General features: G+C 57.1%; 2 protein-coding genes across 13 annotated transcripts; one reads left to right on the forward strand and one right to left on the reverse strand.

The window, feature by feature from the left end:
- Positions 1-21,850: 21,850 nt before the first annotated feature.
- LOC309812425 (uncharacterized protein) lies at positions 21,851-23,983 on the reverse strand (the record flags this gene model as incomplete). Its single annotated transcript, XM_082636184.1, has 2 exons — positions 21,851-22,486; positions 23,339-23,983. The coding sequence occupies 2 exons, from the start codon at positions 23,981-23,983 to the stop codon at positions 22,304-22,306; spliced, it is 828 nt and encodes a 275-aa protein (XP_082492310.1). The 3' UTR covers positions 21,851-22,303.
- A 23-nt stretch (positions 23,984-24,006) lies between these two features.
- On the forward strand, positions 24,007-59,336 carry LOC309812422 (uncharacterized protein). Of its 12 annotated transcripts, XM_082636177.1 has the most exons (8): positions 32,043-32,391; positions 44,903-46,021; positions 47,258-47,531; positions 48,789-48,940; positions 49,517-49,644; positions 51,756-51,828; positions 55,603-55,665; positions 56,376-59,334. In XM_082636177.1, exons 4-8 carry the CDS (start codon positions 48,898-48,900, stop codon positions 56,660-56,662), a joined length of 594 nt encoding a protein of 197 aa, XP_082492303.1. In that variant the 5' UTR covers positions 32,043-32,391; positions 44,903-46,021; positions 47,258-47,531; positions 48,789-48,897; the 3' UTR covers positions 56,663-59,334. The 12 variants fall into 12 exon arrangements, 10 of the variants coding, with proteins under 10 accessions (XP_082492299.1, XP_082492300.1, XP_082492301.1 ...); XM_082636173.1 differs by lacking the exons at positions 47,258-47,531; positions 48,789-48,940 and adding an exon at positions 24,007-24,607 and having other exon boundaries at positions 24,693-32,391; XM_082636174.1 differs by lacking the exons at positions 47,258-47,531; positions 48,789-48,940 and adding an exon at positions 24,007-24,607 and having other exon boundaries at positions 26,682-32,391.
- Positions 59,337-66,379: the final 7,043 nt, after the last annotated feature.

The raw sequence follows: 66,379 nt of genomic DNA on the forward strand, positions 1-66,379 counted from the left end.
CCGCCTGTGAGTGGCCTGATCCCTGGGGGGCGCCTACAGGGTGGACGGTAGCAGGGCCTCTGCGGCCCCCTTGAGTTTGACTGCCCCCCTACCCCGTCCCAGCCCCGGTTCCCCAACCACAGCAGGGAATGCCTGGCTGGGCCTGCTCTCAGTCACGGGCAGGTGCCCAGTCTTCCAGAGGCCGTTGCTAACCTCACCTCCATCCCCAGGGCACCTGGACCCCAAAGTCCCCCTCAGTGAAAGGCTACAGGGGGGCCATGGATGGAAAAGGCCTAGGCCAGCCGGGGGCTGAACAGGTCACTGCCCTCTGTACCCTGGATGCTCCAGCAGGGGCCTTGAACAGACAGCCTACAGGGATCAGGTGGGGTGCAAGGGAGAGTTTTGGGGACTGGGGGAACAGAGAGCCCAGGCCTGCCCTAAGGGGAGGGAGGCCTCATGCCGGCTCTTTCCAGTTGCTGCCAAGAGGGGAAAGACCTAGGGTTCCAGAGCTTCTGGCTCTTCAGGAGAAGGAAATCCAGATTTGTGCATAGAATGCCCAGAATTTGAAAACGCCGAATGCAGGAGAGAGGAAACACATCCTTGGGTGAACCCAGACTGTTGCCCCCCGGGTTGCAACCCCTGGGTCCGTGTGAGCCGTTTTTTACTTTTTAAAATTTTTTTTAAATTTTGCCTGGCATGCAGGATCTTGGTTCCCCGACCAGGGATCAAACCTGCACCCCTGCAGTGAAAGCACAGAGTCTTAACCATTGGACCACCAGGGAAGTCCAACATGAGCTGTTTAATGTTAAAAGAGAGGCAGGTTTCCTAGTGACCCCCCGCCCCAGCCCAAGCTCTGACAAGGAAGCCCTGTACATCTGGGGCGCAGAAGGGGAGGGGAGTTGGCACCTCGTTTACCCCTCATCATGACGGAATCACGGGGAGGTGTTGGCCTCCACATGCTGAGTCCTTCAGGCAGCTGAAGCTGGCTTGCCTCTCTAAGCCCTGATCTGCTTAACCAAGCTGATTTGAAGTTAAAATCTCCCTAAAACAAGGTACGCGACTTACTCTGGCCCCAGATCCTCTGGGGAACCTCTCCGTCCACTCAGGCTGTGCCTGAGGGGCTCTGTGAGTAACGAAGGAGGAGCAGGATGCAGAAAGCGAACTTGAACTTTCTTCACATCCCAGGCAGTAGAGCCGCCACTAGTTTGGAAAGCTTGGGCTTATTGTTGCACTGAAGGGTTGGCTCTTGTGTGAGCCAGGTCTGCACTCAAAACCCTTGCCTTGTGCTAGCTGGGTAACCTCAACTCTCTGAGCCTCAACTTCCTCACTCATAAAACGAGCTTAATAAGAGTTCTGATTCAGTGAAGTCTTGGGGGAGATTTGTGATACCCGTGTGGACGCTCAGCGTGGCATTCGCATGCAGAGGCACTCAGGAAATCTAGCCGTTGCTATTTGACTGTAGTCGAGGGGGACCGTGGCTTCTCTAACACAGCACCTGCTTCTGGGGCAGCTCTTGAGTTTCTCAAATCTCATGTTAACTCTCAACTGCTTGCTTCTCCCCACTTTTTGTGTTTCTTTTCTTATCCCAAAAGAAACCATCACTGAGGCCCTCCCCTGCATTTACAGGCCTATGCTGAGCACAGGGGGTCAAGACGTGAGTCTGACATTGGCCCTGCCTTGAGAAGCTGCCGGATGCCCTGTGCAATTATAACACCAGGGTGAGGCTCTCTGAGCTAACTTTCCATCCAGAGAAGGTGTTTCCTGCAGTGCTCCTGCTGCCGGCCGTGTGGTCTCTGTTGAATGCCCCCAGGGACGAGCAGCTTACCACGTCTCTAGTGGTGTTTCTGCAGAAGCTGTAGGAGGAAGCCTCCTAGGTATCCCTGAGCCTTCACTGGTAGGACCAGATGTGGGACGGGACTGCAACAGTGGTTCTGGGTCTGAGGCATCTGGTTTTCCCCGGGGAAAATACACAGCTGGTAAGAAGGTCCTAAAAACTCGGTGAGGTGCTGATTTCAGTCTCCAGGGAAAGTACTGCAAGTGATGGATGCATGTGTTTACAAAACAGAGCCCCGTTTCCCATTTCTGCCGACAGTCGGTGTAGTAAGGAGAAGCAGGAGAGAAGGGGTCACGGAGTGGGAAATAAGACAAACTGACTGCACAAAGCTGGCTGCTGCACTCAGGAAACTGGAAAGTAAGGTCCAGGATCCAGAGGCCCAGGGCTCCTTGCTGGGAATGGCTACATCAGTGCAGAGCCCAGTGCAAAATTAAAATGGGGGGCGGGGGCTTCTTCCAAAAGTATTAAGAGTTTCAGGATGGTGACAGCAGAGCATTAAAGCAAGTGTGAATGCAGGGCTTGAATGCAGGACTTTGCTGAGTGTGGAGCCCTGTGTGGCGGAGAGGCCACAGACCGCCCCCCACCCCAGCCCCGCCCCAGCTGGCCCGGCTCGCTGCACGTGTTCCTGCCGCATGCCGAGGGCTGGGGAGGACCCGCGGGCAGCTCCGTGGAAGGAGCATGACTCTTCTCCTGCATTGATTTTTTTTTTTCCATCACTGATGTTACATGCTAATTTTAGAACATTTTGAATCCTCATAAGAAAGAAAGTTTTCAATCACCTGTGAAACCACCCTCAGAAATAACTAGTGGGAACACTTTACCTAGCTTCTATAAAAACATAATTTTAAGCAAAATTAGCATCTTAGCATCTGATTATATGTATCATTTTGTCTTCTTCTTGTTTCGCTAAATATTTTATCACAACTCGTTCCCTAAGTCAGAAGATACTATTCTGCAAGTTGTTTTTTAATGACTGTTTAATATTCCATTGACGAAGCTCCTTAACTAACCCCTTATTATTGGACTCTTAGGTTATTCCCAATTATTTCCGGTTTTCCCTGTTGTGAACAACATTTTGGGGAATGTCTGTGTGCACATTTCTGCTTATTTCCTAAGGGATTGAAGGCTGTTAGGAGAGACCTTTAGGTTCCAGAAGCCTTTGGAAGTTGTCTGAAATTCCACCTCGGCCAGGGGCTGCGCCTCTGGCCCCCTGCACAGTGATGGTACTGAGGCGATAGCCTGCCTGGCATCTTTTGACTTTTAGAGAAAAACCCAACCCTCCCCAGAGCTGACTTGACTGGGCAGTTTTGAGCACACACAGCACCGGCTGCCACGTCCACAGCCACCCTGTGAGGGGCTGTAATCAGCCCCCTTTACAGATGAGGACCCTGGGCCCAAAGAGCAGAGGCAGTGGCCCAAGGACCTTCCGCCTGTCCTACTGTGAGAAGGACACACTAATGATTACGAAACAGGAAGTGGGCCCTCGTCCTGCTAAACTGCTGATGGGATCTAGGGGTCCAGGCTGCCTCGACCACTGAGCCTGTCAGGCTGGGGGTGGAATGAGAAAAGGTTTATCATTATGCCTACTTATGGGCGATGCTCTGTTAAGTGGTGGCCAGGGGGAGGGGGAGGGGGAGGAGGAGGACGGGGGTGGGGTGGGGGTGGGTCAAGGGGTGAGGTTAGAGCCCCTTGGGCGAGGAGGGCTCTGTAGGGCATCTGGCTGCCTGACCAAAGGCTCCTGAGGACAGGGATGAGGTCTGCTGACCCCAGCCCAGCACTGACCACCACAGAGGAGCACCAGGTGTGGAGTGAATATGTCGGTGGCAGGCCGCATTCCCAGGGTCTCCTGCAGAGGCATCTGGGCGAGCTGGAGGTGGGGTGGGGTGGGTTGTCAGTTTCCTATTGCTGCCGTAACAAAGTTCACTGATCTAATGGCTCAAACAATCAAGGTGATGGAGGTTGGAAATCTGATATGTCTCACAGGGCTAAAATCTAGGTGTTGGCAGGGCTGGTTTCTTCTGGAGGCTCCTGGGGAGAATCCGTTCCTGGTCTTTTCCAGCTTCTAGAGGTGCCCACATTCCTTGGCTCATGGCCCCTTCCTTCATCTTCAGAGAGAGTGGCGTGTCTCTTTCTCTGATCATAGCTGGGAAGGAGTCATGTGACTAGATTGGCTCCACCTGGATAATCCAGCTGCTTTCCCAGCTCCAAGACCTAAATGTCATCCGCTTGCACAGTGGATTCAAACTGTTGTGGATTTGTTCCTGGGCTGAGGAACTTCCTGCCAGAGGCCCCACTGGCTCCAGCCTTTGCCCACCTCAAGGGCAGAGGTTCTGGAAACTCAGGCACGTTCTATGCTCAACCGGGAGCTGCTCTTCCTCCCCTCAACTCTGTGGGGCAGGTGCAGTGGGCACTGCTATCATCCCCATTTTACAGGTGGGCAGACTGAGGCCCAGAGACGCCAGATAACTCTCCCAGGGCCATACAGCTGGCAAGGGGCAGGGCTGAACCTTGGTGATGGCTGGACCCTAAATCCAGGGCTCCGTGGGGCTCACCACCTGCTTCCAGGAATGTGGTCTTTCCCAGCTCTCACTTAGCCACAGCTCTTGATTCTTTCCAGAAGGGTGGCAAGCCTTCCCGCCCCGTTCCCAGAACAGGCCGCTGCTCTAGGGGACGGAAGGGCCATGGCGCAGCCCTTGGCAGGGGGCTTGTGTGAGTGCGGAGGGATCTGGGAGCCTCGCCCGGGGCAGGGCCTCAGTGCAGCTTGCACGTCGTGGGGTAAAGGTGTCAATGGCCAAGGACTAGTCATCCCAGCCAGAATGGCAGCAGCTCTTCCCGGGCCAGCACCCTACCAGGGGCTTTGGGGTGTCCTTCCCCAGCATCGGCACAAAGCCCAGCCACTCTGAATGAGGAAGTGAGGTAGAGGACGTTCCTGGGGCAGCCTTTGAAGCTGGGGTGGCACTCGAGGCACGAAGGGGCCGAGGGTGTGCCCCCCAGGGCCGGGGACTCTACAGAGGGCGCAGGCCTCGTCCCCTCCCAGCCGCCCCTGCTCCCGGGCCTGGGCCTGGCAGGGCAGGAGTTAAGCCGCTGCGGGCACCCTGGCACCTTGCGCTGCCCAGAACGTCCGGCTCCCCACCCCCACCATTTTTCTTCCTTTTTTGCCTTTTTCCTTCTTAATTAATCATAGGCTGCTGCCCAATTTAAATATGGAAATGCCCAGGCCAGGCAATGCAATTATTCCTGAGGCCCGGCGGGCCGTGCGGGCCCTCGGCTTCGGGGAGCACGGTGGCATCGCCCCCTTTCTGGTGTGTGTGAAATTATGTGCACAAAAGGCGTCTCCGTATCCGAGTGTGTGAACTAAATAAATAAATAAGGGCTTTTGTTTGTTTGCCGGCTCCTGCACATGACTGTTTTGACTAAACCGCCCGTGTTGTCTGTGCCTTTATGGGACTCAGGAGACAGGAGGCGGGGGAGGCCCCGCAGGCCGGCCGGGGGCTGGGGGGCGGCCGCCGGGCATCTGGGCCTAACCCTCCCCTGGCATCACCGCACCCCGCACCCCTCCCCACACACACCCTCGCAGGAAAGTTCCCCAGCCCGGGCCGGGCTCCCAGGCAGCTTGGCACCGTGCCAGGCTCGCCGCGGAGCGCGGGCAGCCGGGTGGGGCGAGCGGCGGCGGCGCCGAGGACGTGGCCGGGCACCCCGGGCGCCAGCAGGACCCGAGGCCCGGAGGCCGGGGCCCAGAAGGTGAGGGTACCCCGGGTGGGGCGCAGGGTGGCCGATCGGCGGGCAGCGGGCAGTGCGGCCTGCCCGGAGCAGGCCTGGGGCGGGCGGAAGGGCGGCGGGCGGAGGACGCGGCCACAAAGCAGCGTAGTGCCAGGCATCGCTGCCGCCTGCCCGGCCGGCCTCCCTCCCGCCCTCCCGGCCCAGCTCCGCGGGGAGGCCGCGCGTGCACGGGGCCGGCCGGTTGCTGCAGACCGAGCTGTGGCCGCTCTGGCCGGAGGAAGGCCCAGCGAGGCGGGGCCCAGGGCTGTCAAGGAGAAAAACATCCCAAGGCCTGCAAATTGCTGCTCTCAGCTTTTTTTTTTTTTTTTTTCCTCCTCCTGCTTGAGAGAAAAAAAAAAAAAAAAAGCAGCGCTTCCTCTGGAGGCGGATGCAAAAAGGATGCAGAATTTTAACCATCTCCTGCACCGTCCTTCCCCAGCAGGGTGGCCCAGGCCCTGCACGGTGGCACCACGGGAGGGGGAATGGCGAGAGCTTCAGATGCCTCTTTCTGGGAGATGCTGGAAATCCAGCCAGGCCTCCTCGCCCCCGGTCCAGAAGCTGGGCCCGACACAGGGGTGTGAGGACTGGAGGGCATGGGTGCCCAGGGCCAGCACAGAGCTGGCACGTGGTGGGCGCTGGGCACCCTAACAGTTTCCTCTTGTGTCACCATCAGACATGCTTGGTGGGCTCATCTCTTGGTGGTGAACATGGCAGCTGGGGCACCCGGTTGGGGATCCCAGCACTGAGCTAGGTGGGAGGTGGGGGGCGGGAATGGTTCTCACAGACTTGGGGCCTTCCGTCATGCTGGGATCCTGGGCCTTTCTCATGATCAATTTTTTAAAAAAACAATAATGTGGAAAGTTTTCTGGTGTCTGGTGGGGACTTCACAAGCCATTCATCCAGGGCAGGACTTCAGGAATGAATTCTAGAGTGAGGAGGGTGATCTGGTCACTGGAGGAACGGCAGGCAAGTCCCAGATGCAGAAGGGGAGGCCCGTGCACCTGTCTGGGTGAGGATGCTATTCAGGGAGTGGTCGTGGGAGCTCGGAGGGATGGTCCAGGGAAGTACAGTGCCTAGGGCCCAGGAATATGTTTTAATCTTAACGTCTTTTAAAATCAGAAGAAAAAAACATGGCTATAATAATAATGAATGTATAATGAAGAATTCAGCATGGACTGTATTCATCTTTATACCAATGCAGTCATAAAATATGATTTTTAATATTTGTGGAGGAAGGAGCCATGACTACAAAAGTGCATGGGTCCAGGAAAGTCACAATGGGGCCCTGGGCGGGTCCGGTCTGTCCCAGGGCAAAGGGTCAAATGTCAGGCTCCAGGGGGGCCTTTGGGGGCCCTCTGGGCGCCCTGTGAATCTGGCTTCTCCGAACGCCAGCCAGGACGGGTTGACATGGCTTGCAGTGAAGAGTCAGGGCCCTGGAGCACGCGTGTGCATGTTCCTGTGCACACTTAACGTGTTTTACAAACGATTCCCAGACACCTGAGTGTGCAAGACCCAGTCCTCGAGGCAAATGAACACAGGGCTGGTCAGGCATGGCAGTGAGGGCCTGGTATTCCTGGCCGTTGGGTGAGGGGTTGTCACCGGGTGGGGAGATACGGTGGCATCTTCCATTGTCTTCCTGGGAGAAAGCAGGCTGCGTGCAAGGCCTGTTCCCAGGCCCCGGTACCCACAGCCTAGCACAGCTGTGTCCGGTAGAAACATCGCGTCAGCCGCAAACGCGGCCACATCTGTAATTTAACATGTTCCAGCAGCCACATTTTTAAAAAAATAAAAATAGGTGAAATTCACTTTAATAATACAATGTCTTTTATCTTTTTCTTTCTTTTATACATCCAAAACAGTATATGTCAATGTGTCATTAATATGAAATTATTGAGATATTTTACCTTTTTTTTTTCCTTTTGTACTAAGTCTTTGAAATCCAGAGTGTATTTTACACATACATCTCAGTTCGGAGGAACTCTCTGAATTTCAGAGGCTCAGTGGCTGCATGTAGGGAAGGACCACTGCATTGGGCAGGGCAGGTTTAGTGGTCCCTAGGGCTCCCCTCCCCCAGAGTTAGGGAGCCTGGTTTTTCTGCTTCTTTTTTGCTGATGGCCCTTCTTGGCCAGGGGAAAGGATGCTTCCACTGGCTAGTCAAGCCCCCAGCAGCCCTGAGTGGTGAAAGAATGGGTGTTGAGACTGCAAGTTTCCAGGACGAGGAGGGTTCCTCGGCCACGCTCCCAGACGCCAGGGGACGGTACAAAGGGCTGGCTTCAGGGTACAATAGTGGGGCGGTTAGTCACAGTGCCGGGCAGCGGGCAGGCAGACAGAGCTCCCTGTGTCTGCGCCTGTTCGGGCTGGGCCCTGCAGCCCCATTTCCCCTGCCCCTGGCCTTTTGTTTGCACCCCTCCCCACTCCCTGCTTAACCCCCTGCTGCCCGCTGCCTACCTGGCCACCTGGCTGGGGCATCCTTACCAGGCTCTGGTTTCCATCAGCCACCTGGCCAGAGGCAAGCTTCCTTTAGAAGCCGGGCTCAGGCCTGCCTGATTTCACTGGCATCTCTGGGGACAGGGACGTCGGAACAGCTCCGACGCCGTCACCGTGGCCAGGCAGCATTTGTGCAGCTCCAGGACTAGTTCCGTGTGGCTTAAAGACCCCATCAGCGTTTGAGAGTATTCGCCATTCAAGGGCTATGCATTTCTGGAAACAATGAAAAGCCAAAACTGTGAAAAATTAAGGAGTGGCCCTGAAGCTGGTGCCGGCTCTGCATGTTTTAAAGTGAACAGACTGATATAAATATTTTAATCCTGTGCATAGATAGATGGATAAGATAAAATAAATTAGTCATGTCCCAGCCCTGTCTGGGGATTGAAAGCAGACTTCTGTCAGCATTTGCTATTTAGCAGTTACAATTAAAATCTCCCCTTGTAGGTTGCAATCCTAGCATCTCAGAGATGGAAATAGCTGTTTGTTGTGATTTGACAGTTAAATTATTAACACGTGGAGAAGGTAACTGCCCCCCAAAAGGTATAAAGCACAGTGAACAGTCTCCCCCGCTCTCTTTAATTTAAAAATTATCTGTGCAGAGATTTTGCATTTTGGCTTTTCTTTGCTAAATTAAAGTGGCATGTGTTTTTATTTTAGAAGGCAGAGATGGTTTGCTGTGCCCTGGGTGAGGAGGGGAAGTAAAATAAAGGGTCTTGTGAAAATCTGTCCATCTACTTACAGTTTAAAAAGCCAAGAGCCAGACATTTTTTTCTTGGAGGAAATAAATGTCTCTAATTTGTTCACCTTACCTGTTGATTACATTTTGTAATTATTTATTTGATAATTTAATCCTTATCTAAAATTGCGGATGTCTTTGGAATATAAAAAGCCTGGGTCTGTTTGGTCCCTGAGATGTTCGTGCCTCTCTGTTAAAAATCACTGAACGCTGCACCTGGGCCCAGTCGGCGCTTGGGACGGAGCACGGTCTGTGTGCATCCCGCTTCTGCCTTCAGAAAATAAGTGATGAAAGACTTATGGTCAGCTCATATCATTTCGTTCTGATTTATTTTAAACCAGTTAAGATGATTTGAGCACAAAGAGTAGTGTATCTTACTTACATTCTGAGAGCCACTGGGTTTTCAAGCTGGAGTACAATTTTTTTTTTTTTTTCAAAATCCAAATTTAGAAATTGCCTTTTAGAGTAGAAAACAGCATGCTAGTTCGCCTTTTAACTCACTTTAAAAGAAAGACACTGAAGATCAAATGTATTTGATTCGTAGATTTGTTCCCATCCGTTGTTATCCAGGGGCTGGAAATGGCTCACTTTTACAAAGTAAGGTAGGAAAAGGCGTGTTCGTTCCCAAACAAGCATAAAGAGTCCTTCTGAGTTAGACTCTAGCCCCAGAGGGGCCACAGACATGTTTTTCCTTCCCAGGAGGAGGGTGGCATTCAGCTGTAGTGTCATCGTGTGAAAAAAAGGCAGCCCCTGCCTGTCTGAGGCACCGTCACGCCTCAGCCAGGCCACTTTGCTGTAGCGCACCTCTCAACAGATAAACAGATCCTGTGCAAATACCACTGTTCTCAAGCAAACCCAGCACCATCTTCACTAATTGCAATTCCACCCTGGCCATCGGCACTACCTCCAGTAATGGGGAAAAAAATTGGAAAAACGGGAAACACACTAGATCCCTGGGGAAAATGTCTCCCCTGCAGAAAGGTTCTGGGACGGACAGAGGTCTGGAAACTGCCACAGGGACAGGGCAGACTCAAAGCCTCCGTTCAGATCTTGTGACTCTTAACGTGGCTCCTCCACTCCTGAGTTTCCCAGATTTAAGAGGAGGAAAAAAGTGTCCTTCCCAGCTCACTGTCAAGGGTTATTGCAGGAATATCACCACAGTCGCCAATATTTGCATAGCAAAGCTGCCCGGTTTCATTTTCTATTTGAAAGTGTTTCTCCAAAGGGTAAAGTGCTAGAGACACGTGAACTACTGAACTTTCCTGGCCATAATATATGGTTATTATTGTTTAGGTTTAACTCATAAGTAGTAATAATCATTTATCTTATTCTTAAAATGAATTCTCTTTGACTTATAATAAATATGGTTGTATCATGAATATGATCCATTTCTGATTATGAAAGTAATATATGCTCATTGTAGAAAATTTGGACGATGCAGAAAAATGCATATAAGGGAAAAATTGTTCGGCCTCATTCCCACTCAAGGGAATGTTTGCCGGTCACACGTCCACAAATTTCCTTCGAGGCTTTCTTCTCTGCCTCGGAGCATCTACTTTCGGGTGACTCCGTGGCACTTTTTGGCACTTTTTTGCTGGGGCCACCTGTCCGCTTTGTGCTTCTTTTCTGCAGTGGCAGCGCCTCCCCTCTGGCCCCCAGGCTGCCTCCTTCGAGCAGGCCCAGCACAGGCCCTGGCGTTTGGGGAGAACGTCTCGGGCTCCATGGTCCCTGGCCTCATTCCCCTGCCCTTGTGGGAGCCATGTCAGGGGAAGGCCAGACAAACCGCCAGCGCAGCCGCAGGGCAGAGCCCGGGCTGACTCAGGGCATCTGGGACGAGGGACAAGTGGCAGAAAACACAGCCTCTCACGGTGCCCAAGCCATGGAGATGGCAAAGAGCACGGCTAGGTCTTCTCCGTGCAGGACGGGGTTGCGAGGTGGGAGGACAGCAGGGACCCTGCGGCAGGAGAGAGGTGGTGAAAAGCAGGCCTAAGGTTTGAATTCTCGGCACAGAAAGCCCCTTGGGCCAAAGCACTCCTTAGACGAGCAAAGTTTCGTCAGACCTGTCGAGATGTTTCCAAGGTGTTCAGCTCTCTGGTCCTGACTTAAACCCACCAAGCCGTTGAGGGTTAGTGCCAAGTGACTTGGTAGGCAGAAAGAGGCCAGCACTTTCGTGCAAGGGCACAATTCCCAAATGCTGTGTGTTGCAATCAGGCATGTGCCTCGGCTGGTCCCACAAATCCATCAGGCAAAAATTCCACATTTACCAGGCCTCTGGAGGGGGAAGCAAACCGATTTCCATATTAGTTTCTGGAGTAACTGTGATCTGAAGTGAATTCTAGACTTTCTAAGTTCGTTTCTGCCACCATAAATGGAGTCTACAGGCTCTGCCTTAACCCCCTTAGATAACGCAGTGGCTTCAACACCAGATTAACGATTGATCATTAGAGATTTATTAACAACCCACATTGCAGACAGACTTCACAGGCAAGGTCATTGGTCGTAGTGTTAGTTACAGTACAGAAATATTAGCAAGACCTGAAATTTGTAGTAATAACAGGGAATGCTGGGGTGAATTATCACGCGACAATATAATGGAATATTATGTCACTGTTAAAATGCTGTTGACAGAGTTTGTAACAGCATGGGGACGTAAGGGCTACAATATTTCACAAACAGTAAATATGTATGTAAATTACATAATTGTATGCATATGTTCACTGTTGGGAAGGAAATGCAATCGAATATTTTTTTCTGGGTAATGGCATATAGGTGAATTTTCCTTTTTCTGTGTATTTTAGACTTGAATTATTTATACTTTATACTTACTACTTAAATTATCTCACTGTTAAATATCTATCTTCATATTTTACTTTTAAATTACTTATGCTTTAGATTATGGTGTGCTTCTCTAAACATATGGTATTTTATAAGCAAGAAAAAATCATTTTTAAAGTCTTGTGAGTAGAAATATAGACAAATGGCATATTTCCCTTTAATAGTTGTGGATAGATGGCATGTAGCAGAAATATTCGTTAGGCCAACAAATATGTATAGTCAGTAAATACTATTCATTCTCTTATAAAAGATTTGTACATTGATAGCTTATTAATCAAACACTACATGGGTTCCCTAGCCAGACATATATACTTGCACAACTAGGGTATAAAAATGTCAGCTAGGATTTTGTTTGAACAAAAGCAGGAGAAGTATTTTTGTTCCCTAAACAATAGCATCAAGAAGGGGAGAAACAGGCATTCTTGTTCTTCTTGGATATTTGGTCCAGTGACCCCCCACAATGCCCCCCACCATGGTTAGACTCTGCTTGTGTTTGAGTTTGTGCTTTCTGCTTCTACTGCTTGGTTTTTAAGGGCAATTTAAAAGATCCTGCAAGTTCGTATCTGGAGAACATAGATTTTGCATTCAGCCTGCTAGATGATACACTGTGGTCTTTGGGTGGAAATCTTAGTGGCTTATTTATACTCTCATGTGCCTTCTTTTAAAAGAAAGAAAGAAAACATATTTTTTTTTCCAGCTTGTACTTCCCAGGATTTCTATATCTCAAAGTATTATTTTAGAAATATATATTATTCTGCAGTCTTAAGTCACCTGCTGATACACAGCCGGGAGGTGCATCTCTTGGGACAAGACAAGAGGCGGGAATTTTCTTTTTTAACCGTAATGCTACAGGATTTTGTGGCCTGGAAAATCCTGTCCATGTTTCCATCTCAAATATCAGCCTTCAAGCAAGTGCCATTTGCGTTCCTGTAAAATGAATCCCCAGGACCAGCAGTGCTGGAAAGGGTAGAATCTTTAAAATGCGGGGATTGGGGAAATAACTCACTCTCCGGGGTTGGTTTAAAAGGCCCCGTGGGGGGTCTCCCAGAGTGACCCCCTGCTCGGGACGCCACGTGGCGCAGGTGAGCCGGGACGCGGGGACCCCCTCCGCCCGCCGCCCGCGCGCGCGGCTGACCCGCAGCCTCAGTTTCCCCCGCTGGCTCCGCGGGCGGGGGCGGCCGGGCCGGCGGAGACCCGGGGGAAGGGTCCGCACGCGGCAGGCCGGGCCGGCGGGGAGGCGCCCGGCTGGGAGGTCCGGCGGCCTCCGGGGCGCGACCCTCTAATCCGCTTTAGTCACTATATTGTGCGCTTTGCTTGGGCAGAGTAAACAGGGCGGGCCCACCAAGCGGCGGCCGCCGGCCCGCGACTCCCTGACCCCGGGGTCGCGCCCTTTGTTCGCCCTCAATGGGGCCGCCCCGCCGCCCGCCCGCGGCTAATTGGGGCGCGTGCCGCCGCCGCCGCGGACCCCGGCCCCGCCTCGGACCCGGAGTCTGACAGGGACTCCCACCGCGGACCCTACGACCCCAGCGCGGATCCGGACCCCGGCTCGGACTCGGACCCCGGACCGGGACCCCTGCTTGGACCCCGATCCTTGCCTGGCTGCAGACCCGACCCCGGCCCCCAAATCAGGCTCAGGCTTCAGGACCCCCGGCCACGTGGACCCAGCCACCGGCTCCGCTCCCCACCCGATGCGGACCGCAGGCTCCAGACCTGATGCCACCCGGCCCGGCCCTGGCCCTGCCTCGGCCTCGCCCCCGCTGGGAGCCGGGGGTGCTGCCTGGAGGAGGCGCGCGAGGCCACCCGGCCTCCAGAGCCGGTGCGGACCCAGTCGAGTCCCCTGCCCCACCCGGACCCGCCTGGACCAGACTAGCCTCGGCCTCGCCGCCCGGCCCGGTCGCGGATGCGCTGGTCCGAGGACGGACCCCAGGCGGCCACCGCGGCTGCGTGGGCGCCTGTCACCCGGGGGAAGGGGGGCCGCGACGACACTGCTGCCCGCGTCCCAGGCCGGGAGCCCGGCTGGAGGCGCCTCTCTGCAGGGCCCTTAGGGACCGCGAGCCGCCGGCGGAGGTGCAGAGGAGAGGTCCGCTGTGCCTTGATTTCCTTTCTCTGCTTCTCGTTTCTGTGGGAATCCTGCAGGTCGGAAAGCAAAGGTGCTGCAGGAAAGCACAATCCAGTGTCCCCTGAGAGGGGAAGCAGGAACCTTCAAACCCTTCTGCACTGGGATTTTGCCTCTGACCCCTCCCAGCCCTTCTTTTTCCTCCAAATCACTACCTTTCCAGAGTCTGGGGGCAGTTCTAGGTGAGACCCGTCAGGCCCGACGTGATGAAGGCAGTTGACACTAAACTCAGCCTTGATCATCATCCTCTGCGTTCTTTGTTTTTTCCTCAAATGTTGGACAAAGTTATAATTTTTATCCCAAGCAGCTTTTGAGACTTAGCTCCCTGTAACTTGTTGGGTTTTTTTTTAAGGTTTTTGTCTGGTTTTTGTTTGTTTGTTTTTTTAAAGCACCGTATTCTTATAGTTAGGTGCGAAAAGGAAGCAAGAGAAAGGAGTCTTGAAAGACTTTACCTTTGAAAATGAACAGGGTGGCTCCAAGTTCTTGGCCAAGCCAGGCAGGCCCTCTGGCCCGTGCCTCGTTTATTTCATGGTTTTTGTTCACCTGGCTTTGCCAGAGAGACTTTTTAAAATGTTAGGTTTGTTTCTGAGCTTGTTGTTTGTGGGGCGGTGGAATATTCTGATGTGGAATTTGGCTCTTCCGGAAGGCGGTGTTCTGGAGTTTAGGGTCATGCCTTGCTGCCCTGAGGATGAGCTGGGGTGTGTACCGTGAGCCGGGGGGAGGCAGGTGCTTTGGGAATTTCTCGGTGTGGTGCAGATCTCTGCTGGAAAGGGAAACCCTGGGGAGACGGGCCCTGCTAGCATCACCTTCGCTACAACCATTTCCTAGATAACCCGGTTCCCTCTTTCCTTATCCCTTTCTCATTGTCATGTCCCCTCCCCCCACTGCTGCAGCATCACCTGTCCTTTCTCGTTTCTGAGGATCAATAGCTATCTGATCAGACTGCATTTGCCCCTGCAGAATGCTGATGTCCAGGTCCAGGACCTTGGCCGCCCCTCCAGGAGAGAACTGCTACCGTGAGCCTCTACCCAGGGAGCCGGTCATTAGAGATCCTTGCTGACTCGAGACTTTGCGGTTTTCCCAGGTCTTCCTTGTCACCTGTTTGGCCTTTTATATTGAGACCATGGGCAGGGGCCTGACAGGTTCACAGAGGGCTGAAAGTCGGGGAAGACTCAGGTGGGGCCTCGGAGCTTCCCTGGCTGCTTGGCTGGGGAGCCCCTTGTTGCAGGGTGTTGGGACCCCAACAGAAAGGGCGGTGGACAGAGGGCATCGTGACCCCTCGGCTCTGGTGAGGCGGCTTTGTTGCGAGACTCTGGCAGGCCCAGCACGGGGAGCTCAAGTATGTGATTTTACACCGGAGGTTGATTCGTCCAGCCCAACTTTGAGGGGGTGATCAGGATGCACCTGGCAGGGAAGGGTGGACGCCTCAGATGACCAGAGCTGGCTGCGGGAGTAGGGGATCGCCAAAGCTGGCCGGCTCAAGGCAGTTCTGGGACCCAGATTTCAATGGAGTGCTGTTTTTCTTGGGAACTGTTCTTACCTTTAAATAAGCCTATGTGTGCATGAGTGCAAAGGGGTGGGTGGTGATGTTTTCCGTAAAAAAAAAAAAAAAAAGCAAAAATAATAAAGTGGTGTGTGTGTGTGCAGGGGTTCGGGGATCCCAGGCCTCTGCAATATTGTGCCCAAGTCACTGTTGCAGCCACTTGGGCCTCAGTTTCTCTGGTCTTTAAGGAGGTCTGACAGTTCTTGTTCTGTCTTCCACTCGGGTTGTGAGGATCACATGAGACGGGGCTCAGAACACGCTGCATAAATGACAAAATGCTTGTTCTCCACCCACACGAGATGCCATCCTTGTTCCCTTAGGGAAAACCTTCACTGAGTCGTTGCTTTCTGAAAATGTTCAGTGGTACCTGGCACTGACTAAATTCTTGGGGAGCTTCTGTTGATTTGAATCGTATCGAAACCTCCTGCAATGGTACAAGCAGGGTGCGGGCTGAACATGGTGAGAATTTGGACAAGATACAGAGCATCCTCGTGCCCTCAAGCCCTTGATCGGGATAACAAGATGGCTACCCATTTGGGGGATTGGATTTGATGCTTTGGAGACCCTCCTCCTCCTGGCATGTACACCCAGAGCCTGGAATGTCTATCCCAGGGTCCAAGGCTCTGTCTGCCACCTTGCCCAGCCTGGCTTGGGTAGGGATCTGCGGGGCCCAAACCCCAGCCCGGTCCACAAAATTTGACCTCCTCTCCTGAGGGATCAGGCTCACCCAGTTCCAGAGCTGCAGGGTCGAAAGCAACCCCCTCCCCAGCCCCAGGGCCCTAGCCTCACTCCCCAAAGCTGGCCTTGCCCCTTTGGTCCTGACGATGCCGAATGAGGTCAGCTTGGTTTGCCATTCACAAAACACAATTTTTTTTTTTTTTTTTTTTTTTATTGCAGGGAAAGTTTTTCTATGTCTGAGGTAGGTCCTTGTTATCTACAGCAGGTTATGTTTTCACTGACTTTTGGTGTTTGCACATGTGTCATGAAAAAGGGAGTGACCCCAAAAGAATACAGGTAGGGCCTGCCCTTCTTCTGGGCTCGGGGCTCACCACCAGGACCTCAAGTCGGCCCCAAACCATAAGGGCAGCAAAACTTGTGTTTCTATACACGCACATACATGCAGACACACAAACATACATGGGAGTGCATGCACACACACGCACGCACACACACATACACACAAATCCTAGGATATTATCCTCACGTTGCCAGCATTTTAATGTTCTGATATTCAAGTTTGAGGCACCAACAGGCTGTCTTGAAAGGCTCATTCAGCCTGTCTGCCTTGGAGCTATTTTATTTATAAGTCTTCTTGTCACGTCAAAGAACTCTGTGTTTCTTGTAGGCTGTGTTCGGGTGGTTGAGTGTTTTGGTTTTTGGCTACAGCCGGTTAATTTTTCCGAATCTGTAGATCCAGGTGTGAGTTGAGAAGTTTTTTCCCAAGAACAAGAAGTTTCCCAGTGAGCCTTGGGGTCCTCCTCGAAATTTCCGGCGTTCTGTGTGTGAGAGACTGCCAATATCAGAGAAGTTGTGAGTGAGGGAAGAAGGAGGTGGTGGTGCCTGCATCCCCTGCCTTCTCTCAGACACCGAGACTGGGAAGGACTTTGGAAGCAGGATCTTGTAGCCTGTTTAGAATACAGAGCTGAAAAACTGGTCAATGGCTAAGATATTAGCAAAAGCACAAATCCTTGATGAGAGTTAAAAATCCTTGCTTCTGAGCATCGTTGAAAGCCAAGCACAGGAGTGAAAATGCCTGTCCACGTCTCTCATTATTTTCAAATACATCTAAAAAATATGTGTTCATCATGTAAAAATTATATAGACTCTTATTTTCAAGATTAATGCCGCCTATTGTCTGATTGTTTACATGACCACTTTCTTTTGGTTAAAAAAAAATTAACTTCAAGTTCCTTTAAAATTAGGAATTACACCAAAAGTTGCTCTATAAATAGCAAGAAACAAAACAGAACAAAAGCATTGGCTTTCTTTTTTAGCATTTTTTTTTTGCAGCCATTAAAAATTATCTTGTCTTGCAGTGATAAATTTAGGTGAGACATTTCTTCACTTTCTGTAGAAAGGACGTATATGAAAAATCCAACTTTAACCTTGTCTTTCTGTTAACCGGCTCTAAAAGCTATGATATTTACACGCAGTCGGGAAAATGAAAGTGTCATTATGCATAAAGCAAAGTACTTGTGTTGTGTGAAATCATGTTAGATTTAAAAAAATAAAATGGGAGTATTTCAATAAATAAGACCACTGTGGTCAAATTTCAAACAATTTGTAATTGACACTCCCACCCCCCCAAAAGTCCCTCATTCTATATGGGTTCATTTTGCAGGCAGTTTAGGTTTTGTTGCAATCATTTTAAAGAAGTCATCTGTGAAATCTTGGTTTTTTAAAAAAGTTCCTGCTGTCCCTTGCAATTTAGCACTGAACCATATGAGTTCTAAATCAGGGTTTATTTCCTTTCTGTTTTTTCTTTATTCTAGAGGGCTTATAATTTACCTAGCTGACTGAAGGGCTAAGAAATGATACTAAAATTCCCATTTCATCTGTGGAGAAGAAAAAATTTCAACTGACTTACATTAACATTTCGGCATTATTTAAATTTTTAAAAAATAAACATTTAACAGTTTTTAAAGTTTAAAATTGCTTTAAATTCTTAATAGCTAAATTCTGCTTAGATATAATTCAAAAAGAATAATGACTATTTCAGGCCCCTATAAAGGATTGATAAGATACAAAAAAATTCTTCACAAAAAATTGAGGCTTTTCAACTATGAAAGGAAGGCATTCCTTGAAAATTGAGGGAGTGAAACTCTTCAGATTTTCTGATGTCTTTTAATTCTTGTGGAAATTGGTACCTCCTTCTACCAGAAGCTGTTAAAGTCCAAATTCTAATATATCTTTAACTGCTAAAAAAAATTGCTATGAGCCATACAATAGATTCTTCAGAAAAGTGTTAATTTCCCAATTTATGATGATTCCATTTTAGAAATTGCAGAATTGAGCAACCTAAATAAATAAATTCAGCACCCGCATCTTTTTGAAAGGTAGTATTGATTTTTTAAAAATTTAGTTTGTCCTGTGCTTTTTCTCATTCCTTATATGAAGCCAAGAATGTAGCTTTGGCATTTGATATATGCATATATAACCAGGGGTATTGGCCGTTCATCTTTAATTCATATTTTCTGATTTGTGTTGTTACTAGTTTGGAATGAAAAATATTCATTGTAATTCCTCATCTGTAAGGGAAAATTTTTCATACTAACGTGTATGTATAATATACAGTAGAGTCACATATTTATATACATGATCACATTAATTTAGACTTCTGGTTATTTAAAGCTCCCCTATTAATTGAAAAATATTAATTGACTCCTTAAAGAATGCTCTCAGGGTTGATAGACTTTTTTTGATACATATGCACAGGTAACATCATGGAAAGTGAACGTGTGGACTTCCAAAATGTGTTAAATATGATAAAAAAGCTGCTCACAGAAGGTTTCTAACCAGACAGGTGATTGCATGGGTGTGGAGCTCCACCCGGCATGCAACTGATCACTGTCAGCTGCGGGCACAAGTCTGTTCTTTGTGTGTATATATATTTTACATATATATATATATATATATATACACTATGTATATATATTTACATATTTTTTTAAAGAAAGAAGATATAGAAATGCTCTCCTAGCGTGCTTTTTTTTTTTTTGCAGGGGGAGGCTTGGCTAGTAATGCAGTATCCTGCCCTGTGCTCTGTTCCTCACATATGCTTGTCCCATGGCCAGAGTTTCATTTCTGTTGCTAGTTAACTCAAAAACTGAGTAAACTAAAGCAAAAGATTTTGAAAAACGCTTCATTATGTGTGGAAGGAAAGAATCCTTTCTGCGGATGCTTGCTCACTTTTCCTTAACCAGCCTGAGACCCTATAAACTGTTTAACTGCTCTGAAGGCTTCTGTCCACTCTCCTGAACTCTCTCCATAAGAAAAAAAAAAATGCTTACCCAAGGTAAATTGATACTAATTAATAGGTTTTTGGGTAAATAATTGAGAGTAAAAATGAAGGCTTCACAAAGTAGGAGTACAAGTTATTACGAAACAGAGGTATCAAAATGGAATCCCAAACCTACAAACTACTTGGAGACAAAGGCAAAAAGAAAAAAAAAAAATCATAAGCCTGTTCTGCCTTTCCACACGGTACCCAGAGCTCCTTAGAGGCTGCTCAAAAGGACACATTGTCTGGGATGACTGAAGAAGTGGCATCTTACCCACGAGCTGCCACAAACTGGCCATCTCCGGTTTACCGGGCTAGTTTTAAAAGCATGAGAGTCTTGGGTGGGCAAGTCGAATGTCCAAAACCCCAGTGAAAGTGTAAGTTTTCACTCGCACTCATCCTGCTTGCTTTAATTAGATTAAATGCATCTGTTTACTAAGTCCTTGTAATGTCTTGGATACCGAAAATTTTAAACTATTAAAACGTCGCTAGGTTAAGAAAAGGGAAACTACACTCTCAAGTGCCCCATCCTTGTGAGGCTGGGCTTCGGCCGAAGGCTGAGCCGGGGCATAGCAGGAAGTGGCCGGCCGCATTCCCATTAGGCAAATCTTGGGAGAAATCAGGAAAAAATAACTGTATAAGGCTGATACTATAAACATCCTGGTATAGCGAGAGCCTCCCTAGAACTTATTTTTCAAATATCTGACCGCGGGCATGGTGTGGCCCACAGGCAGAGACCAAGTTCTTCCTCTAGGAAAGCTGTCCATCAGCATATTCTTCAACAAAGTCAATTCCCAGGCTTCCGTTTAGCTAATGTGAGCACGCTTTTTAATATTATTTACTTTGAATAATATAATGTGATAGCGAGTTGGAAAGAGACTTTAAAAACCTGAAACCTGAAAAATACCCAATAGAATTACCTGAGTGCTATTATTTTCCTTGCATAAAGCAGAATTTGATTTTTGAATTTGCAACCAAATTATATGTAAATCCTTGCCAACTAGAGAGAAGATAAAAAAGAGTGTGTGTTCTTGAATATTATTCTGACTCACCCAATTTCTTGTTTTACCAAATAAAAACTGGGAGGAGGAAAAAGGCATTAAATTAACTTATTACTGTGTGTGAAAGCCAGAAAAAAAAAATCAGCTAATAAAAAGGTTAGCAAGCCGCTATGATTATACAATGATTTCAGGTGAAAATTACAAAGCTAATATCCTGGCATTTAGTCACTGCCTTCAGTAATGATACAGTTGTCAAATTTGTATTTGTGCCAATGGAACAAAAGTTGTAAGTGGCATAATGGAAGATAATCTCTTTTTCTTTGTGGCTTTTTTAATTCAATGTTTTAATCCACCCATTTAATCACACAACATATATCACATTAGTTATAATATTTATAGTGTTTAGAAAAGTGATTATAAATAGATTATAGTGTGGTTGTTGGGTGTATTGGTTGTAGTATTTGTGTGTGTGTGTGAACATATCTCAAAGGTATGAAGCATTTCTAGAGTTTGCACTTGGGAATGGTTTTACATGAGAATAGTAACCAGATATTTATTTTCAAAATCCCCGTTTGGTTGTTACTAGGCTTGCTCATTATTTTGGAAAAACAAGATTTGGTATCAAAGGGGCCTGGTACTTACAGCGTTTAGATCTCTGCCTTCAGCCCAGTCTGCGAAGCATTTCTGTTGTTTTAGAGTCCCCAGCGTTGCTAAACCACAAAATGTCTCTAATATGTTTTTTATAAAGTAGTTGAACCATACAGTAAAGATGGGGAAAGGGGGAATTTATAATGGCAGTTAGTGGTTGGGTTCTTCCTTGGCGTGGCCGGAGCGGGGGGGGGATGATAGCAGGATCTGTGTGGCTTTGGGGGACTGCCCTACACATAATCATCTCGTGGGAATGTGTCCTCTTACTCCACACGTCCTAGTCAGGGCTGGGAACTGTAATAGTGAAGGAAATTATAAAGGACAAGAGAGATTGTTTTTCTCTGCCGTATTGCTAGAACGTGGGTCCGGCATTCCTGAGTCTCAGGCTGTCCTTTTCGGAGTCCTTTTCAGAGGAAGGAGGAGCACAGAATTCCTGGGCTTCCCAAGCTGGACCCCATAGTCCTGGAAGCTGGGAGGGCCACCCTGGACCTTCCTCAGGGAAAGAGTGAAACCCACCCCCTTGAGAAATCACCCCTGCTTGGGCTCTCTCGGCTTGGTGTCAGCAGCCATGGAAAGTGAAAGTTGGTCAGGATTTCGGTGAAAAGATTAACCAGAAAACATTTCTACTCCACTTTCTAAAACTGAATTTTCTCATGGGGGCGGGGGGTGGGGAGCCATCTCTAACAAGAAGAGGCCACAGTAAGATTCTAACACATAGGAAAGTAATTTTGGAAGATTTCTTAATGGATCCTGTTTTTTCCCCCTCCCCAAATCATGTCATACGGTGGTGGCAGTGATGTGTGTGTGTGTCTAGCACAATTCAAGGCCAAGGTCATGGGGGTCTAGGGAGCCTCCAGGGTGGGTCAGTGGGCAACAGAGGCCCTGGCCGAGCTGCTCCAGCTGCCCCAGCCTAGCCTCGCCCCATGGCCAGTGCCCCTGCCTGGGCCATCCAATCCAAGGTGGAATGAAGTTTCCTGGGAAGCAGGGCACACGAGGAACTTTTGAATTTACCAATGGCATAAAAAGTATATATATTTTTATGACAACGGGCAAGTTTCAATTGGTTGACAGAAATGGCGAGATGTGACGTCAAGGGACACTGGTTAGAATGCCAAGGCCGGCTTGGGGGGGGGCGGGGAGACAGGCACAGAGAGACACTGGGATGGGGCCCAGGAGGCCTTCTTTCTCTCGGGCCCCTGTCGCGGGCATCCGGGGACAACCAGGTCCATCTGGCTCCGAGAGAGGGCATGCCCAGGCAGGGGGATGGGGTCCGAGCACAGCGACCCCGTGTCGGCGTCCCCAAGCGCCAGAAACCACTCAGGCGCTCCTGCGGAGCAGGCAGAAAAAGCAGCTGCGGCCTTCTTGTCACTCTAACCAGTGTCCGGACCCTGGAGCCCGGCTGGTCGCGACCGCGGGAGAGGGCGCGGTTAGGAACCGCGCGGCCCGTGGGCAGCAGTGTCGTCGTCCGGCTCCAAGACAGCAAAGCTGCGGCCTAGAACTTCTCCCCGCAGCTCCTGCGCCCTGGGCCGGGGGAGCAGGAAGTTGTTTCTGCGGGGAAGGAAGAGAGCGAGGTTGGAGCCGGGCAGCGGCTCCGGGCATGGTGCCCCCGCCCATCCCATGCCTCCCCGGGCACCGTGAGGGCCCCCCCTCCACCAGGCACCTTGCGACCCCCATCTCTGGGCACAGTGCGCTGCCCCCCTCCACTTCACAGGATCCTCTGAACCCCGCCTCCCACCCCACTGGGCACCGCGGCCCTCCCGCAGCCGGGCGGGCAGTGTTGGGACGAGCCGCCGCGGGGTCCTCCTGGTGCGCGCCCTGCCCCGGGGGAAGCCCGCTGCCACCGTCGATCCCAAGCCCTGCCCCGGAGCCTCGTCTAGAACTCCACGGCGAGCACTAGCCTCGCAGGGATGAGCCTGGAGACCTGGCCGCACTCCGCGGCTCGCACGGGGCTGCGGTCAGGCCAGGGACCGTGGGTTCGCCCCGGGTCCCCAAGCCGGGCCCGAGCGTGCGCGCGCGCGCCCCGCTGCCCGCAATCATGGCAGCCGGCGCCTCGGAGCGCAGTCGCCGAGCGCGCTCCGGCAGCCGCCTCGGTGCCAGGGCGGCGGGGGCGGGCCGCGGCCGGGGCGTGCGGGCCGCCGGGCGCGAAGCAGAAGGCTGATGACTCCCTGCGGCACGGTGCCCCCTACCCCGCGGGGGCAGGCGGCCGGGACCGCGCGGGCAGGGAGCCCCTGGGGCGGCGTGCCCGCGGGGGCGCGCACGCGGGGCTGCGGGCCCAGGCGCGGGGCCCGGGCGGCGAATCCGCTGCTCGCGCCGCCCGCCCCGCCCGCGCGCGCCGGCCCCGGGAGGAGGGTGCGCGGCGGAGGGGGGGGGAGGCGGGGAGGGGCCGCGCCCGGTCCTCACCCTCAGCGGGCACGGCCGGGGGCCCCGGGCGGCCTTGTTGGTATTCCGGGCACAGCCGAATCCCTGACCTCCCCGCGGAACAGGGGCGCCCGGGAGCGCGTCACGGCCGCTGCCCCCGGGCGGTCTCCCCGGGCTGCGGGGCCGTAGGCGCCTTGCTTCCCCCCAACCCGTCCCCTCCTCTCCAGGTCCCCCGTACCCCCTCCCCCGCCCTGATCCGGCGGCGAAGGGGTGGGCAGGGAAACGCGCTCTCTGGGACAGGTGCCAACTCCGAGACAAAAGACATAAAATAGGCGGCAACGGGGGAAGCGCGGCCGGCGCGCTCGGGCGGGGACGGAGGCGCCGCGGGGGCCGCATCCTCGGTGCCGACCCGGGAAAGTTTGGGAAGTCGCCGCGGCGGCTTCGCAGTGGCGGGGGACACACGGGCCGGGCCGCCCTCCGCGCCGCGCTCGCCCTCTCCGCGCCGCTGCTGAATAATTCATGGCGCGGCCGCCGGCCATTAGCATGCACCGGGCGCGCGGCGCGTCTGTGCCCAGCCGCCGCCGCCGCATTCGGCGCCCCGGCCGCACTAGACGAGCGGCCGCGCGGAGGCCGGGCCCGCGTTGTCCCCGCGCTCGCCCGCCGGTCCGCCGCCCCGGCGGCTTTCATTGTGCCCCGGGCCCGCGCCGCCCGGCCGTCCGGTGACCGTCCGCACCCCGCAGCGCGCCCGACGGCCCGGCGCTGGAAGTTCGGGCCCGCGGAGCCCGGCCGCTAGCCCCGGGATGCACGTGAACTTGGAGAAAGTCGCGGGGCGCGCCGGCGCGGACCTCCGCTGCAGGGCGTGGGCGTCCCCGGCCCCGCGCGCTTTCGTTTTCGTCCGGGACAAAGGTCCCTCGCGGCGCAGGTCGCGGACGTGGAGATCGTGTCCTGCGGGCCACTCTGCGGGGAGGTCCGGTCGTTCAACACAGGGAAGCCGGAGCCAGGAGAAGTAGAGCAGCGCGGTCCGAGGCGCGGTGCGGGACCAGGGGAGTGGGGCCTGGCCGTGCGCTTCGCCCGCGCCGTCCCGGAGCTGTCCCACCCTGCCAAGAGTTGTGGGAGATGGCACCGCTTTGCTCTCTGCCCTTTCGCCGCGTGAAGGAGAGAATCACTTGGAACCCACGACTCAGACCGATGGCCGAGGGCCTGTGCAGCCGTGGGCACGGTAGCGCAGCGCCGGCTGCGTCCGGGCGCGTCCCTCCGACAAGGGCAGAGTGCCCCTGTCTCGATTGGGTTCACTCTTGATTCTCGAGGCCGGTAAGTGCATTTCTCACTTTCGCTACTTAGTGAATATTTAAATATTAATGAAGGGATTTCTAAGAAGAGCCCTTCTGTACGGCAGGCCTTCCACAGACCAGGGGACCCGGGAAGGAGGTTGTTCTTGAACCTGAAGCCGCACCAGCTTGCAAGAACTCCATGGCCGTCATTAAAATTCTGGAACTTGGAATTTGTGAAATACAGCTTCCGATCTCAGGTGTGTGCAGGCCATTTGCCGGAGAGAATTTGTTGAACACATAAAATACCGTTAGTAGGCATCTTACATAGAATAGAAGGAGAAGAGAACACATCTGTTTTTAGATTAGATGTGTTCGGAAAGGTTCCTTGGAAGCTACAGTCCAGCAGTGCTTCTTATTTTTTTCTGCTGGTCAGGCATTTATGGAGAGCTGGTTTAGGGCGGCCCTCGGTCAAGCACTGCCGATTGGGCCGGTGGAGTGAAAGCCCTGTGCGTGGAAGCTGCTGTTTATGGTGGCATAAAACGAAAAACAACTCATAACTTTTCATAATAAATCCCCCTTTATAGGTGGGTCACACACGGGCCCAGCCGGCAGCCCTGGGGAATTTGTGGGGAGCAAGAAAGGGGGTGGAGGAATGCACATTGGCCGTAATTACAGGGTTTTAAGGTAACACTGAAATTAATTTCTTCAGAGTTGGGCTTCAGAGGCCAAGGCAGTCTCTGCAGGCCAGCACTATGTTCATTTTATTTTAGTTTGTTGGTTCTAGCTATTTGGGATTTTCAAATGCTTGTTTGTACTTGCGTGTACCTATCCTGTTAAAATGAAACCTGTAACTGGGGGGGATTAACCCGGTTTTTGATACGATCATATCGCAGGTGTGATTTCCCCTTTACTCTCCCCCATCTTATTGATGTGGTTTGGACAACCTTGCTGGGTGCCTTGACCACAAAATAATGGGGAGGGGGGCCTGTTTCCATAACACCCCGGAGTGTGAGCTGGCACTCGGTGGCCGTGTTTCCGGGAACGTGGACAGAGGCCTGAGTAGCCCAGGCCTGCCTCATGCCTCCCTCTCCCCGGGCTGCCTGGTTTCCAGATCCGAGGGGAGAACCCAGAGGGACAAGGAGACCACTTCAATAAGGTCTTGCCCACCTGGCACCGAGGCCGAAAGTTTGCTTCGTACTGTAGAGCTATCCTCGCCATCTTTTTTTGCTAGGCCATCCTCTTCTCCCTCGGTCCCCTGTTTTACATTTGTATTTATGACTTTATCAGAGGCAGTTAGCAGACATGAAACCCGGGGGTGGGACATTGGGGAGTGATCTCAGAAACCGGGGCGCAGCTGCAGAAGGCATGCCAGTTCGGCCGGGAGCTGCTGCTTGCCGTGGCATTGGCGGTGACGGGTTAGTAATTACGGAAAGCCCAGCTTCTGTCGGGGCCTTGCCTGTAAAATGCGGGAGACGTTTTCCCAGGTCCACAGATGACCCGTAATGTAGCACACGATGGGCAGGGATGGTGTGGCGTTCTGCTCAGACTGTTGGGCATCCCCCAGGATTAAAACAGACCCCGAAACAAGGGGTATGGGTTGCTCCCTCTCCACGGGCCTACAGGCCAGACACTGGGAGCACGGCAAGGCCTGAGCATCCGAGGGCCACTCAGTGGGGGGTTGCTGTTCATCACAGCTCCAGAGGCCCATCGCCTGCCCCATGTGTGCCCCGGGCAAAGGGAATGTGATGGGGCTGAGAGTCCACTGCCAACATCGGGGCCTGCCCCGCAGATGGAGGCCCTGCCTCGGCACCAGGCCATCCTGTCCTGCCTTTGTCCTTGTCCTTAGAGCCAGCCCAGTTCCACTGGAGACTCCCAGTAGAGACCCGGGTCCCGCCAGGGGCTTCTTACTATGTTGGGATGTCTCACCCGGATAAAAATGTATTTTTGAGGACGAGGCCACAAGACGAGGTTCGGAAAATGAAACTGGCGCCTGTCTGGTTTTTATCACTCTGGATTTAAGGGAAAGAATGTGCTAAGCAGGGGACAGGGTCTTATGGACCGGGGCGGGCTGGTGGGAGGATGGCCCTAGTGTTCTTGTTTTTGTTTTCAACCAGGGCTGGGCCCGGCGTGGCCCCTGGCCTGCACTGGGGCCTTGCCGTGCCCTGCCTCTGGCCACTTGAGGCCCCCAATTCTGGCCTGGGCGTCTCCAGGGCGTGGGTGAAGCTGGCTGCCCAGGTCTCACACGCCACCTGAACAGGTGCAGACAGCATCTTGCTTGGCTCCGCGGAAACAGCAGGGAGCTTTGCGGCAGGGCTACTTTCGGGTCCCTGTGGTCACCATGGATGACGCCGTGCACGGGGCTCACTTGCTCCCATCCTCACCCTGGCGTGGACAAGACCTGACCGGAAGGCAGAAGGTGGGGCCCAGGGAGGGGCCAGAGGGCTTTTCCCACCCTGACGGTCACCTTGCCTGGGTGGGTGCTCCTTGGTGTCTGGGGAAACCGACATGTGCCCCAAGCGAGGGACGGTGCTCGGGACGGGAAGGAGGCCCCAGAGGCTGGGCAGGAAAACATCTTAAAAGCATCACACCTGGCTGTTGTCGGGCTGGGAGGGTGTATCTGCATGTCTGGGGAGAACAGAGAATGCCCTTGCAGAAATCCCGTGAAACGGGGTGTCCTAGCTCACGTCCAGGCAGCTCCCATCCGGCCCCCACCCCTGGCTCACCATGGGACCCTGGACAAGTGGCATCACCTTCCGGGACTGCACCCCAAGCTCTAGAGCAAGAATAAGAATCCCGACCTAGGAGGGTCATTCGGAAGGTTCAGACAACATTATTTCCACAGACCACGGTTCCTGGCACGTGGCAGGGACGCCGTAAATGGCTGTTGTAATTGTTTTCGTTGTAAATAGTAATCGCCATTTTTATTGCTAGTTATTATTATATTTTTTAGTTTCTAAGAAGCAGGGAACCAAGTTTTGGTTTCATTAGAAAGGACACCTGAGAGTTTACCATCCCCACCCCCCAGGTGGTAGCGAAAGTGAACCTTGATCTTTTCAACGTAGACTGTCAGGAACTTGCAAAGCCAGGACTTCCCTTATCACAGGGACTTGGCTTAGGGACGCGCTTACGGACGAGGTGCCCCTTCCTCGGCACCTAGGAAGTTGAGACCTCCCCAGTGATGGCACCCGAGGAGCCCACCTGGGCGCTGGCCCCAGGGGGCTGACCAGGGAAAGACAGGGCAAGACATCCTGACTCAGGGGTCCAGAGTGGCCCACCCCAGCCGCCAGCCTCCTTGCGGGCAATGCAGGTAGCAGTTGGTTGGGAGGGTTTCACCACTCTGACGAGCTAATTGTTCTTTGGCCCCATACAAGCGAACATTTACCAAAACGCTTGCTTTGGGAGAATTTTCTCTCTTAGCTGACCATCCAGGAAGACCCAGCAAGATTGCCCTTTCTCAAAACATCTTGTTGGAACAAGAAAGAACCCCAGATGGCACCAGCCATGCTTTCTGATGTTATGGAGCCGAGGAGGGAGAAAAAGCAACAATTGTCTCTGGGCAAAGACAATGGACCTTTTATATGAAATATTTATTTTCAGGGCTGACCAGTGTCCCGTTGGCTGGGCCAGTGGAGCACCAGTGTCTGAGCATCACAGGTCCTGAGAACTCAGTCAGGGATGAGATTTATAGAAAAGGAAAAAAAGAAAGTCCCCTGACCTGTGGCTCTTGGGAAATTTCAGTGGGAATGTCTGGCCTTTTTTTTTTTTTTTTTTTTTTTAATCGAGTGGAGTTTAAACTTTCACAAGTTTATTTTTTCTTCCTCTGTGATTTCTTCTGCAAGGCCACGGGGGCATGTTGGCAAGCATTGGAAAGGTAGCCAGGTTTTGGATCGTGGGGTGGATGGAGCCTCCCTCGGGCCAGGCCTGGTCGGCCTTTGTCTGCTGGGAGGTCGCAGAATGGAAGTGAGACGAACTCACTTTGTCTGAGTTTAAGAAGAGGAAGGGTCTGTCCCCAGGGGGTGGGGGGAAAGCCACCAAGAGCAATTTTGGACAATATTTGTGATTCTCTGGTGTCCTTCCCTCCTCCCTTAATCCCGTTCTCCGATGAACTTGGGATCTGGCCTGACTTGGCGAAGCCACACATGGTCTCTCGAACACCCTTCCAGCTGGACAAGCCTGGCAGCCCAGAGTTGAGCCGGATGGACATTCTCTGAAGAAACAGAAGGAACGGGATTTTACTCTGAGGCTCTTAGGAGCCACCTCCATCTTCCCTGCTCAGTGGCTGCCGCTGGTGCTGGAGCTGCCGGCCCTGGCTTCTGCTCAAGGCCCAGCTTCAGTGCAGCCAGGAAGGCGCCCTGGGAAGCAAGGCCTGGATCCCAGGCTCACGTTAGGGACTCCGGGAGGAACTGATCAGGCTGGGGCTCGTGATGGAAACATCGGAGAATCAATCTTCCTGGCTTTGGGAAGGCCGTGGTGGACAATCGGCTGAGACCCCCCCCCACCAGCTTAGGGGGTCCTCAGACTGGTAGGTGGAGGACAGAAGAGGGAGTGGCCCTGATCAGGGTGGACGAAGAGGGGCCCCTCCCTGTCAGGCTTCCCCTTTACCCCAAAGACTTTGTTGGCAAATTATAATATCTGGCTTCAAAAATGAGGTTTTGTTTTTAAAATTGCTGTTGCATCTTTAAAAAAACAAAAATCCTGGAACCTCTTAGCTGTGGTCTGTTTCACCTTCTGCATTAACCCCCCCCCCAAAAAAAATGCTATGAAGAGAGTTCTCTTTGGGGGGTAACCGTAACAGTCTCTGAGGCCACGAGTAGTGTTGGTAAAATTGAAATGGAAAAGACTGAAATCTCCTGACATGAGGCAGAACAACCCTAAAACACAAGCTTTTATTTACTGGGTTTTTTGTTTGTTTGTTTGTTTGTTTTAATGGAGAGGGGTTTGAAAGTAAAATGCTGCAAAGTCTCACTGTGAAATTTTGGACGGGAAACTTGTTTCAGTCCGGATTCAGGAGTCTTGCCTCTAGGGATGGCTCAGAATCCGTGTGGATGGATAAATCGGGCACCTCTGCAAACGGCCGGCCAGGCCCACTGTTGGATCAGTGGCTAAGAGGTTTTCTGAGTAGATATATGACCCCAGAGGTGATGGTTATTATTGCTAAATGAGCCTGGTAGTTGTGGTGAGAAAATGTGTGCATGGGACGTACAAAGTAAAGGCCACATTTTCTTTTTCTGTTTTTGGAGTAATAGAATTTCCCCTTAAGATGAAAAAAAAGAATTTTGTCCCTGTTGCCCCGGTTTCTAAAGGCAGGGCTGGGTTTTTCTGTGAATCGCCCTTCCTTTAATTCTAGGATTTCAGATGGTTACGAAGAGCATTTAGCTGAAATATTTACCTGCTGATTTGGGACTCTTAAATCTAGATTCGTCTTTCGTGTGTTTAAGAGCGATATTTACATTCAAATCAGCCTTTTATAATTACATTTTAAATTATAATGAAATGATGGAGCCGGGGCTTCAGTCTTCCATATGTTTTAACAGTAAGAGACGCTCTGGTGGGTTGCATATCACATCACCAGCTCTGGGCTCCGAGCAGGCGTGAGCAGGCACCAGACTCGCAGGTGCTGGCCTGCAGGGCCACGTGTGTCCTGAGCATGTCAGGGTCCATGCATGTCACCTGCGGAGCCCTCCCCGCCCTGCCAGGAGGAGAAGGGCTTGTGGATGGGGATTCTGGCCCCGGCACTGTGGCGTGGCTGCCAAACCTCACAGCATGCAGTGCATCCGAGAAGGGCCTGGTTTGGGCCTGGCTGCCCCTCCGCCCTAGCTGATGTCTTGTGTCCCGGACCCCACGCTGGCCCGCAGGCCTTGGGGTGGAGGCCTTTATCTCCTGGGCAGCCAGCTGGGCACAGCAGCGGCCACTTCTGCTCGTGGTGATAGTGTGAGTGTGAGTGTGTGTGTGTGTGTGTGTGTGTGTGTGTGTGTCGGGGAGGCCGGTGAGGAAGGGTGCCCACCTCCTCCTTTCAGGGCAGCCCCCAAATGGCCCCGCAGTTTTCAGTGGCCTTCCCCACGGATCATGGGGGACCCTCTCCTCCCGGGGCCAGGCTGTTGGCAGCCGTGCCAAGCAGTTCCTGGAATGGAATTCCCAGCGTTCCTGGTCGGGCGCGTGGCATCGGAATCCTACCTGCTTTGTCTCTGGCATCAGCTGGTGAGCTAGTCACGTGGCCGCGTGCGTGAGACCAGAGCCCGAAGATCAGAGGGCTCCTCCTGGCCTCTTCCTTCTCGCTCCCCCCCACCCCGCCCCGGCCTTGTGCTTTGGGCATGGCTGTCTCTGCACAGGCATAAAGCAGTATTAAAATAAAACGTACTCCCGGCAGCCGGGGCGCAGGGGGAGCTCCCAGCCACAGAAAGGCCCGTAAGCCGGGGAGCAACCCAGGGCCCACAAGCGAACTCCGGCCTCGGTGGCCCAGCCTAGGTCACTCCACGCGGTCCCTTCCACCCCCAGAGCTGGCCCTGCCTGCCCGGGGACCCTGCCCACACTGGCAGCCTTGTGGCTCACCCTGCACAGGGACAGCCTGGCGGTCATCGCCTCAGCTCCTGGCCACAGAAAGGGCCGATGGAGAGACCTGGGCAGGCTGGCCAAGCGGCCACGGCCCGTGCCTGCAGGAGAGGGCCACCAGGTCCGATAAATCTCCAAGTGAGAGTGCCTGTGTTAGAACCTCAAGCCCACTGACCCAGGCCAGGCACGGGTCACCTTTCCTCGCTGTGGTGGAGGATTTGCCTCGGTGAAACTGGTGGATTTGTGACGGTCTGAATGGGGTGTGGTGATGGGCCTGGAGCCCGACCCTGGGCCCCTCACCGCGGCCTGGCTGTGTGCATTTTTCATTGTGTCGTCACAGCAGCCTGGAGTGGCTGGAGCTGAGACCCCTGTCCCGTGTACTGATGGGGAAACTGAGGCCAGGAGAGGTGACGTGGCTTGCCCGGGGTTAGGTGGCCAGTTGGACCCAAGGCTGGGTTCAAGCCAGTGGTCCGGCTCTCAAGCCTGACGGCATAACCTCCCAGGGCATCGGCTAGAGTGGGCTCGCTGCAGGGGATCCCGGGGAGCACGGCCGGGGTGCTGGCTGCCGCCTGCCCCTCGGCCGGGCCCAGCGTGGGAACAATGTGGCCTCTATCCCCGGAGCAGCCCAGCCAGGCAGGCGGCTCGCAACATGGCGCCCAGGGCCGCGCCGCCTGTCCACGGGGAGGGCTGGCGCCCGGGCCCGGCCCGGCTCCCGGCGTCCTCCTCGGGCCGGCCGCTGAGTGGCCAGACGCTCCTGCTGCCCCCTCCCTCTCCCGCTTGGCCAGCCGCCCCCCCCCCGGTGGTGGGTTTGGGGGTCCGGCCCACCCGCCTCTGCCACGTCTGCCATCCTGCCGGCACCCATGAGCATCTTTCAAAAATTCCCGGTGGGCGGGGCTGAGCCGTAGCGGCCGCCTCTGGCCCCCCCTCCCCGGGCAGCCAGTGCCAGATGAGAGCAGGAGACAAAAGTAGCATTTTCCTCGTCCTCCTGGGCTGGCAGCGGGGCCTCCCCAGCACCACTTGGCTCCTGGCAGCCCTGCCTCTGGGTGCCGGGGTGGCCGAGGCCCAGGCCGCGCCGGCCAGGACCGAGGAACCGATGGACGATGGTGGCCAGAGACCAGGCGCCTGAGGGCCTGTTGGACGGGGGCTGGCACCTGGGCACGGCCTGCTGGCCAGCGGCCCCTGCCCTCCTCTGCTTGCCGCGGTGACCAGCCGGCCGGGTGAGGGACACCGTTTTCACTTCCTTGCTTTTGAGAACCTCCTCATCCTGCACCTCGGGTAAGTCTCCTTCTTCCCTTCTCTCGTGCTGGAGATAAGCCGAGGGCTCTGCCATCTTGTGCTCGGTGCCTGTTACGTTTCCTTCCCTCTAATTGGTTATCCGAAATTCAAAATTCTATTTCAGACCGCCCCCAGCCCCCCACATCTTCAGTGAAGTGAGCCCTTCCAAAAACTGCAGGGAAAATGCAGCAGCCAAACCCATTTATTTTTAAGATCCAAAGCTATAGGCTTTAGAAATCACAATAAAAATGAATGTTTGTTATTTCACAGTAGCTGCATGTTCAATTGTAATTTGAACAAATGTTTCAGGAGGCATTAATAGGCACGGCCTACTCTCTCCTGCTCAGTTATGTCGGTTTTTTGGGGGGAGGTCTTATTATTATTATTATCATCATCATTATTATGATTTTAATTTTTGGCGATGCCAGGAGTGGCAGAGGGAAAAACACCAGAAACATCCATGCTCCTCCCAGCAAACTCCTCGGCAGGCAGGGCCAGGCTGGCACACGGGAGGGTGGATTCTGCTTTGAGAAACAGAGGCCCTTTCATTTTGTCCGGCATCTTTAATGCTGCCATGTCCACAGTTGAGCGATCCAGTTTCTTTCTCCCTTTTATTTTATTTTATTTTTTGGGAGGGGGGGAAAACAGGAAGCTCTTTTCGGCTCTCAGCTTAGTGTGGGGAAAATCTTTTAGGTTGTTTTGGGCTTTGTATTTTAAGCACTTATTTAAGCCTGGGAGTTGCAGCTAACATTGCCGTGCCGGTTCCTAACCACCCTGCCCACAGACGGCTTATGGGGCGCATGTGGGCACGTCCACCAGACCAACCCTCGGGGGCCCTGAGTGGTCCCAGGGCCTGCCTGTGCTCTGATCTCATCCTGGTTTCGCATTTGGAGAGCTGTGGCCCAAGACATCCTGACCATCCAGGGCCTGAACCGTGGCCAGCGGGGCAGGGAGTAGATTCCCTTGAAGACCTTCGGGTCCCTGAGCCATGGCACCGCTGCCGTCCGGGAGCTGGGCTCCGTGGCTGCCTGAGTTTCTCTGTTGGTCCCAGAACCTTTGCATTTAAAAGGTGGGCCTTGCAGGGTTCGGCTCCGAGTTCACCTCCACCCTCTGGCAGGCTGACAAAAGCACCGCAGACACGGCCCGGTTTCCCCACGTTTGAGGGTAGCAGCCAGGGTCTTGATTTATGGAAAATGGAAAATCAGGCCCCGAAAGTTCTGAATTGCAACTAAGAGGAAAATTCCCACGTGAATACGTTTTTGTTTTCCTGATTCGGAGGCATTGGGGTCCTGTTTGTGCAGGCCTGAGCAGCTGGCTGGAGCAGACACCACCAAATATTGAAACTGAGCTCAGCGCACACGAGGAGTATCTGCGGCTGCTTTTGTTCTTAGATTCGACAGCAGTCGATCCTGGAGGATTTGGGGCTGCAGATACAGGCGTATAGAGCAGAGATAATTAAAACATTTTCATGATTATGACAGCCACATTCTGCTGCTGCAAGCTGGAAGATCACTCCACCCAAATATTTAGCAAGCACCAAATAAAACACTGATGACAAAATAAAAGTAATAGAAAAAAAAACCAGAGTGTAATAAATTCTAAAGGCAAAAGAGTCAACAGTATAGAGAGGTTGGTGGTGGGGGGGAGAGGGAAGGTTCATCATTTTTAAAGCATTTATACTTTTAATAGCTGCCCACTCCTCATTTAAAAAATTATTAGTATAACAAAATTATAGTTTTATTATAATTAATGTAGGTGAACAGGCCTTTAATCCTAAATCCTGAAATGATAGGCAGATTTCCTGAGCAATTAACTCATCTTATTTTTGGACAAGGTAGGGGCAAGCAGCATAAAATCAATTAATTTCCATAAATGAGCATTTTCATTCTAAATTAGTATTTTCCACCGAGATTATGTTCATCTAATGGTTTTAGTATATATGGATAACACATTTTTCAGCATACACCTTATAAAGTTGAGATACTTATACGTGATCAATTATCGTTTAGTTTTTTTAACTCTGGTAATAATACTTTACCTCCCCCAAATCAGTAAAATTCCACAGAATCTTTTTTTTTTTTTTAATCAGGCAAAAATATCAGCATTCTCCATGGCACCCAGTACTTCTCAGCAGTATTTTTTTTTTTAAGAAAGTGCCACACATAGCAGTTTTCACATCATCGCTTCTATATAAATTCCACTATAGACTGAAATTATACATTCTCACAGCACAGATGGGCTGGTCTGTCATTATGACTGCCGGGTCCTTGTTGGAACACACAGCATATTTCAATTGTGGAGTCGACAATTTCGAAGAACTGAGGTCAAAATAAACAAGTTGCATTTGTGTTTAAAAGCAGTCTTATTAAATGATCTTCTGATCCTCTGAAAAATTTAGTAGCAGAAAAACCATCACCTTTAGTAAAGTTTAATTTAAAATTTGGTCTTCATCTGCATCTTTTTAAGACTCCAAATGCCCTATGGCAAAGGACCTTAAATGTTCTAATTAATTACCAATTTTTATCTTTTTTGCATCATGAACGGCCTAACACTAGATTTATATTAAAAATTATGGGGTTTGGGACTTCTGATTTTAATATCCTCATCATCTCTGTAGGAAAGACATTAAACCTTTTGTTGTTCTATGTACTTTCATGAAATTATTTTGAGAAGCTTCTGAAAAATCAGATGATAAATATCTTGCATGGTCTCAAGGTACATTTAAGTCCAAACTAAAAAAAAAAAAAATTCAACAGGTAAACTACAAACACTAGCGATAAACTTAAAAAAAATTATCTCGCAAGATAACAGAATGCAGAATTTATTGGTCCGTATCAACATACGTGAGGGCAGAGCAGTTTTACAGCCACAATAATTTGCAAATGATAATAACTGTTTATTTTGTGAATTTGCTCACGTTGTGAGGTAATCGGTTCTGAGGGTTCTTTTTCCGCCCCCTCCCTGTCTTGAAACGGTCACTTCTGCGTGTCTAAATTCTGGATTCAGGCTCTGCAGCTCTCAGCCTCCGAGGCCCTTCCTGGCCAGGAGCAGCTCGCCCAAGCGTCTGCGGTGCTGAATGAGAGAAGGGTGCTTCCCTCTGCTGTGTCCTGAATGCGCCCGACACCCTTCCAATTGTGGAACTTCCAGAGTAGAAGTGCTTTGTTGCGGCTTGTTTATTTTAAGGAATGTACCTGTTGGCGGAGGTGTTGGGAAGTAATAGGAAGAGTGAAATGTTGATGAAATTTGCCAGAGCCGTTTGGGAGCTGCGCTCTGTAGTGGCTGCGCTCTCGGCTTTTTTAACCACTTCATCCTTTCTGATGTTGGTCTTTGACTCTTGTCTCTGCATCAGAAGTGTGTTTATTATCAGCCCCGTGAATGTGGCACTGGTCTGGGGCTCTCAAAGATGAGGCACAGTGAAGCATCCCAGCCTTACCGGGTCAGAGCCTCAGAGCGATGGCGTCATAGTAACGGCAGTGGTGGTGGCAGTGGTAGTCATGACAATACTCCACTGTGTGCTTCCCACCATGCCAGGCTTCTCCGTGTTTGGAAAAGAAGGGTGGGTGGAGGAGAGCATGAGCTCCAGAACTCATGGCTGGGGTTCAGGCTGAGTCATTTTTAGTTGCTGGCTTTGCTGATCAAGGGTGAGCCATTTCACCCCTCTGTGCCTCAGTTTCCTCATCTGTAAAACGGGGACAGCAAGCGCCCCCACCTCACAGTAACACACATAAAGCGCTTGACACGACACTTAGTTCATAGACAGCACCCCATAAATCCTGTTCATCCTCGATTTATTTCTGAGTTTCAGAAGTGCCCGCAAGGTTGGGGGTCATCACCGCCATTCCTCCAGGGGAGGCCCTGAGCCTTAGAGGGTCAACCAGCTGATGATGGTTGGGATGGATTCGAGCCCAGGCCTGCCGCCCTCCAAAGCCTGTGTGCCTGGTGCGTTAAGTGATAGTGTGGACACGCCTGTCTACGCAGCAGCCCGATGTGGATGGCGTGCCTTTGCCAGTGTGTGTGCACCTCGACGGTACTGTAACACGTGTGCATACGCACGGGTGTCCTGTGCTCCCTGGTCCCTGGGCCACCCCGAAGATGCCTGGCCGGGCGCTCCACTGCCCGCTGGATGGGCCGATCTCCCAGTCCTGGGTGGACAGGCACCCAGGTATGTGAAGCTGGGCCGGCTGCGCTCTGGGCCTCGGCCAGGCACCCTCGTTCTCCTTGGAGAGGCAGGCCATTCCGGACGCCGGCCATTTGCAGACCCGGAGGACTGGCATCGGGCCTCCAGCCCAGGAGAGGAAATGGCGGCGGGGCAGGCCCAGGACGGGATCGGGGAAGGCGGCCGAGGGCGGGAGCGGCCGGAAGGCCTGGGGTGGGCGCGTCATCGTGCCGGCACCCTCCTCTGGTGGCAGAGCCAGCCTTCCGTGCAGGTCTGCATGTGTGTGCACATGTGTGTGCCTGTGTGTGCGTGCGCCTGCCTGCCAGGCTCGGGCCCCTGAGCCGCACACCCCGGAGCCTGAGCAGGCCGTTTCCCCCACCCCAGGAACACGGCGGGGACTGGGAGGGGGGTTTGATGAGACGGCGTGAACCCCCAGCCCACCTTTGGGCAAACAAGGCCTCGGTAAGGATGATTCTTACTGCCAGGCCTTGATGCTTCATCTTAAAAGTGGGGCGACAGCGTCGGCCGCGGGGCGCGGTCAGACACGGCAAGTGGGAGCCTGTCTGGAGGCCGGGCGGCTGGCCTGCTTCGTCCTTCGCTGTGGCCTCGAGGGAAGAGCCCGGAGGCCTGGGCGCCCAGGTGAGCTGCCTGCCCCTCTGGGCCTCGGTTTCCCCACCCGTGAGGCAGAGGATAAGTCCTACCCACAGGTTTCTCATGGAGGAAAACGCCGTCACCTGCCACTGACGGGAGCAGGTGTGGGGGGCCCGGGAAGAGGGTCCTGCCTTGGGTCCCTATGACTCTCGGGGGACACGATGGGAGGCAGAAGCCGGGCCCCCAACCTCAGAAGGGAGTCGGGGGTGGTTCCGGGGGTCCGGGCTGCTGCAGCGTGTGCGCTGGAACCTCTGGCCCAGTTTCCTGGGCGCCGGCCCCGCCCCGGGATTCCTGCGATGGGTGTGCCCGCGCTTCCGGCCGCCGTGGGCGGAGGGGTCCTGGGGGCAGGCGGCCAGTTCCCGCCGTCCCGCCCGCCAGAGCTTCCCAGTTGTGCTGCTTCCTTCAACTCGATGGACGAGGGGTCCCACCTGAGCCCGTCGCGCCGGGTCCAAGCCAGCGGCCCCCCACCGTGGCGGCCGAGGCCTCCAGCGGCTGCGTGGGGGGCTCGGGGTGTGGAGAGGGTGCCCTCCGGCCGGCGCCTTTGTCACTGCGAACACGCAGTAGTAAGTCGCCAGCACTTCCGAGGCTCTCGGCACCAGGTGGGTGGGTGGGTGTGCCTCGAGGGTCTCAGCTTCGGGCCTGGTGCTCCTGCCCGGCCCGTGACCAATGCCAGCGGTCCGTGACCAATGCCAGCGGGAGGCCCAGGGAAACAACTTCCAGGTGGTGACTCCTGGGCCCGGCAGCCAGCCTCGGCGGTGCCACGAGGGACAGGCGTGTCCTGCAGTCAGTGTCCAGCTGCCAGGGTAGGGGTGAGTGAGACCGGCTGGGGCAGGACCAGCGGGGGGACCCGAGTGGCAGAAAGCCCCTGCCTTGGCCCACTGGAGAGAGGCGGGGGCCGCACTTGTCTCCCCCCATGGGAGGCCAGCCGATGTCCGATGTTGCAAACAGGACTCAGCTCCCTGGGGTTGGGGGTCACGGACCCAAACCCAGGTCGGTGACTGCAGGACCCACACTCTCCCTGCCGGCCGGGGAACAGCTGACCTTCATTGACCTACTAAGTGCCAGACCCAGGGCTGAGTACTTTTTTTTGTTTTAATTTTTTCTTTATTTTTTGGCCACACCACGCGGCATGCGGTATCTTAGTTCCCTGACCGGGGATCGAATCCGCGCCCCCTGCAGTGGAAACGCGGAGTCCAAGCCACTGGACCGCCAGGGAAGTCCTCAGGGCCGAGTACTTTAATCAACTCTTTTTAAACATCCATTTTTAAATTTAATCTGCCCAATTCCGTTTTGTTTCAACATCCAGTCAGAGCCAGCATGTGCCAGTGCTGTTCTGGTGCCGGAATAGGGCACAAACAAGACACCCGTGTGGAAGGTGGGTGTTAACGGTTCTCTCTCTGAGAAAACCAAGGCTCAGAGAGGCCAAGGAATGTTGCCAGAGTCACACAGCTAGCAGGTGACAGAGCCTGCACCCAAACCCAGGTCCGTGACTGCAGGACCCTCACCCTCCCCCCACCCCGCGGCGTGGGAACAGCGTACACAGGGTCCCTCTCACAAATGCTGACCTCGGCGCGTTCTCCCCACAAAGCCATCACCAGGAGGACCTGCCCTTTGGCTTGGAGTTCTGCCCCAAGGGAGAGCCAGGATTTGCCGCCATCCCTCCCCTCCTGAGGAACCATAGACTGTGGTGGTTCTGGGGGCCCGCAGGACCCGTCTCTGCCTGGGTTGCTGTTTCTCTAGGATCTCGGGCCTGCCGGTTGGGCTGACGAAGCCCCCTAGCTCCCAGCTGGGCAAGGCTCCAGGCCTTTGTGCTCAGAATGCTGGCCGGGCGTGGACAGCGCGCAGTGTGGCAGCAGGCGATGGGAAGGAGGGAGCCGTGGGTCATCCTTCCTCTCTGTTCCTACGGCCCAGGGTGGGAAAGTGTACGAGGTTGTAGGCCCAGGTGATGTCGGAAGCTCTACAGAGAGTTTAACACTCAGACACCAGGAGTCAAACCTTTGGGAGATGCTGTAGAAACCCAAAACAGGCAAGACCATCTTGCAGGCTTGAGCATTCTCAAAATGGTCCTTTCTGCTCTGTGCCAAATCCAGACCCTTCCACTGTACGGGGAGCCTGCTGTGTAGACCAGGAGCCCAGGGGTTTTCTCAGGTTTTTCTCCTTGGGGCTGGTTGCAGGCACCATTCAACGTCTGAAGGACCCTGACCTCTCTCCCGTGGAGACGCACTCACTTTATCTTGGGGTCCGTGGACTGGCCGGGAGTTGGGTGTCATCGGCACCTGCTGAGGTCTGCTCCATGGCTGCGTCCCAGGGTGAGGGGGCTCCCACAGGTAAGGGTAGAACAGGGGTGTCGGGGTGCTGTGTGCAGGGCAGGATAAGCTCTTGTGAAAGCAGCTTTCTGCCGGCAAACAGGCGCCCCGTCATGTGTTAGAGACCTCGCTGTCGGTGCCCGTCTGCCCGGCCCCCTGTGTGGTACTCTGTCCCTGATCCTGCAGCTTCCTTGCCTCGCAGGGTGGGTGGCCCAGCGCCCACTTGATTCTCCAGGGCACCTCTCAGAGAGGTTAGGGAGCCAGCTCTGGGCGGCCCCGGCTTGGGGTGCGGGAGGGGACTGGCGGCACTGTCAGGGACCAGATGAGGCAGACCTCGTGGAGCGCCGGGTCCCCAGCTGGAGGGCTAGAGCCAGGAGGGCTAGGGTCTGTCCCCAGCTCCCAGGCAAGGGGGCCGTCACTCAGCAAACATGGGTGCCTTCCAGGAGGCCCAGGCCCAGGCTGAGATGGTACGGGTGGGGAACCGAAAGTTAGTCTGGAGCAGCCAGTGCGAGTGAACGAGGAATCCAGGAGGCTCCCTGGAGGTGGCAGACCCACGGCCCCAGGCTTGTTAGCAAATCCAGCCCCGGGCCTGCCACGTCCCAGGGCCGTGCTGCCAGGCGCCGCCCCTCCCACCGCCCCACGCCAGCCCTGCACAGGCCACATCTGCTGCCGCAGGCCTGCCAGGGCTCCGCCTCCATCCCCATGGAAACCACGGGGACTGGGGGTCCTGCTGCATTTGGCCCGCTGACTGGTTTCCATTAGAGGCAGCCTGCTTTCCTTGAGACTTGCCCCTGAAGTTCAGGGCTCCTCCCAGGGGTTTCTTGCTGCATTTACTGAGTGCCGGCCTCTCCTGTGCCAGGGCACCCAGTGGTCTAGGCCTGCCCATCCTGGCTGACGTCCCTCAGTGGGGTGAGTGCCCAGAGTCCCACCCAGGGCCGTGGCTGCTCTTGATCTTAACAGGCTACAGGCTCAGACCTCGTCTCTTCTCACCCAGGACCACCAGCTGCTGAGGCGCAGGCGCTGGACCTGAGTCAGGGGCCCCGGTCTCCCGTCCCAGCTGTGCCATAGAGTCACTAGGGGGCCTTGAATGGGCCCCTTCCCCTCTCTGGGCCTCAGTTTACCCCTCTGTAAAATGAGAGGGTTGAAGTGTTTCTCCAGTTCCTTGCAACGCCACAAAAGAAGGAGAAAGAAAATGAAGCTGCAGCAACGCCAGCTCTTCTGGAGTCTCAGTTCTGGGATTTTTGTTTTCAAAGAGGGATTTTTTTTTTTTGAAGGAAGGAGCCATGGAATTTGACCGGAGATCAAATTTGAGAGGCCGACAGCCAGCCAGATCCCGTGGACCCACGGTGGGGAAGGCAGGGCTTGGCTGTGGGCGGCTGTGCCCGCCAGGCTCCGCTTGACATCTGTTGGGTGCCCAGTGACCTGGCTGTGAATGCAGTGAGCAGAGGCATGCACCGTGCCCCTGACGGAATCCAGAGGGCTCTGGAAAACTACCCGAGAGGTTTCCGGAGGTCAGAAATGTGGGCAGAAAATGAGATCCAGCTTTAAAAAAAAAAAAAAAAAAAAACAGCTGGCTCATCCTCCAGGGAGATCAGGGGCCTGTGAGAGACCTGGGGGAGCGCCGATGCTTGGTTATCTTTGAAGAGCTCGCCCAGGGCTGATCCGTGGCAGCTGCTGCAGACCCAGCCCGACGCTCTGGCGGAGGTGCCGTCTTCCCCCACTCCTCCTTTCACAGGAGATGACGGGTGACGCTAGGGGACATTCTTGCCCAACCTGCCCAGTGGGTGCTTTGGCTCCTCCCATGAGAACCCTCAGCTCCCACTTGCTTATCATGAAATGTCACAGATATCGTGGGGGCTGGCTTCTGCTTGGTCCCTGCAACTGCTGTACTGGGGACACTTTCCAGCTTATGACAAGGAGCAGAACCTCAGGGGTGACAGGCCTTCATAGCAGCAGGGAGTGGTTTGCTGGGTGGTTTGGGCAGATTGCTTTCCTCCCTGGGCCTCCGTTTCCTCGGCTGTAAAATGGGGGTAGTGACACTGACCTGCCGGGTTAGTGTGGAAATTAGGTGAGACTTGGGGTCAAGGCTGGATACGTGGTAGGTGATGGCGTCAGACTGCACCCACCCCACATCCCCATCGTGAATGAAGCAGGCAGTGCATCCCAGGATGCCGCAGACCCACGGCGGGGCTGACCCTCACCTGGCCCGTCTCCAGGGAAATTGGGGACAGGCTGACATTTCTCAAGGTCACCTGGAACCCGCTGCTGGAAGGCCCTGGGTAGCCAGCACGATGGATGGTGCTTCCTCTTCCTCATCTGAGCCCAGGGAGCACAAACCTCCCTGCCGGAGGCTGCCTGGGTTTACTGACAGGTTGTGGTGGCAGGAGAAGCGGCCGACGGGCCCTGGGGACATCATTATTGCAGCTCAAAGGGTAGGCTGGTAGCATCTTCCGTTTTCTGTCCTGGGCAGGAATGGAACTTTGGTCTGAATGACGGCGCCCCAGGAGCCACTGCCTCTGTGCACCCCAGCCCGGCCTCCCCAGTAAAGTAGGCCGAGGGTGTGAGCTCAGAGCAGCAGCCTGCTGCGCTGGCTGAGGTTGATTTAGACACACGGGGAGACTGGGATAATGTAGGAAATGATGGAAATTTCCCCAGGGAAAGAAGGAAGAGAAGCTTAAGTGCCCAGATAATTATAAAGCCTGGCGTGGTGATTTATGGCGGGCAGGCGGGCTCCCCTGGCCGGCAGCACTGCCCCCTCCCGTCTCAGCCCCTTGTGCCCGGAGACTAGCAGGCGCCGCCCAGCACCCAAGTTTGGCCGTGTGCCACAGGGATGGAGCCCCTGGGTGTGCTGGGCCCCGACATCGGTTATCGGGGCGACCTCATGGAACTCTGACGTGCCCCCCACCTGGAAAGCTGAGGTCTGGGAGGCTGAGCCCCTCACGCAGCTCTAAATGGTGGCACCCAAGCCAGACTAGCCAGTGTCCTAAACCCCAGAACCTTCCCTCTGCCCACAGCTGCGTTTGGGGCCTCAGGCGGGCAGGGCTTGGGAGGCGGCCCATTAGAAAGGTGACAGGTCAAAGCAGGGTGGCAGCTATCACTGTTGGTGCCACAGGAGGGGGACAGCCAAGACCATAGAGTTGGGCAGAAGAAAGAAGGTGCGTTTTCTGGCTTGGATCTGGGGCTGCCCTGTAACTAGACGAGAGACTCCAGGCAGGCTGCCTGGACAGTGCACCATTTGGGGCCTGACCTTGGGTGCCTTCCACTGGGGACTTTCCTCTGCTGTGACCACACCCATCCCCCCCTCCCTCCTAAAATTCCCGGGGGATGTCCCCACAGCTTCTGACCTGCCCAGTCATCCTCAACTCCCCTCCCTGCAACACCCAGACCGTCCCGAGTCCTTCCAGTTCTGCTGTCTTTCAGCATCTCCCCGACGCCCTTCTCCACCTGCCGGACGGTGCCCGTTGTCTTGCCCACCCAGGAATGTGCCATCACAACGCAGGCCTGTGCCCCGTCTCCCATCCTGCAGGCTCCCCTCCAGCTCCTGGCTGCAGTCCAGCCTCCCCTTCATGGGACTCGAGAGGCCCCCAGCAACCTGCCCTCCCCCTTCCACAGCGCCATCCCCCACCTCTTCAGACTGTGACGCAGAATCACCTCCTCCTGGAAGCCCTCCCTGCTCTCCACTGCCCTACAGACCCGTTGCCCTGGGAGACTGGGCGCCTTGAGAAGGATAGGCCAGAAGCACCAGCCCGGCACAGGGCAGGCTCTTGGGGAGCATTTCATGAATGAACAAAGCAGAAGGCTGTGCACCAACTCCCTGAGTTCCGGGCTACACGTAAGCCATCAAGCGCACCAGTGTGGCCAGGGGGTCGAGGCGCTCGGAGAAACAAGCGGACAGAGTTTACTTTTCCGCCTTCACCAGATACATTCCCTTTTAGGTCAGATCCGGGGCTTGTGAAACCACACCTTGTCACAAACGGGTGTGATGGCGCCGGATGGACAGGCCCGAGCTCTGCACCCTTGTGGCCGGGAGGGTGGACTGCGGGGGGTAACGCGGGGCCAAGGGGAACCACGCTTCTTCCTGGGGGTTCCAGCTGGGAAGACCAGCTGGTAGCAGTGCCCATGGGGCTTGTGGGCCTCTTCCCCGAAGATCACTGGGTGTGAAAGGCAGGGGTCCGTCGGCCCATCAGATGTCATCGGTGCGTCTTGGCACATTCTGTTCAGTTAGAGTAGATATTTCCAACTCACAGACATCCTTCCTGGTCCTGCCCCTACATTGTCACAGCTCACAGGGGTCCTCTTCCTCCAGGGGGTGATGACAAAGTGTGGGGCCCTCTCACCTCCCCGCTCCCGGCAGTGGCCGGTTTCTTCCAGGTCAGCCCTGGGCCTGCAGCCCCTGGGTGGGACCCACTGCAGCCCTTGTCTTCCCGTCGGTCACCTCCACGGGTTGGTGGTGAACAAGCGTGTCTGTGCCCAGCACCCTCCCAGGGGCCTAGCATCTTTGTCCCGCTATGGAGGGTCGGGAACAATTTCCATTCAGCCCTTTTAAAGGTGTACCTTGGGGAGATCACTGCTGACCAGCGTGCAGGGGCCTCGGTAGCACCCGCAGCTCTGTCGTCGGCCTGCTGCGAGGTCTTGGGCCGGTCCCTCCCCCGTTGTGAGCCGGTTTGCCCACCTGCCACACCATCTCTTTGACCTCCACCTGTAACGTCGGGTGGGTCTCTGGAAGGTTCGGAGGGGCCAGGTATGGGGTAGCTTTGGGCGTCCTGCTTTGGGCGTGTGGAAGTGTTCCTGGACTTTGAGTTGGGATCCTCTGCCTTGTGAGGAGGTCACCTGGTGGCAGGTTCTGTGGCCGTTCAGAAGGACACCCCAGGGTGGAAGTGCTTCCAGAAGAGTAGAGGCCCCTCCAGGAGGGAGCTTTACTATGTGTTGGGTTCCCAGAGAATGCAAAAAAAAATGTTTGCTGCCTCTTTCTCCTTTTTTCAGTTTTCCAGAATCATGTTTAATGAGCGTCTATTCCTTTTGCAACAGAAAAACAAAATTTAAATTACAAAACTAACCACCTGGCCAGAGTGAAACTGACCCGCCCAGATTCTCACTGCATGTTCTCCCCAAAGGAGAGATGTTACACACAAGGCACAGGCGGTCACAGCGAGGGCAGCACCGTCGTCCTGGTGCATTTTGTCCACTTAAAAGGAGTGGAGGCCACTTGGGGGGAAGGTGGTGCTCTGACGCGGGGTGCCCCCCCCAAGAGGCGGGAGGCAGAGCCTGTCCTTACGTCTGGACATCTGGACGCACGTTAGGGATGTTCCGAGTCTGATGCCTGGAAACAAATCTGTAGGGAAAGCAGGCCTCTGCTTTGTCGTCACGCTAGAGCCAGGCCGTTACTTTGCCGTTCCAGGCACCGTCCTCGTCCGTGACAGACCCCATGTAGCGGATGTACGTCTGGCAATGGCTGGCTTTTCCGGAACCGACTTGGAGATCAGCCTGGTGTTGGCGGTTGCCTTTTGTGAGGACCTACTGTGTGTGCCAGCCAAGCTCTTGGGAATTCCGCATTCATTCATTTGCTCTGATGTCAGCTTCAGGCGGTAGGTGTAAACGGCCCCTTTTGAAGATACAAAACTGAGGCTCAGAGAGGCCAGGTTCCTGAAGACCACACAGCCCGGAAGGTTCTCTGTGGCCTGTTTGGCTCTGGACCGCGGGCTCCTCCCCAGGGCTAGCAGGTCTGCCACTAGAGCCTGTGTCGACTTGAGCTCACCTGCACCCTGACTGCACTGCCTGCCCTGGTACCTGTCTGCTCCCCAAGTCCCTACTGGAGCTATTTTGGCCCAAGTGAAGTCGCAGAGCTGGGGACCTACCCCTGGTGTGTGCATCTGGCAACTCAGGGAGGCTGGAGGACATGGACCAGAGGCTCGCTGGCCGACTTCTGACTCCTTCTGACCTATCGCGGGCCCCTCCGAGGGCTTGGGGGCCCGGCACAGCATCGCCCAGGGTCAGGTCCCAGTGCTTCCCACGACATCTCTGCACATACATTGAGGGGTGGTTTGTGCACGATTCGTTAGCAACTGGCGTTTGCAAGGAGGATGTTTCTCCTACGTGTGACCTCTGAGAGAGGCCAAGTTGAATGCTGAAGACCAGTGTGGACAAGGCAGGGCTGAGCCCTCTGGGGGTGCGGGTGGGCTGTGTGCCGTGGGCCTGGGCCCTGAAGCTTGGCTGACATCAGAGTTCCTGCTGGCGGCCCGAGGCCCGCCCTCAGCTGTGTCCACGCAGGCCCCAGCCCTGGCAAGTTGGCCAGCTGTCAGACAAGAGGCTGGGAGAAATGTCTCCAGGCACCAGAGTGCAATGACTTGTCTTATGTCCTCGAAGTGCCCTGAGGGGTGGTCAGCAGTGGACGCAACCGTCTGCTGAGCCCCACTGTGCGTGGGCACAGCACGTGCATCGTCTCTAATCATGCGTGTGAATCTGAGGAGGTGGCATCGCTGTCCCTTTATTACAGAGGAGGAGACTGAGGCTCAGAGAGGTGAAGGGGCTTGTCCAGGGTCACAAGGACAGAGCTGAGATGGGAACCCAGCGGCCTCCGGCCATGCTGTAGATGGACGCAGGAATGTTCCGCAGGGCAGGGGCAAGGAGGGGCCAGGGTGAGGTGGGGATCAGCCTCCGGGGCATCCTGCTGGGTCCAGTGCCCGTGCCAACAGACTCTGCCAGCCTCAGTGGGCCAGAAACTTCCAGAGGACAACCGCCTCTGATCAAAGAACCGCCAGATGGCCTGGGCCAGCCCTGCCATCCAAGTGACCACATCATGGGGCACAGGCTCTGAGCAGTGCCGGCACCCGGGTGATTCTGGGGCTGGGAGAAGGGAGCATTGTTAAGAGCCAGCCTTGGGTTTGGGACTTTTACTCTTGTCACCTGTAATGTCACGACCCTACGAGGTGGACAGGCTGTCCCACATCACAGGGTAGGAAACTGGGCCAGAGAGGACGGTCCTGTGCCTGGGGCCACTCAGCAAGCAGAGGCAGCAGGTCTGGCTGACTCCCCCTCACTCCCACTCCCCCACAACCTGCCTCAGAGATCCTGGAACGGGGGGGTTTGCCGTTCCGGGTTCACTAGTGACCCTGAGACAGGCTGAGGCCGCTGGCCACCCTTCCAGCGCACGATGTGGGCCGGCCCATCGAGAGAGCGGCCTTGGGAGGCTCAAGCTGCCCCTCGGTGGCGCGATGCACTCCCAGGAGAGCTTCAGAGGCTCCGAGGGCAGGTGATGCGCCGTGTCCGACCAGAGTACGCGGGCACGGGGAGCAGGCCAGGGGCGCTGGTGTTGCCCAGGCGCCTCTGTGCCAGGTGCCAGACCAGGGAGCCCAGAGGTCACTCACTCAGCCTGGTGGTTCCGTGGTTGCTGTTGGGCAGGTGGGTGAAAGGATCCGGGGGCACTGAGTGTCCCGGAGAGAGGGCATCCTGTAAATGCTGCTGTGGGGTCAGACATGGGGGGTGCTCCCTGGCTCCAGAATGGTCCCGTGGCTGGCTGTCCCAGTGAGTTTTCCAGCCATGGCCACGTGTGGCTCCTGTGACTTTCAGGTATCCAGCCAGGGCCCCAGAGCCGCCCCTGCCCCTGCAGCCGGAGCTCCACTCACCCGTCAGGATAGAAACCCCGTCCCCACTAGGTGTGCACAGCGGGCGTGGGGTAGCCTGCGGAGCGGCCAGCATCCACCTCCCCTTGCTCTCCTCTGCTGAGCGTGGCTTTGTGCTGTTTCCCCTCCTGCAGCTCCTGTGCCCTGGAAGTCTGATTTCTGAAGCCAGCGTCAGCTAGAGGAATATCGACCTAGGCTATCTGCAAAAGGGGAGCCTCAGCGGCTGGGCCTGTGGGCATTCAGTGTGCCACCCACAGTAGTGCCCCTCTTGAGCGCCAGCCGGGCTGTGCTCGCCGTCCAGAGGGAAGAGAGCGAGTGGGAGTGCCGTCGGCTCCCCCGTGCTGTTGGAGGGTCCCTGGTCTGTGGTCTCTCCTGGGTGGGCCCCAGAGCTGTTGCCCCGTCGCCCAGGTGAGGGCACTGGAGCTACCCCAGCCCAGGTGCCGCCTGGGAGGGGCCGTCAGAGGGATCCTCACCGGGCAGCGGGGGTTTGTTCAGCCCATCCCACTGTTAGGAGAGACAGGGAGGGAGTCCAGCCGTCCAGGCAGGGCTGCGCAGCCTCAGGGCCATCCTTTCTTGATGGGGTGGTGGGGGTGGGGGTAGGTGCTACCCCCGACATAACAGGACGGTGACGTGCTCACCAGAAGCCCGTGCAGGCTCCGTGCGGTGGTGGCAGCCAGGCCTGGGCTGACCTCCTGGCCCCCAGCTTCTCTCGGAACCTGCACAACGCTCTGGGCCGCAGACCTGGTGGTCCCCGTACTACAGTCGGGGAACCTGAGGCCGCAAGAGGCGCTGGGCAGCGTGTGAAGGGGAGGCACCCAGAGCTGCGTGACTCGGGGTCCTGAGCCCACACCGCGTGTAGACAGGGTGTGGTGGGCTTCTAGGTTCCCGTCTCCGTTTCCAAAAGGTGGGGTCTTGCTGCAAGCTCGACCCAGCGTCCAGGGCAGGGGGCTCAAGCACATCCTTGGGAAGCCACCAGCAGGTCCCCTCTGGCCTCTGAGCACCTTACGAGTCCCATGCGTGTCCCAGAGACCCTGCTGCCGAGGAGGGCGCTGAGCTGCCTGGCGGTACCTGGAGAGACTCGGCCCGACGGCTCCCTGCCCGGTGCCCGCACAGCTCTCACCTGTCCGCAGGGAGCTCGGCCCCGGTCCCCAGGTGACAGGGACGCGCTCCTGAGAGGACTGGCGTCTGGGGGAGCCACACACCTGCGCCTGGGTGCAGGCAGGAGAGCGTGGGGTCACCAGCACGCTCCCGGGGACTTAGCGCCCAGACCCACCTTCCTCCCGGCCACCCCGTCACACGGGGCCCGGGGCAGAGGCCTGAGAAAGGATTGGGGCCTGGGTAGCTGCCCTGACCTGTGAGTCCGGCTGAGGCCCAGCAGAATTCCCAGTCATGGCGGGTCAGACCTCCGTCTGGATTTGCTGTTTCGTTGTCACGCAGGACAAGCCATCCCTGCTTTGGGAGAGACTGTGCGCCTTCAGCGGCCTGAGCCCGGGCAGGGCAGGAGCAGCAGGCCAGGCCTGGGAGCTGCCGTCGGCCGAGTGCCGGCTTCTGGGCCAGTGCTTAGCTTTCGGGGCCTTGGGGTTCACGGTTGCTCGGTCCTAGGGTGTGCCCTCACTGGATCATTCGGGAAAGACCCAGAGTCACGTTTGCACCTTCTGTTCCTAGGTATTGGGCATTGTTCGAAGAGCGGATGGGGACGTTTCCATGCCTCCTGGGTGCCGGGCACCGTGCTAGCACTGAGGGTCACACCACCACCTAAGAGGTGGTCCCTGCCATGGAGCTGCCTGCCTGTGGGGAGACAGGGAGTGCGAGCGTCCGTGAGCTGATTTCAAGGGACCCCCAGCCTATTGCTAGAGCTGACCTATTGCTCCCGATCCAGGAGGCCCCCCTGGGGGAGGTAACCTAAAGGATGGGTAGGAATTAGGCCTTTGATGGCAGGCCAACATTCTGGCCCCAGGGAACGGTGGGCGCCAAGGCAGGGCCGGAGTGAAGGGGGCAGGGGTGCCATGAAGCGGTGACCTTGCTCTGCCAGGAGCAGGTGCCTCGAGTCTTGCCAGCCCCCTTCCTCTGCAGACGCTGGAGGATGTGCGCGGCTGGGCTGCAGGGGAGCCAGCGGTCGGGGTTTGAGTGTAAGTCCAGCACCAGGGGTGGCAGAGGGGCAGCCAGACGGTCAGAAGAGGTTTTCTTTGCGGTCCTTCGCCTCTAAAGCCCTTAACCTCTGGGCGCCGAGGCAGCTCGGCGGCAGCACGCAGCAGGCTAGGCCCATCTGCAGGTGCGGCATGAGGGGGTAAATGAGAGGTGTGGGGAGAGGCCGCACTGAGCCCCCCTCCGTGCTCGGGCCGTGAGCCACCAGACCTGCTGAGCTGACTCCTTGGCCACTTTATTTCTTGCAGAACATGGCTGGCCCCAGAGCACCCCCAAGAAAGTGCACACCTGTCATGGCCTTCAAAAGACACTCCAGGACCACACGGCCAGGTGGATGGTCTTTGCCCTGCGTCTGGGTGGTGAGGCAGCCCAGGAGGTGAGCAGCCTGGCTGGGAGGGGAACATGGACCCAGTCTTGGGAGACCCCCGCACCAGCCCCTTCCTCGCAGGCCCCAGTCTGCAGCCAGCCGGGCCCACCCTGCCCAGAGTTCCCGAGGGGCCAGCTCGGCCTGGCCCCCAGCAGGTAGCAGAGACCCCGCTCCGCCGCCAGGCACGAGGGAGCAGAGTAAAGGCCTCCCCGTCCACTCTGGTCCCGCCGAGCCCCGCCCCGTACCTGGTGGCCCGATGATGGCGCCGGCGAGCTGTCCGGCTGGGTGGGCTTCTTTGGTGCCCTGAGCCTTAGTTGACCCATCTGTAAGGCTTAGGCAGGAATACCTCCTAGCGGAGTTTGGGGGTGCACAGCCTAGAACACCCGTGGCTTCGGCGAGGGCCTGGGGGTGGGACACAGCCTTTGCCCCCAAGAAGCAGCAGGGGTTTATAATCCACTGAAAGACAGAAAACTCCCCAACATGGCGCTCTCCTGGCCTCCTCTCCCTTCACCAGAGCTCAGCAGGGCCCAGCCTCATCTATTCGTTACTTTGGGTTTATTGTGCTGGGTGCTGAGTGAGAGGAAGGGGTGGGTCGAGGCAAAGCCAGCTCCTGCCCGCATGCAGCATGGGGACTTGTGGCAGCCTCCCCTCCAAGTGGCTGGGGGGCTTTGTTAGCAGCATCTCTGAGGCAGCCAGGAGAGTTTCAGTGGCCCAGGAACCCAGGCCTGCTGTGGCCATGTGGCTTTGGGTCAATTTCACAGGCTTGGAGAGGGCATGGAGGTGGCCCTATTAGCAAGGACACTGCCAGAGGTGGCTGAGTAGGGAGAGGCGACCGCTCTGAGGCCTCAGGGTCTTAGCAGCTCTATGGGTGGCCGTGGGTCTGTTTGCACATCACCGGGACAGGGTGCCCACCTGCCAGGGGGTATTCCAGACCCCCAAGGTTCTCTGTCAGTGTTACGAAGCATCTCCTGGGACAGCATCTGAGGGCTCATGGGAATGACCACACTGTAGCAGAAGACTAAGCCACAGCCTAGGATCAGACTGCCGGGCCCCAGCCTCACCCCACCCTCCCTGCCGTGTGATCATAGGGAAGCCATGGCCCCTGCCTGGGGTTCTGTTTTCTCATTTGCAAAAAGGGCGTCCCTACTTCTCCCTGCCTCCTTACCAGGCACCAAAGAGCAGAAGGGGATGCCAAAACTGGCTGAGAAGCGGGGGTCTGGCTCGGGACCAATCACAGCCCACCACTTGCAGAGATGAAGCCTGCTACACACACGGCCCTCACCAGTCATATAGGCAGGAAGGGAACTAGGTGTTATTTGTTTTCTTTTTTGTTTATGTCGTGCCACATTAGAAATATATACGTGAAGCAGCTTAGAGCAATATTGACAATGCAGAAGGGTAAAAATAAACAGCCGAGGAAATTGGGGCAAAGGGAAAATCACAGATAGGCCTAGAGAATCCATGTCATGTAGGCGCCTCCCAGTTCTGTCAGTTCAGCTCTGAGCTTCCTAGCAGCCAAAGCAAAGAGGGAAAGACTATCCCTTGCAGGAAGTGATGTTTAGGGAGTCCTGTCTCAGCACAGTGCTGCTGAGAGAGAGCTGCCTGGTGCAGACACTCAGGGTTACCCCAGAGGCCCTGATGAGGTCGGGGAGAAAGAGAGGGAGGGAACTCCCTCATGCTCAGCACAGCTGCACCCCTCCGTCATCCTGAGCATCTCACACCTTGTTTCATTTAGTTCTCCTAATCCCTAGAAACCTAGGTTGAGAGAGCGGCAGTGAGGACCCCCAGCCCTCTCTGAGCCTGACTTTGACCTTGTGTCTCTCCATCCCCCAGATCTACATTCTTGCAGCCACACCTGCTGTCCCTTGGAGAACGTGACCCCAGAAAACCAGGGTGTTTCAGCCCCAGTGTTTTGGGCACAAAGTCACATTGATGCAGTGGTCTCCTGGCCGGTAACATCCCCCTGCGAGGCTCTGAGTGACCCCTGAGCTGTGCTGAGCCTCGTGGAGTCTTAGGGCAGGGTGGGCCGGAGCCAGCAGGGTACAGATGCAGGGCGTGCACCCCGAACACACCCGGGGGCTCCTTCCCAAGACTTAACCAGCACCTCTCTCTCCTCCCAGGTCTCACCCCTTCTTCCCGGCCACCCTGGTCCCTGGCTGACATCTGGAGCTTGGACAACTATGTCACCCTCAGGTCAGCGCAGCGTTTCGAATGTTGAAAATCAGAGCTCCCCACCCCCTCCCTCCAGACGCCACCCTGGGCTGGGCATGCCTGAAAGGACACACGCACATGTGTCGCACACACATGTGCACACACGCCCACATGGCCTCTGGAGGATCGCTGGGCGTGTACTTCTCGCACATTTGCTTGGGCTCAGCTGCAGGCGCTCCCCCCGCGGCTCTGCCCTCCCACCAGCCTCTTTCTGCGGCCGAGGGACCAGGGTCAGTAAGGAGTCAGGGGCTCGCCCAGGTCTCACCCCAGGAAGCTGGACCCATGATGTCTTCCCGGCTCCCCTGCACATAAGTTGAACGAAGCCCCCTTTGCAAGGAGGCAGCCGTCGCAGGGCTCCGTGGTGGGAGGGCTTGGGCCAAGCGCTGGGGACCAGTGACTACCGGGCAGAGCTCGGGGGCTTGGCAGGTGAGGAGGTCCCAGCCTGCCCCTCTGCCTCGTGCCCTGATGGGGCTGCGGTGCTCAGAGTCGGCTGGGCCCCCTGCCCCCGCCCCGACCCGCCCCCGAGCGCCAGCCCGCCATGCAGACTGTTAGGCCCACTTGGCTGCTTGCAGCCTCCTGGGGAAGTCTGTGGGGCCGTGAGGGTCGGGGCCAGACTGGCGGCGTCTCCCTCCCCTCTGTTGCCATGGCCAGGGGCAGGCCTGCCTCCCAGAGCTGTGTGGAGAGGACCCGGGACCCCTCTGCCATCTGGGTCTCATGTGTTTACAGGTCCAGCTTGCCCGCCAGACTCCACAGACACCGCCCCGGGGCTTTTGTGTCTGCACGCAGGGCATGCGCCAGCCGGTGCCCGAGGGTGGGGTGGGACGCGGGTAGGGAGGGGAGAGGTCCCCCCCGGGGACATCAGGGACAGAGGGGAAAGGGGGACATGAGGGGGTATAGCATGGGAAAGGAAGAACAGAGCAGAGGCAGAGAGCAGGGCTGGGCACAGGGAGAAAGGAGACCCAGCAGAACAGTCAGGGACTGACCGCGTGGCTGTGTCTGGGGAGACAGGGCCTGCTGGGCTCTGCCCAAGGCTGTCTAGCGCAGGTGCTTTCCTCGGTGCCCACCGGGAGATCCCCTCGACGTCCCACGGGCAGCAGCGGCAGCCTCCTGGGTCCAGATGAAACGTAGGCACTGAGGGGTGCATCCCTCACACGGGCATGGGCACCCGAGTGTGAACCGGGGACCAAGCCCCAGGCCCTGATAGACACACGCTGGGGGCCACGAGGGCACGTCCCCAGGAGTGGGGAGGGGCTCCTGGGCCAGGGCGAAGCGGCCGAGGTCCGGGACATATTGTGCGACGGATGGGAGATGGGGCCCATGCGCACAGTTGGGGCCACTCAGTGCTCGTCCAGCGCCTGAGGAACCACCAGGACGACCACACAGCCCGGTCACCGCGAGGACAAGGGCGTGCCCGGGGCTGGGGGGGAGGGCCGCCCCCTCCGTGTGTGCACACCCTCCTCGTTCCGCCCGAGATCACTCTGTGCATCCATAAATGGGAGCTCGGGGGCTGGGAGTAGCCCAGCTCCAGCCTCGTCTGGGGTTCTGGAGGTTCTTTGGGGGCCAGGCGAGCCCTTTGGGATGCTGGCTTGGGCTGGGGGAGCAGTGAAGGGTTAGCGGGACAGTGACTCACTTGGTGGGGTTTGTCTTTGCACCGACTCGTAATTGTTCTCCTGTGAGTCTGCCTGGATTCGGCCCAGGACGGGAGAGGTCTGGGCCTGGGCGGCGCCCCGGCCTCTTTCCCTGCCCCGGTGCCCTGGTGCCTCACCCACGTTGGGCAGCAGACGGGAGCCACGTGGGCCCAGTCAGCACCCTGTGCTGGCCAGTTTTCTGAAGGGAATTGTCCCTGACCTCCCTGGCGCCCTGGGTTCCTGGGGTAGAGGCTACCCCGTTCGTTCTTTAGGAGTTGGCGTGAATGTGGGTTCACGGGAAATCAAGGCTTGGGCGGTGGGCCCATTGCCCCATGGCAGAGCCACGTTCAGAAGCTGTATCTGCTGGGCCTAATACAGCCCCGTGTGTAGGGCCAGAGCCTGGAGAAGGGGCCCCACGGCGATGCCAAGACGTGACCCCCATCTGCTCTGCAGATGCACACGTGGTACCTAATCTTTTCACCCGGGGACAAAGGGGGCCTCCAAGCCCAAGCCCAAAGGGGCAGGAGTTTGTTCTAACATCAAACATCCAAGTGTCCTTTATTTACCCAGACAGAAAAATTAAGGCCTTAAATACCTGGCACTTGGTCTTTTTCGGTCCCGGTGAAAATACTGACAAAACGCAAAAGGATGGCTTTCGCTCCGAGTTTACCTGTTGGTTCTGAGTAGTGCTCTTCTGGCTGGGTGCAGTGGACCCCGGATGGGAGGAGGATGGGGCAGGGATGCCCACCCTGAAAGCCACACCTGGACGAGGTGACTTTGATTGGTTGGCTCTGGCGAAGCACTTCCTGTCCTGTGGGCCAGGCCCCGAGCCCACGCTCTTCCCGCACAGGTCACAGTCTTCACGACAGCCCTGCCGACGGGCATCTTTCAGTGCCACTTTCCTATGGGGACTGAGGCTCAGGGAGGTCAAGGGCCAGCCCCGGGCCACTGAGCCAGGAGCGAGCCGCCCAGCAGGGGAGGTGGAAACACCTCCGGGCTTTGGGAATGCGTGGCGTCCCCGAGGTGTCGGGGCTGCCACACATCCTGAGAGGCCGTCTCCCTGGGGGGCAGGCTGAGCAGGGGCTGGGGGAGGGCTGGGATGGCCCCCGGCGTGGACCAGAGGGTTTATAAGGGGTCTCCCTGCTGGAGTGAAGCCAAGAGGCCCTCAGACCCAGTGACACCGGGGCTGCTGCCCTTGCAGCCCGGGTTTCCTGCCCCGGCCTGAGCTCAGCTGGGTGCTTGCCTTCAGACGTTTCCCCTGTCGGAGGCCTTGTTTCCCAGATATTACTGAGCTGGAAGCTCAGCTGTGTCCAGCCCTGGCTGGGGAAAGAGCAGCCTCCCACTCTGTCCCCCGGGCCCGGCTCTGAGCCGCCTTTCTCCAAGAACACCGTGCCCGCTCAGCCTGGCTGGCCTGGGAGAACTGGGGAGCCAGAAGGCCCTTGGCCGTTCACCCTGAGGAAGGGAAATTGAATGTCTCAGGTGGGGGGCTCCCTGGGGTTTACCCAGGACAGGGGGCTCTGCTCTCTCCTAGGAGCTGCGGGACCTCAGGCAGGTAGATGGAGACGTCTCTGGGTCTTTGTTCCCTCCTTTCTGTAACGCCAGGGAGGCTGATAATGCCTGTGCTGGCGGTGTGACTGTGGGGAAATAACTGAGCCTCTCTGTGTTCATTCCCTCACCCCCAGATCAGGTTGTAATGAGGACTGACGGAGCTACCCAGTGTGGTGGGCTCGGGTCAGTGCATGGAGCATTCCAGGGGACGGGGTGTTTGCCCTTCCCCAGTTTCCGACGGGGGGTGTGTGCCCAGGAAGTGCTACTACGTGTATTTGCAGCGATATTGGGCCAACGGGGATTCGAACCCCGAGCCCTGTGGCTGGGATGCTCACTCTTCCCCACTGAGTTCCCCACTCCGTGGGGCAGCCCGCAAGCAGCACCCGCTCCTGGGAGAGGTCTTCGGTGAGGACGGCTGTTTGGTTCATGCCTGGGGAGTTGTCAGTACAGCTGTGGTCACACAAGCGAGGGGGACAGTGGCTCCAGCGCTCCATGCCATGCTGTGTCACCAAGGCTCCCCCACCCTGTAGAAAAGGCATGGGCTCCCCCGCTAATTCCACTGTCTTGTTCCTTGACCCAGGCCCCGCACCGGCTCCCGACCTGCCCGTCTCCGTCAGAGCGCAAGGCCCAGTTGTGCCCCCCAGTGCGTGAGTAGCATCTCCGCTGACGGTTGCTTTTCAAGGGCCCCACTGCTGCCCGCGGCCAGGGCCAGTGCACGGCGACCCCCTGGGCCTGTATACCCGTCTTTCAAGTGGGATTGGTCTTGATCCTGGGTTTTCGCCCTGCACAGGCTGGGAGGGGTGGCCGTGGCTGGACCCAGAGCATCGCCTCTGGTCTCCGCCTTACATCTGGGGTTCTGAGTGAGATGCTGTCTGCTGGGGCCGTGCGGAGGGGGCTCCCCAGAGGGGACGTGAGGCGGGCAAGCAGGACAGGAGTCCTGAGGCTTGGGAAGTGGCCGGTGCTGCAGGGGGTCAGGAGGGCTCCGGCCCTGCGTCCCTGGGGTGGGTCTTCCCCGTGTCCCTCGGCAGCCACCGCTGTGCCCCCTGCACTGGACAGGAAGGAGGTGCCGGCCTGGACCATGGGGTGGGCTGTGCTGGGATGGCCCCAGAACACAGGACGGCGCCTTGGGCCACCTGGCCGGAGGCTGCCCCGCCCTCAGGCCAGTGAGGACACATACCCCGTCAGTCAGGAGGGCGTCAGGGCCAGTGTCTCGGACATAAGCCTTCCCAGGGACCGCCCGGAGCCCCCCGAAGGGCTGACAGGGCTTCTGGCAACCAGGTGCCTGGCAGCTCGGGCGCGAGGACGCTTCTGAAGAGGGTGTTGCCTGCCTCTCTCCCTGGCCCGGCCCTCCAGGCTGGGTCTGCTTCCCAGGTGGACTTCCTAATCCTGCCGGGCCGCCCTGCCCTCCTCGCCGCCTTTGTCTTCCTGGCGCCGTCCGCCCTCTTGTGTGCGAGGCTGAGGCCCGGCGCGGGGAGGGGACCGCTGCCCTCTGGCCCCGCGCGGCCTTGGCCGTGGCCTCCCCGGGCTTGGCACCCGCTGACGTCTCGGTGAGGCGTCTGGGAGTCCTGACCCTGCCGCCCCAGACCTCCCCGCCAAGCGGGCGGAGACACTGCAGACCACCCCCAGGAGAGCCGTTGTGAAAGCCGCACCCGCGGAGGGAGTCCCTGGCGGCCGGTGTGGACAGTTCTAGAAATGACAGGGCGGGGGGAGTGGGCCCCCGGACACGCCATGCACGGAGGCAGCCCCGGGCCTCTGCCGGCCTTCTCACCCGCTTTCCTGCCTGAGGGCGTCGGGGCTCCGGGCCGGGCTCCGGGGCTCCCGGTGTTCAGTCGGGCTTCCAGTGCCCCCTGTCCTTAGGAAGCAGGGGCGGGGGCTTCCTGGGGGAGGTGAGCTCCCTGCGGGGAGAGGCGGTGGCGCTCTGCAGCTGCGCTTCCCCTGTGGCCTGGGCCGCAGAGCAGGGTGAACCTCAACGCCCCCGCAGACCAGACCCGGAGACCTCAGGCCCCCAGAGCGCTGGCCAGGCCGGGAGCACCAGCACCTCCGTCAGCGTGGAGCCCTCTGCCTCCTGCCGCGCCCGCTGCTCTTGAGCCGGCACAGTGTGAAGCAGCGCCGCCCGACGGCACCCGGTGATCTCAGGGGAAGCGGTGCACAGAGCAGCCCCGGGGCGTCCAGGGAGTCTTGGCTGCAGGGCCTGGAGGGCGGTGGAGAGGAGATACCACTGCCCCAGGAGCCAGCACAGGGCAGGGCCCCGGCGGCTGTGGCAGGTGGACGGGGAGCCGCCGGGCGCCAGTGCTCGCCGGCAGGGCCCCGCGACAAGGTCCTCCGAGGGCCGCCCGTGGGCCCTCTAGAGGAGGTTCACGGAAACATCCGCGTAAAGAAGCAGGGGCTTTGAGGAAAGTGTGTGGTTTCACAGGGACTGCGCCGGTTTCTCTGGCAGCATGGGGCGTGCCAGGTGGACTGAGGGCAAGTTCTGCCCTGTGTTCTCTGGGTGACCAAGGTCAGGTAGGTCCTCATTGGACAGCACACGTGTAGAAGAGCGCACAGTAGGGCCTCAGGAGCGGCGGGGTGGCTTCCCCAGACACCTATGGCCCAGCCAAGCCTTCCAGGCTGGGACAGTCACGGGACAAGGCCCAGCTTTTTCCCAGACAGCCTCGCCTCGCAGTTCCCGGAGAGAACATTCCGTCACCACGAAGTGGGGTTTGCTCAGCTCCCCCACCCCGGCCCGGGGAAACCCAGCCAAGGACGGGATGGTGTAATGCCCAGACCAGAGTCACGGGTCTACACGCCAGGCCAGGCCCAGGGCCTCCCGGGGGGCCAGGGAGCTCCGCAGCAGAAGGGCCCTCCTGAGGGGCTGCTGCCAGGTGGGGCTGCCCCAGAACACGGTTTCACACCGGGCATTTTTAATGATGTGGTTGCATCTGGTCCCCCCTCTCTCCCTCCCTCTCCTCGCCTTGTGACCCAGAATGAGGCTTGAACTGAGAATATTTTCAGATAAATACACGCCTTTGAGGTTAAAACTGTTGCCTAATGGTTAAGCGCCAGATGCAGACACCCACGGGCTCAGGAAAGGCTCTGCCTCCTGGCTCTTCCCTTCGGACTCTGAGCAAACCCTGCAGCATGAAGAGCAGCTTCGCCCAGTGGTTCCCCCCCCCCCACCTGGCACAGAGGCACCTGGACCTTCCTCCCGACAGCCCTGGCATCTTTGCCCTACTTTACAGAGGAAACGGCGGAGGCCAGAGGTGCTGATTAACTTTTCCCGAGGCCCATCGCTGGCTGGGGCCAAAGCAGGGGTCAGAACTATGGCCTGGCGGCCCCCAGAACCATCTATCCCCACCCCCACCCCATGCCCATGGCCCCCATGGGTGCAGGTATGTCTGCAGAGCAGGGCTGGATCCCATTGCCTGGGCCTCCCTGGCCAGCATCAGGCCCCCAGCTTCCTGGATGCTAGGACTCTTGTGGGCTTTCAGACTCACACATCTGTGGGCGGTGACACTCGGCCCCTGGTACGTGTCTGGCCCCTTCCCTGGGGAGTGGACATTTCCCGTGCCTGGCCACCTTCCACCTATGAGCTTGGAGCTCTCTGGGGACAGGAGAGCAGGGAGCCAGGGGCGGGGCACAGACTCCCAGGATGGGAGACCCCGACCCAGAGCATGTGGGCGTCTGTCTCGGGGAGGCTGGGCAGGAAGGGAACCAACAAGAGAGCACCTTGGGCCGCTGGGAAGGAAGGCAGGCCTGGGGTGGACCCCAGGGGGCTGGGGCAGGGGCTCCTGTCTGGAGGCACCACTTCCCCACGTGCGTGGCCTGCGCCGCCTAGAGGTGTGCAGGGCCATGGGAAGAGCCTGGGGTCAGAAATCCGGATTCCAGTTCTAGTTTCGCCCCTCTGTCCCTGAGGGGTGCTCTTGGGGGCAATGAAGCCACTGGGCCCCGTGCTCAGCTGAGCTGTTGGAATCTGAGGCCAAAGGAGAAGTTAGTAACCATCCGTTGTGCCCTTATTTAAGTTTGATATTCTTGTACCATGGGCCTTTTTGCGTTTTAAAAAAATTTTATATTGAAACATTTGTCTTGATTCCTGAGTTTTGATGCCCCATTCAGTGTGTGCCCGGCCCTGCCCAGCTCATGATGGGCGCACAGCCCCTGCCCGGCCCGAGCTGGCCTCTGCCCGGTGCGCACGTCTCGTTAACTTTATGGGCCGTGTTCGCACGGAGACCCGGCCCCCGGATGCCACCCCCATGCCTTTTTCCCAGACTCCATTGTTGGCACGGCTTGCCGAGCAGAAACACTGGCCGCTTTATGGGGAGAAACCTAATCGGGGCAGCAGTGGGGGGGCAGCCATGGGGGGGGGTCCCGGCTCCCGGTGGCCCCAAGCCAAGCCCGAGGTGACTGCAGGGTGACACCGTCTGTCTGCCTCGCTCGCTCCAGACATCCGCCTGGCCCTGAAAAGGCCACCTGCCCACTGAGGCCTCCCACACACCTGTCCCCGGCTGGCCTGGCTCCTCCCAGCCCGGGCCTGCCCGGCGCCCTGCCCACAGGCAGACACTGGGGACTGGGGCTGAGCCGGCGGTGGCAGATGGCAGGGCGACTGCCGACTGCTCACTCCCCACAGCCCTGCTCAGGGAGCCCTCTTCACGCCGCATTGCCTGCTCCTGCCACCGCCCCGTCCAGGCTGACTGGGAAGGGTCCCTTTGGAGCTCTCAGACCCCTGCCATCCCGCCGGAAGAAGGGAGGTCTCTGCCGTCCCTCCCTGAGCCAAGACCCATCCGTGGTCGCTTCTAGGACTGTGGGGCAGGAGGGCCAGCAAATCATGTCCCCTGACACATGGAATTGGGACCACCTCCCAGCTCAGAAATGTCTCCACTATCAGGTCACAGACCCAGAAATGTCAGTGCCCCTTCTTCCCCCCAAACCTGGGTTGCTGGCTAAAGAAAGAGCCAGGTTGTGTGGGAGCTGTGCCTTGGTGGATAAAGCCAGAGTTCAGGGGACCCTGCCAGGGGTACGGTATCTGCCTCCTGGTCACCTGGACAGGCTGTGAATGTGCAGGAGCCCGCCTGGCCCTCATGGAGAGAGAAAGTCCCCACCATCCATGGGCACCTTCACAGGCACCGCTCACGTCAGCTACATGCCTGCCGCGGGTCTGGGTGTCCAGGTGTGAGGCCTGGAGCCTAGGAGCGCAAGGCCCAGTCCCAGAACCAGGGCAGAGCTAGGATTCATCTGGGCACCACTGCCCTCCCCTGGCCTCCCGGTGGGCAGTAAGAGACGGGCATGTGTGTGGGGAGCACAGGGTCTTCATGGCAAGGAGAGGAACAATGGGACGGTCCCTCCTGGCACAGGACAGGCCAGAGCAAGGGCCGAGAGGTGCGGGGAGCGGGGGTCTGGCAGACGGGTGGGGAGGGTGGGGGAGGGCTGCCCAGGGCATTTTTCTGCTCTGGGAGGCTGGAGGGGGACGTGAGGGGAGCCAGGCTGGGCAGGGCACAGAGGCGCAGCAGCACAGACGTGAGCCCTGATGATGCACAGTCTGGCCTCTGGAGCGCTGAGGGAGAGAGGCCAGGACAGGTCCACCGCAGCCAGATGGGCTCATCTTCCCGTCCCTGTTAGTGGCCGGGAACACTGAGGCTCAGTGGTTGGCCCGTGGCAGGGCTGGACAGACCCAAGTAGGTCTGGCTCCAAGTCCAGCGTCTCGGGCTCAGCCTCAGAGGCTCTGCCGCTGGCCAGCAGGCTGGCTGTGTGCTCATCTTACACCTGTGTCCCTTCCCTTGTGCTGGTCCCGGGAGGGCACCTGGCCGGAATGGGCCGGAGCCAGGTGGGGTTGCAATTCACTGAGTGAGCCCTGGCTGAGGCCTCAGAGACTGGGTCCTGGGCGCCCCTTCCCCGGGGTTTCTGCTCTTGGGACGATCCCAGGCCTCGCTTGCCCCGGGGAAGGAGCCTGTCGGGAGCCTCCTCTGTGAAGTGGGGGGTCTGGCTCCTCCTCCTGGGTCCCACTAAGTGCCACGTGCACAGGAGGTGGGCACACGTCCCTTCTCCCCTGGGCGCCCCACCATCCAGGCTCCAGAGCGTCGGTGTGAGCCTGGTGGGGCGCTGGCCACCCAGCACGGGAACGCCAACGGCCCTGTCCATTCAAGGACGAGGCCTGGGTCTTGTTCACCTCTGACCTAGCATCGTGCAGCACAGGCAGCCACAGAGGCCGTTCTCTCCGGGCCTCTGCACAGGGTGTGTCCCCAGACGAGAGGCCATGGTGAGATAGGCTGGGCTGAAATGCGGGACCTAGAGCAGGCGGCCAGGCGAGTCCCGGAGGGAGGCACGGAGCGGCGCTGGAGGGGCATAGCTGCGGCTCTTCCAAACCTGATGCCTGTGACTTTCTTCTAAACCCCAAACAGGTCAAGAGTGGCACTGAGATAGTAGCTTCTATCCGAGGCCAGCCTTACTCAACGGTGGGCTGAGCGCTAGGGCGGGGCCGTCCCCGCTCACGGGGGCACCTCGCCGCTGCCCCAGTCTTCCCAGCCCAGCCAGAGCCCACAGGAGACCTCGCCCTGGGCCCTCCTGCAGGAGACGGGCCCTCCTGCAGGAGACAGGCCCACCCCTGGCCTCGGTGTGGGTGCACGGCCACTCCTGCTGAATGCCCAGAGGACTGTCACAGGACACAGGACAGCACAGGTGACATCTGCACCGCACGCCCTTCCCACCATCCTTTCTCTGGGAAGTAGGGAGTCATGGGGGAGTTTGTCATGGGGAGGGATGTGGTCAGAGCTGTGTCCCACGATGCACTTGTGACCTCAGGCTGGACGTGGCCTGAAGGAGCCGTGGTCTGCCGCAGGGTGTCTGCATGGAAGAGGAACACGGGCCCCGCCTCCCTGCGCACCGCAAGGGCCCGTCGCCCCCTTTTCTCCAGCCCTCCGCTGTGATTCTAATACACAGGCCGCTGCTATCGACCTGAGACGCACACGGGTGAGTGTGGCCTGGAGCACAAAGGCTGAATGAGGGGAACCAATCACATCTGCTTCTCCCAGGCTGGGCTGGGGGTCCGGGGGCTTGTGGTGACAGCCAGGGAGGACCGGGGTGGGGTGGGGTGTGTGTGTGTGTGTGTGTGTCAGTCTCCCCCATCTCTTTCCCTGCCTCTCCCTACCCCATGGAGCCCAGCCCAGGGCTGGGCTGGGGCCCTTGTGGGGTCAGCACTGCAGGCTCTGGAGCTGAATCCCTGGCGCAGGGGAGGGCCGGCAGGCCTGAGTAGTGGCACACGCGTGGGTTCCAGCCCAGTGTTAACCTCGGGCGGCCTGGCAGCCACTCGGATCCCCTGGGAGCAGCTGCTGCAGGGACCCCGCCTCTCAGTGAGGAAGTCCAGGCCCACGAGGGCAGAAGAGGCGTCCAGAGAAGCACGGTGAGGAGGCCGGCCTGGCTTCACAGGCAGCTCCACTTGCTGGGCTGTCCTGCCCCGTGCCGCCCTCAGCCTGCTAGGGCCAGCGGTCAGAGCCAGGTGGCCCCTGCAGCCTGAGGCCGTTGGGGGTCTCGGGGGCTAAGTTGGGAGCCAGAGCCCGCGCTCAGGGGCCTCCTCAGGGTCACTCTGAGACACTCGGCAGCACCCTGGCCTGGGCGCCGTGTCCTCGGCCTCCCCAGCGACGAGGCTCACGGCAGCTGCTCACCTCACAGGGCGGCTGCACCAGGCTGCCTGTCCACAAACAGAGCCAGAACCTGCCTGCCTGGACCACGCATTGTTGCCAGGATGGGGGTGCGTCGAAGGAAGGCCCTTGGTCACCCTCTCCTTGCCCCCCGTCCTAGAGGCTGGCTGGCTCTGCCTGGAGAGTCCTTGGGGACACCCTGGTCCTGTCCGCCAGCCAAGGAGTCCAAGGGGAGGCCGGGAGGCAGGACCTCGAGGCCCTCTCGTGAAGATTTCCTTCTGGGGCCTCAAGGAAAGACAGGGTGCCAGTGAGCACGGGCCAGCCAGGTCTTGGGGGGCAGGCTGCGTTGGGGTGTTGCTGGCCCCACTCCCAGGTGACTGCACCTCAGTGTCCTGCGCTGGGTGTGGGCCCTGGTGTCCTCATCACTAGCAGAGGGTTCTGGGACCATTTTGTGCCCCTCGGGGTTCAGGGAGCAGCAGCTGCCCTGTTTATTGGGACTGGGCACGAGGCCCCCTCTGCAGCAGTGGGCGAGGCCACGCCTGGGAGAGCCCGAGAGCAGGCCCTGCCCCCTGCCTGGGGCCCATCCGAGCCTCAGCTTCCTCACTACGAAATGGTATCAGTGATCCTAGCTTCACCTGGCCTGTGAAGACCAAATGGCACAGACGAGCCTTTCCTGGGAGCAAGGTTCCCTTTTGGAAGGCAAGAATATTCTATAGCCTCTCCTGAGATGGGAAAAGCCCAGGTCACCCTGGGTGGTGGGACCAGACCAACCAGAGCCCACAGGGAGGGAGTCCATACCTGTCCAGTGGGTGGAGGTGTGTCCTGGGGCAGCAGGGAACCAGGGGTGGGCGGTGCTGTCAGAGGTGGGGGCCAGGTGGGCATGCGTAGCCCCTTTTGGACATGGGTTGGCCTGTAACAGATGACAGCCTTCCTCCCAGTGTCACCAGTGCAGGAGAAGTCCCTTGGGGACACCATGGTCACTCCTATCCAGTTGGGAGTGATCCCATCACCTGTAACGCTTTTCCAAAAGCCACACTGCACTTTTCCCTCCCTCCCTCTCTTCCCTCTTTCCTTTTCCCTCCCTGGTTGGTGGTTTTCTCCTGCGGGGCTGCTCCCAGGGTATGCAGGCCCTCTGCTGACCCGCCTGCCAGTCCCCGTGCCCTTAGCGCCCCGGCACAACCCTGACCCCCGTCCCCCTGCCACTCTCCTTCCCCCTCCAGGAGATGCCTCTGGGAGCCACGATGTCCCTCCAGGCGCCGAGACTGACGGCCCTTTGGGGTGAGGTAGTAGGTTGTATAGTTTGGGGCTCTGCCCTGCTATGGGATAACTATACAATCTACTGTCTTTCCTGAAGTGGCTGTAATATCGACAGTGGACAGCATCCAGGACCCTGGCTGGTGGAGGGGGGTGCGGTGGGCAGGGGGGGTGGGGACGCAGCCCTGGCAGGGTGCGCACAGTGGCTGCCGGGTGGTAAGAAGTCTGACAGGCCTAGGTTCCACTTGCTGTGTGACCTGGGACGGGTCCCTTGACCTCTCTGGGCTTCAGTTTCCTCATCTGTGAAAGGGGGCAGATGAGGGTTGAGGGCAGTACCGTGTGAAGTGTCCAAGGAGGGCAGGGCTCAGAGTCGACCTTTCCCTCTCCCCATGCTGTGCTGAGAGCTGACGGACCCGACGGGCAGTTTGGGCAGCCCACCCCTCCCCCGTCCGCATCCCTGTCCCCCACGTCAGGCTCTTGGGCGGCCCCCAGCCTGGACTTTGCCCTCAGATGCATTCCTGTGGCCGGCACTGGGCACCAGGAGAAGTAGCCTCGGGCCCGAGGAGGACTGGGCCAACTGAGGCTTGGCTGGCGTTGCAGTGCAACACCCCAGGGCAGCCCACGGTGTCAGCCTCAACCAGCATGTCCCCTGAGTCCACAGCCTGCCCAGCTCAGTGGCAGGCCTCTGGTCAGCGGAGGGACGGAGGCCAGGGCTCCCCTCTCCCAGGCAGGGAGTGAGAGGAATGTCCTCGAGCCCACGGCAGCCCTCGTGGGCACGAGCCCGTTCCACCCCCAGCAAGCGCAGGTGGACTGGCCAGCGTGGGGACCAAGGCGCCGTCTGCACGTCCCTCCTCCCCTGCGCCTGCCCAGCCCTCCAGCTTGGCTCTGGTGGCTGCAGACCACCAGGAGGGGCCGGGGCTGGGCCGGGGGCAGCGGCAGGACGGCGGACCCTCCCAAACCCGGGCACCGGTGGGGTGAGGTAGTAGGTTGTGTGGTTTCAGGGCAGTGATGTTGCCCCCTCGGAAGATAACTATACAACCTACTGCCTTCCCTGAGGGGCCCAGCGTCGTCCCACGGGAGGGCCGCCCCCGTGCTCCGCAGGGGACTCGGCAGATGACTTGGGGGCCTGAGCCCAGGCCAGGCGGGTGGGAGGCTGCCCTGTGCACACCCGGATCTCAATAAAAGCTGCTGTCATGGGAATCTGGAGTCTGCCTCTGTTTGTTCTGGGAGCCCAGGGGCGGGGCGACGGAGGGGCGTGCCTGTAGGTATTGGGCGCGTCTGCCTTCTGCTGTGGGTGGCGTGGGCGTGGCCTGACGGGGGGAGCTGCCTCTGGGCCACCGGGGGTCACCGGACCCTAGTCTGCCGCCCCCACAGCCTTCGGGCCTTCCTGATGGATTCAGTCCTGGAGCCTGCACCCCAGCGCAGCCTGCACCCCACTCACCCCCGCTTTGAGCACAAGCTGTGGGACCCAGGCCCCAGAGGCATCACTCGGCCCGCACAGGCCCCCTTGCAGGTGGTGCGGACCCCAGTCAGCAGCTCAGAGCACAGTCCAGGGCCCGGTCCCCGAGGCCACCCCAGACCCAGTGCTTGACTGGAGCCTGGAAGTTCCCGTCTGCCACGCCCAGCCCCCTTAGGACAGTGTCCGGGGTAGCCCTTATTTTGGGTGTCCATCCTGGGCTGACTGCCATCCCAAATGTTCACCCACGTTTCTGTCGGGGGTCTTAGGCTCTCGTGCTGGTGGCTGCTGAAGCCTGTCCCCACGGTCACAGCCTGGGTGTCAGAAGAGACCCATCCGTGTCTGACCCAGCGCCCAGAGCACCCTCCGGGGGAGGTGCTGCCATGGCTGTGTCCGCTCCCCGTCCCTGTGCCCACAGAGCGCGATGAGGTGCCATCTGCCCCAGCTGGAGCAGCCCCCCATCACCCCACAACCCCCTGCAGAAGAGACCTCCAGGCTGGCTCTTGCCAACGACCCGGGATACACAGAACGGACACCACTGCAGCCTCCAAGTGCCCATCACCTGAGGGGACAGACAGGGCTCAGACAGGTCCAGGTCCCAGGCAGTGGTCTGGGACGGGGACCCTGTGACAGAGACCAGAGGAGGCTCCTGATCCAGCCAGGGTCCCGGAGGGAGGAGAGGTGGGCTGAGCTGGGCACCTCTCAGCCTTGAGTGCAGCAGCCTGAAGCTTTGGAGGGACCCCCCTCCCCTCCCACCATGATGACTGTCCCCAAGCCGCTATCTCTGCCCAAGCCCCCACCCATCCCAAGCCTCCTGTCTGGGTTCTGCAGGCCCACCCAGCCCGGCATGGCCACGTCTGTGCAGTCCAGCACCCCCTCCCCAACCCGACACCCATCCGTGGCCCACCTGCCCTTGAGGAGCTGCTGCTGCACTGTGGGTCAGGGGCCACGGGAACCCAGAGCAGGGGTCCCAAGGGGCAGGGAGAGCTTTCTAGAGCAGGGGCCATCTGAGCTGGGTCTTGATGGCTGTGTAGGAGTTT

The sequence above is a fragment of the Mesoplodon mirus genome, assembly GCF_964341445.2.
Source record: "Mesoplodon mirus genome assembly, chromosome: 11".
NCBI lineage: Eukaryota > Metazoa > Chordata > Mammalia > Artiodactyla > Ziphiidae > Mesoplodon > Mesoplodon mirus.

Bases quoted from the DNA above. Each gene is read 5' to 3' on its own strand.
- LOC309812422 (XM_082636171.1), top strand. From the start codon at position 37,341: ATGACTCTCGGGGGACACGATGGGAGGCAGAAGCCGGGCCCCCAACCT. The intron at 49,645-51,755 runs GTGAGCAGCCTG...CTCTCCTCCCAG, and splicing joins GTGGTGAGGCAGCCCAGGAG to GTCTCACCCCTTCTTCCCGG. The intron at 55,666-56,375 runs GTGCGTGAGTAG...CCGGCCCTCCAG, and splicing joins AGGCCCAGTTGTGCCCCCCA to GCTGGGTCTGCTTCCCAGGT.